Source organism: Strongylocentrotus purpuratus, unplaced genomic scaffold, assembly GCF_000002235.5.
Source record: "Strongylocentrotus purpuratus isolate Spur 01 unplaced genomic scaffold, Spur_5.0 spur5_scaffold_16, whole genome shotgun sequence".
In the NCBI taxonomy this organism is placed as follows: domain Eukaryota; kingdom Metazoa; phylum Echinodermata; class Echinoidea; order Camarodonta; family Strongylocentrotidae; genus Strongylocentrotus; species Strongylocentrotus purpuratus.
Window position 1 is genome coordinate 29,491,539 of NW_022145601.1, and position 72,089 is coordinate 29,563,627.

At 37.4% G+C, this 72,089-nt stretch overlaps 1 protein-coding gene and 1 long non-coding RNA gene across 2 annotated transcripts in view; both read left to right on the top strand.

The window, feature by feature from the left end:
- The first annotated feature begins 5,354 nt into the window (after positions 1 to 5,354).
- LOC115924629 lies at positions 5,355 to 9,420 on the top strand. Its single transcript, XR_004064395.1, has 3 exons — positions 5,355 to 5,508; positions 7,755 to 7,839; positions 9,263 to 9,420. It is a non-coding gene; the product is annotated as an uncharacterized LOC115924629 (long non-coding RNA).
- Positions 9,421 to 68,684: 59,264 nt separating this feature from the next.
- LOC105437246 (transmembrane protein 201-like) overlaps positions 68,685 to 72,089 on the top strand; it is a 14,417-nt gene continuing 11,012 nt past the window's right edge. The window contains exons 1-3 of the mRNA XM_011663616.2: positions 68,685 to 68,806; positions 70,688 to 70,814; positions 71,551 to 71,730. Coding sequence (XP_011661918.2) covers positions 68,793 to 68,806; positions 70,688 to 70,814; positions 71,551 to 71,730 — 321 coding nt within the window. The 5' untranslated portion in view covers positions 68,685 to 68,792. The remainder of the gene's footprint in view (positions 68,807 to 70,687; positions 70,815 to 71,550; positions 71,731 to 72,089) is intronic.

Sequence of the window (72,089 nt, forward strand, 5' to 3'; positions counted from 1 at the left end):
TTTCAGATAGTTAACAAGTTGACAATTGAAAAACCAGGTCAACACTTGCCCTCCCATGGCACAAGTTTGGAGCTTGCACAAAGATTTTCAAACTTCTTTGTTGATAAAGTATGTCAACTGGAGATGGATGCTGACTCCTCATCATCATCACTTCCCTACAATGACTTGAGGAAGATATCTAAACCAAGCTGCTCTTTGGAAAAGTTTCTCCCAGTGACTCAGTCCGACGTCGCTCGTATCATAAAGTCATCCAAGATCAAAGCTTGTCCCCTTGACCCTCTACCGGCAATGGTATTCAAGAACTGTGTCGAGGTTCTGCTCCCGGCTATCACTGATATCATAAATCAGTCCTTGCAGACGGGCATCTTTCCAGCTTCCCTCAAGTCCTCGCTCGTCATTCCCACACTGAAATAAACCATTTTAGAACCAGAGAGCCTCAATCACTACCGCCCCATTTCTAATCTACCATTTCTTGGAAAAGTGATTGAACGTGTCGTCTGTAAGCAACTAATGTCATACCTTGATGGGAACTCTCTTCTGGCGTCTAGGCAGTCTGCCTACAGGCAGTATCACAGTGTGGAAACAGCCCTAGTAAGAGTCCAAAATGATCTTCTCCAAACTTTGGATAGCAGAAATGAAGCAATCCTTGTCTTATTGGACCTTACCTCCGCATTTGATACGGTCGACCATCATATTCTTCTAACTGGGATGAAAGAAAGATTTGGTATCACAGGCATTGCTGCTGACTGGTTAGCGTCATATCTTTCCAATCGGCAACAGCGAGTATTGGTTGATGAAGCAACATCTGATCCAATTAGTCTTCGATGGGGGGTCCCCCAAGGATCAGTAATTGGCCCGTTGCTATTTGTATGCTATACAACTCCAGTTCAACAGATAATTCATGCACATGGCCTGTCCTGCATGATGTATGCAGATGACACACAGCTGTACATCTCTATGAACTCCGATGACAGAAATCGAGCAATCAGAAAGCTTGATGTGTGTCTTAAGGAGGTTCGAACGTGGATGGGAGGTAACCATCTCTTCTTAAATGACAACAAGACGGAAGTATTACAGGTATCATCTCACATGAAGAGCAACCAGGAACTGCCACCTTTCTGCTTTGGAGAAATCAAGCCCGCTGAAGCTGTCCGGGACCTAGGGGTAGTCATCGACAAACATCTTTCTCTTCGTCGCCACATAAATTTGGTGTGTCGCAGAGCTTCGTTCGCCTTAAGAAGAATTGGTGGTATTCGCCACCTCCTTAACCAGAAGACAACAGAAATACTGATCCATGCGTTTGTCACATCACTGCTGGACAACTGTAACAGTCTTCTCTTCGGCGTTCCGGACAAAGACATTTCCAAACTCCAACGAATTCAGAACTCTGCCGCCCGTCTTGTATCTATGTCAAGTAAATACGATCACATCACTCCTATCTTAAAGGAGCTCCATTGGTTACCTATTCCCGCACGCATCCACTACAAAGTTATCCTGCTCACATTTAAAGCAATCCATGGCCTTGCTCCTACAGACCTATCCGAGTTGATAGCCCAATATCTACCAACCAGACCACTCAGATCTGCCTCGCAAAATCTGCTAGTAGTAAATAGAAGCAGAACCAAAACTTTCGGTGACAGGTCGTTTGAATATGCTGCGCCAACCCTTTGGAACTCTCTTCCTAGCACTCTCCGTGCTCAATCAAACATAGACATATTTCAGAAAGAACTCAAGACATATTTGTTCAACATTTCCTTTTAATTTTGTACTGGTTCCAAAGGGTTGGTGCCGCACATGCCATCTTTGTGACTGACTGAATGCTGATGTTTATTTATTTATTCATATTTATATTGTTGTATTTGGCCTTCCTCACCATTATAATAATTTTCAAATATTACATGTATCACCTTTAATAGAAGCTACTTTCGATTTTTCTAATGTATAACGCATGCCTTCTTACTTGTAAGTTTTGATTATAATTATATGTAATTATTTCTATATATGTCTTTATTTCTATTGTCTTCTACATTTGTAAAGCGCATTGGTATTACCTTCGGTAATTAAATGCGCTATATAAGAGCTAACTATTATTATTATTATTATTATTATTAAAGACATTTTCAAGCCCTGTTGTTTTGAGGGAACTTCTAGATGAGTATTGTCTTTCAAATGCCATAACCTTTTCCTTTTTTTGACCTGCAAATGGGACATAGTTTATTTAACTCGTCATTATACTTGTTTTAACAGGGATAGGGCGATTGACATACTGATACGACTTTACAGGAACGCTCTCCACAATACAAAGGTAAAAATGTTGTGCTGATGAAGATGGAACATGGTCGTCTTCACCTGAGGGTGAAATGTGTCTCATAATTTTTGGTGTAGTGTCTTGTTTGATATTGAATGAAATTATATTCTCATCATCATAATTTTCTTATGTTGATTTGGAACAGAGTTGCCTATACTTCAGGGTTCGTTACCAGTTCCTTGAAATAGTGATCCGACATGTGCTACTGACAATTGCTTTCATTTTGGGCTTTACTTCAACTAAAGGTATATGGTTAGGGCTATGATTACAGCTTGGTGATATGATTTATGGACAGGGTCCATATTTGGTAGAGCGCTTAGAAGGAAATTATCTATGAAGAGATTGTTGGTAAAACATGTAAAATAGAACCCTTGAAACCCTCCAATCATCCACATGAATGGTTATCCACTTGAGGGGAAAAAGAAAATGAAAAAAAAAATCCTGTCTCGATTGTTTTACTAAATAAAGCAATTTCTCGCGTCGTTCCTAGGATTATTTGACTGAGAATGGAGTGGTCAACCTAAAAAGTGTCCAGCAGTTGATGACCGACCTGGGTAAAGAAGAAGATGAGACCTTCAAGAAGAACAAGCCAGCAGTGGGTCTATTTTTAACCTATTCCATTAAGTTATGCAGAGTTTTGCTTCTCTTATCTTTTCATTTCTTTTGCAAAAGCTTCGCTCATCTATTTCACAGAACGTCATCAGGTGATGGGAATGATATCATGAAAGGGCAAACTTAAGTGATAACTTTCATGCAGTGAAGTTGTTTCAAAATTCAGTTATGAAGACATTTGTAGCACCAGAACATTAGATTGATGTAGGTTGAATATTGATCAATGAATAAAAAATTAAGGAATTTTCCTTTGTTAATTATCCTAAGGATTCATGCATGTCCCAGCTCACCTTAAAATAGGGACTTTTAGATTCGCACGAAGACAATGGGGATTGCTACGATCGACGTCCTTTTAATTCACTGCTTTGAATGGACGTCACACGTATCAGTCCACGCAAATCTAAAAGTCCCTATTCATGTTTCTTCAAACCTAATGCTATATTCTTGCTCCACTAAAGCTTATTACTGGTGGACCATCAGCATGGAGATGCTAGGATGCCATCAAGGGATAATGCCAACAAGGTGTGTAATACCAGTATTTAAAAATAAATATTATTGGATAAAGTAAAAAAATAAATAACATAGGAACAATCATAAAGTTACATAATTATGTTTTGGTTACAAGGTGATTCTCTTATTTGTTCCCATGCAAATATAAATTGAAATTACTGTCACTTAAAGGTAAAGACTGGTAGTGGTAAAATTGCGGTTCAACGGTTTTGGTTGCGAAATATCTATTCAGTTTGTTTAGATATTGCCTTCAGAGGTTTAGATGGCAAAACTTAAACCTAAATTCGCAAAAAACAGAAATATATGCCCAAATGATCAATGTTGTAGTGCATACGCAATATCTATCCAGGCCGGATCGATATGATAATTTACCAAATATATCAATTAGTAGGTGGTTTCCCGGCAAAATTTGTATCATCACGTATTAGGTAAAACATATTCTTTGACATGATTGGTAATAAGAGCTTCCATTTCATATTTTAAAGGGGGGGGGCATTTCCAAACTGGTCTTAGATCAATTACATATTTTCAATATATTCCAGATGATTTATAACACCAAATACAGGAACCCTTTTGCTCAGCTTTTCTTATAAAAATTGTTGCTTTATCAATGTTATTCTGCAATGGAGTGCATCATGTCTCTTTTCTTCAAAACCCAAAATGATGTTTCTCTTGTAAATTCAAAGGGACTTGGTAACATTGTTCCTTAATTCCTTAATTCTCGCAACTATATTATTAAAATTTTGTTATATTTTAGGTGAATGGAAATCGTCACAAAGCAGAAAAATGGCTTCATATACCATTCCAGACATTTAAGTGATGACAAAAAAAAACCATTTTATACATTATTTTCATGAAAAAACGATTGGGAAATTGGCTAGGAGAATATACTGTTAGAGGGTGTCGCACAGTGACGCCTTCAAAGAAAACCATAAATATCTTTGTGGTTTGAGATATTTTTCAGGTTTGTTTGCATGTTAGAGGGTCAATACAGTAGAAGGAATACAATAAGTAACATTTCATACAAAAATTACGCAGTTTTTCAACCTTTAACAGTGTTACCGAGTCACTAAATAGTATTTTAACGTGTATGTTCATAATATATTCATTGTGCTGCCTCATTTCATTTTCTTGTTTCTAAATTAACATACACAAAAGAAGTGCACAATAGCTTCTAACTCTCTTTTACAAAACTAACATTTTCCGTCATTATCTAGTTTCGTCTTGTACAGTTGCTTGCTTAAAAATAAAATTTTATTTCTATTTTGTATTGAAATACAAGATTGACATAATGTAGCACCAGGGGGTGTTTCACAAAGACTAAGATCGACTTAAATTGGACTTGAACTATAGCAGGCTGTTCATGCCACTAGTTCCTCGAAACCATTCCTGGCATTGGTTTCTCACGGGGCGTACAAATCGTGGCCACAAATCTACAGAATTTACTTTGTTGATGGTTCATTATTGAAGTAAATATAGTATCTCAAGATCATTATTGAGAGACCAATGGTGAGAGCAACCGGTGGCATGAATGGCCTGCCATACTTCAAGTCCAACTTAAGTCGATCTTAGTCTTTGTGAAACACCCCCCGATTTTGATGAATCTCATACTTAGTTTTGAAGAATGTTGCATAACCCTAATAAAGAATTAATCTGTATTTAAGATATTTTGGAAAAAGATTTTAGCCCCCAAAAGATAAACACTGAAGAAAAAAAACATGCAAAAATCATCTATCAGGCAAAATGCAAAACAAATCATAAAGGATTTTATTTACAAAGAGCAAAAATGTATATATCTCATCAAATTGTATTTAAAAAAAAATCTTGTTGCATTGATTAACTTTTGGGAGAAATGTAGATGTATACTTTAAATATCTCTTAGAAATATGGTACTTTATTTGATTGAGATAATTCATATTTGAAAGATTTTGCGATTCAACTCATTTGACTCATTTTTGTTTTTTCATTACACAATAACATCAACATTACCAGTTTTTTATTCTTTAGAAGATAACCTTTGGGGTATTTTTGTTGTATCATGATCAGAATCCAGCAGATGCAGAGGAGGATACCGTAAGGTTAGTGGATTATGATTAGGATTGTGATGGTGGTTATGATGATGAGGGGGAGGAGGATAAAGATGATGCTCATCATCATAATTGGAAGGGTAATGAAGAGGAGGAGGATGTTGATGAGGAAGAGTAGGACGACGACGAAGCAGAGGGGGTGGAGGATGATGATGATGGTTAGAGGGATAATGAAAAGAAGGAGGTGGATGATGACGATGAGGATGAGGTGGATGATGATACTGATGATGATGAAGAGTAGGAGGAGGATTATGATTAGGTTGAAAATGCTTAAGTGGTGTTTAGGATAATAATAAATGTTTGTAGAAGTTTAGGAAGCATGGTAATGACATCTTCATTATGTTCATTAAATGGATAGTTGAATTTTGTTGCATGAGGGCACCACACAAAATATTTGTGTGTGAGAGATAATCAATAACTGAGTCAAACATAGTGACAAAATTTTCTTTGTTTGATCAAAATCAGATCAGAGACGGCTGAAATATCCATCATTATAACCGTTTCTAATATTTGCGATGCCTCGCAAATATTCGATCATTTTGCACCAACGACTTAGCGCCTTAAGTTCAAAGTTCATTTTATTTCCATTTCTCGTATAAAAATACATTTAACAATACATTATACTTATAAGCAAATATATAAATATAAATAATTCAAAGAATATGGAGGAGCCGGCAGAGGCCATTGGCCTTTCAAAGTCTGGGCTCCAGTGTCCTCAGATAATAATACAAAGTACAGAGAAAAGAAACAATGGGTAGTAAATAGATAAACAAATGAGTACAGGCTAATTAAATTAAACATACGATAGGAATTCCTTCATTAAATAGTTCTTGTATTTACGTTTAAATGGGCAACAGATGGGCACATTTTTTTATATGGGTAGGTATTGCATTCCAACTAATTACTCCGGAATATTTAACTGATCTACGTGAAGCATGGTATTTTAACAATGGAATATATAAATTATTAGCATGTCTTGTGTAATGTGAATGAACGTCCTTTGTTATTTTGAACATATTATCGAAAATAGAAGGTAACATATTCTTATTGTACATATACATAAATGATCCAACTTGCAATTCATGTATTTGAAATATGGTAAGTACATTTAATTTCCTAAAAAGCGGTTCAGATGGGGTTCTGGGATGAGAATTTGTAATTGCACGTAGTGCTCTTTTCTGTAAAACATAAACTTGATTCATTAAAGTTTTTGCACAATGTCCCCATATCAAAGTACAATAGGACAGATGAGGAAGAATGATTGCATTGTAGATATTTATCAATATATTTAGAGGAATAAAGTGTCGTATTCTATATAATACACCTATTGCACATGAAATCTTCCGCCGAGTATTATTAATATGTGGAGCCCAAGTAAGATTTTCATCAAGTGTCACTCCAAGAAATACAGTATTAGAAACTTCTAATATATCATAGTTATTAGTTTTAATGTCACAGATTTGACCTGAAAGTTTTTTGTTTTTCAACTTACGTAACAAAATATCATGACTGATTGAGTCGAATGCCTTTGATAGGTCCAAAAATATTCCTAGTCCAATATTCTTATTTTCAAAAGCTGTATTAAGTTGATCGATAAATTCAAGTAGGGCCATAGTTGTAGAATGTCTAGAAACCAAATTGTCTATTGTATAACATATTGTGTTTACATATATAAGACATAAGTTTTGCATATATATCAATTTTTAAAAAAGTTTATCAAAGACCGAAAGCAGGGACACAGGTCGATAGTTTGTACACAAAGATTTATCTCCCTTTTTAAATATTGGCAAAACTTTAGCAACTTTTAAAGCATCTGGAAAGCATCCTGTTTCTATAGAGGTATTAAAAATATGAGTTAACACTGAGCAACAATGTGTATACATTGTTTTAAAACAATTTTAGGGGCACTAGAAATGTCATAAATAAGAATAAGAGCAATAACCATGCAATTTGAATGCATGTGCGGTCTAAGAATAAGAACGAGAATACACCTGACGGTGGCCTGTACTTATAGCGAAGAAGAAGAACTCAACTATCCCTTTAATTTGGCATGCTTTTACTCAAAATATAGGTTTTCAGCTATCACAGGATTTGTAAACAACTCTAAAAGAAAACAGCTTTCATGTGTCATAATGGTTTAAAGTGACCTCTTGAATACATATTTTTGACATTTACGTGTAGAATATGCCCCCTCATGTCTGTAAGAAAATAATGAATGATTTTGTTGTTGTTTGCAGGTTATGGGAAGAAGGCGGGAAGGAGCGTTACTATCAACACAAGCTTAAAGTTGCTTCATCTGACCATGATTTCCGTGCACAATTTGTGAGTAGTTGTGGGGAATAAAATTAAGCGCAATATGAGATAAACATGTAAAACTTCGTTTACAGTTGCTGTGGTATAATATGAGGGAGGATTAAATTACTTTGCTTCAAATATTTATATCTTATAACACACATATATGTGAGTATTTCATTGTAGGGCCTTTAGGCACTGTTTTGTTTCATCCCCACTTGCCATTTTATTTAATAAACAAAACATTGCTTCAGTTGACCACATCAGTTTACCACGGCATGTGTGATCAAGCTTTGGTTGTTCATATAAAAAATGTGAAATTCTGAGCATCTTAGATTGCCCGTTATAAAGAAGTTTGAGTTCTTGGAAAGATGAATACTAATTTAAGAACTTTTCATTCTCTTTATGTTAAGAAAAAAAAGTCCAATTGAAAGGGTGGTTCTTCAATTGCCCTCATTTTCAAAATATGAAAAGTAACAGCTAAGGTTGCGAACTGCAACTTTCATGCCACATGCATGTTACTATAGCAAGGCTGATCAAAATTATTATCATTTGGATGATTCCAAAACTTAACAGTACACACAAAAACTTATGTGCCACATGATCAACATTTCCAGTTGCTTCCACACAGTTTCTTTAACATTGTAATTCCATGACAAGAACTCAACTCCTTTGAAATCGATATAAGGTCTATTATTCTATTATAGCCTAGAGTGATCACATTGCATATTGATTACATGTTGTGGAGTGTGAGTCATTACAACAATACAAACAATAAAAGAGTATAATTACAAAAATATCAAACAAAGTATTGGCTGGAAGTTTTCTAATGAAATCCTTAACCATCAGACTATTCATTATTATACTGCAGGTGTGATATGTCTTTGTTATTATGGGTGTGTCCTTCAGGGGGCTGAACTTTGATTCCCTACACTACAGGTTGTACATGTAAATAAAGAAACCTGTGAAAAATCACTGTAATATTAATGTCATATGTAGTTCTGCAATAATTGTGAGTTTTCCTGTTCTTTCTTTTTTGTATCTTTTTGTTGTTCTGTTTTGTTCTATAACATTAAAAAAAACTATCTAGAATGAAAGGGTATCTCAAAAAGATGTGTTTAATAATGAAGAAATGATAACAAAGTTGTCAGATATTTCTATACCCAATTTGTAATATTTGATGATAATGATAAGAGATTATTATTGACCATGGGCCCATCTTATATTTGCGATTGATATCAATATCGCATCTATTTCCATAAGAGATAGGAGACTGCAAACTTGCGATTGATTAGAGGAAACTCAGCTCTTTATAAAACGGCACCCAGGTCATATGAATCTGCCAAGATAACAAATTAACCAAATTCTTTGTATAAGATAATTACCAGTCCTTCTCATATCCCTTGATATGTCTTTCTTTAATCGTACCATTTTTGATTGATTGATTTGTCAGGTGCGGTGCTATATTGAAGGTCTCTGCTGGTTGTCTCGATACTACTATCAAGGATGTGCCTCATGGAAGTGGTCCTTTCCTTATCACTATGCCCCCTTTGCTTCTGATTTTCTCGCTTCTGATTTTCCGGATATCGACATTAACTTTGAGAAAGGAACGAAGCCCGTAAGTACATGTTCTCATGGAATTACAGCATGATGTAATTAGACCATTGTAATGTTTCTGCTTACAGATTGCACATGGCACCACACTGAAACATTGCACTGACACCAATTTTGCTAAAGCTGAAGGTGACCACGGACAGTTATTGTTATCATTCTGTGACCATAATTATACCCTCACTTATATACACTTAACATGGTTCAACTGACCAGTACAAGCATTCGCACCTATCTTGCAATATACATTTTACATTTCCTTCAAAAGAAATCGACTGTACTATGTTTAGCCTGCTTAAACTTAAAATGAGAGCATGCTAGATTTACAGTTATTGTTACTGGAGTATTGTGTGTAATTCGATGCAGAGCGGCAACACTAAAAAGAGTAGAAATTCAATGTCACTTGATAATTGTATGTGATATATGGATCATTTAATGTTGTAGTTTATGCACCAAGTCTTTTCTAACAGCGATCCAATAATTGCAGCTGGTTTTTCATCAACGGTTTAAATTTTGGGTTCGGGTTATGATCAGGGTTTGGATAAGGTTTAGGGTTTGGTGTAAACATTCTGTGGATCCGTTGTTAAGTTCAGATTGTGTATCTGTGTTTGAAATTGATCATGGCCGGAGCATGCTTGTTGTTGCTGGAATATTTATCATACGATCTTTATTTCCCTTCCTGTGATCAGTTAAAGCCCCTGGAGCAGCAGATGATTGTAGGATTCAATAGGAGATACCTGCCAGAAACATGGAGTAGAAAGATGACGGATGACGTAAGTTAGGAAAGATTTCAGATAGTTAGACGCGAGAAACAAACAAGTTTGGTGAAAAGACAAAATTTCATTAGTTCCTAACAATTTCAGACAATTTTGAATCCTCAAAAGAAAAGATTTAAGATATTAAGGCATCATATATACACAAGTTTGCTGAAAAGACAAAAGTTCAACGGTGTCTAACAATTTCTTGCAACTTTAAATCTTCAAAAGGAAAGTTTTAAGATATGTAGTCTTGAGATATACATGTATACAACTTTGCTGAAAAGACAAAAGTTCAATCACAAATACATGCGATTCTAAATCTCCGTGTACATTCATGAAGTGTTCTATTATATAGAGCATGCGATTGTTATTGATTTTCTACCCAATATGTGGATTGTTGTTTTTGTTGTTGACTTGAGTTTCATGGTATGGATGTAATCAAGTATTTACAGACATGTGTCAATCATCACTTCGAAGACATTAAGATGACCACGTTTTTAGCTCAAAACTTTGGATAGCATTTTTGCTGTTTTTCTTTAATTCTTAAACTGTAAAATATGATATCTTAATAAACATGTGATGACACCTATTCATGTCTGTTTTGTTAATGATAACGTTCAGATTTTATAGCATGCATTTCTAATAATTAATTCTCTCAGATTTAGCTTGATGTCCTAGAATGATTTTTATTTTGTTTCCCTTTTTCATTCAAAGAGATATTAATATCCTATAGCATTTAATATACATGTTATATTGTAAGGCCTATGTGGTTGTGCTATCCACATTTGCCCTTTGAATTAGGAAAATGTACTGCAGATGTTGTTTTTTGTATATCATTTGTTGTCTTCAAGAAAATCTGATCTAAACCCTAATTGTCTTACAATGAAATTGTTTTCTTATGTAATCTAAGGATTCACCCATCATTGACTTCTATCCAGAGGACTTCCATATTGATCTCAATGGAAATAAGTATCCATCGCAAGGTAGGAACATGAGTTCATACGACATCTGTATTAACCCTAATAAGGCCAGACTTGATTGATGTTACCACCGATATCCCAATTCGAAATACAACATATTCTGGGACTGAACATTTTGAAAATTCGAAAGGATTTAAGACGATTTTTTGTGTAATTCAACATTTGCTTTAGCGACAAATTGCTACAAGTTTATTTTGTCGCAGATATTGGAATGGTTAGGGTTGTAATTACATTTAAAGCTAATGTTATTTCTTTAAAGGGAAATAACCTATGAAACAATCATGCGAGAGCACACAATTATGTTTGTAGAAATGAAAAGAAAAAAAACAGGATCTATTAAACCTTACCATTATAGTATACTTTCACTTTGAATTATCTGCAGGTTTATATTATGTAGGAATCTAAATATAAAAAAATACAAACATCTATTTCAATTACCTTCCAGTTGTCTTATAATGGAAAATATAATTAATACTGAAAATTGCTCGGCTGAAAGCTATTCATGATAACATGTCATTTAGCAGACGTATATTAGATCTTAAACCAAATGCTTTTGAGCTTTGCTTTTACTGAAACAAACTAGATAATTCTGGACAGGGGTTGCAAGCGTACAATATACTCAGCAAATAACTAAAAATTCAACCAGTTTGAGTAAAGCCCCTTTGAAATACAGTACGGTTCACCGCGTCATGTCTGAGCGGGTCTTCAAATTATGAATACTACCATGAATAAATCACGGTCGGGAGCTTGGGCAGAATGTCATATCGTAGTTTTGTGTTTTCGGGCGAGGGAGCGTAGCGACCAAGCGAGATTTTGCAATTTTGAATGATGAATTTATGCATTGTAGAAAACCCCAAAGCCGATATATACGTTTTTTTTTTTTTTTTACTATATTTGTTTCTAGCCATATTTGTAAACGTTCCCAGTCGGACTCAGGACCGCCGCCCCTGTCCAGGAATACTACAAGCATGAGTTCAAATACAAGAACATGCGAGTTGGCACGAGCTGATGCCAAATGAAGGGCAAAATAGGAGTTGTGAAGCGGCCCGGCCTCTACCGTTAATTTAAAGTTTGACTGTGAAGTATATAGCTTCTAAAGACATAAAAAATCATGTGTCCTTTTCAAATTTCTCACCAAAGAGTGATGACCTTTGTAGCGCAGGGGTTATTTTTGTCTCGCCTGCGTAGCAAAAACCGAGGCATAGGCGCCACTTTTCCGGTGGCGCTTTTCCGGTGGCGTCGGTGGTGGCGGCGGCGGCGGTGGCGGCGGCGTCAACATAAAAAAAATAACCAAGGTTAAGATTTTGAGTTTTTAATATTAGGGTGGGTTCGGGGAGGATAGCCTGCGGGCTCTAGTCCTTTAGTTGGCTCTTTCCATACCCACGCTGCCTAGCCTGATGCACCCATAACTGAGATATTATACAGGTAGCCTATGTATATTCGAACTTTGTATTATGTTTGTCTGTTATTTGTTATACAAAATGCCAAATAAAATAATAATAATAACAATATAATTTAGAAAGTATAGGTTTGTATTCCATGGAACTTGGACTACAGGGTTATCAAGTATCCCCAGTCATGTGATTAGAATTTCGGGACACAAAGTCAAGGTCAAAGGTCATTTGGGGTCAACAAACTTAGACTATGTTGTGGCGTCATCATCAAAAACTTAACCTAAGCTTAAGTTTTTGTTTTTTGATATAATTTTGAAAGTGTAATTCATTATTCAATGAAACTTATACTAAAGGGTTATGAAGTATCCTCAAATATATGAGTAGAATTTCAGCTCACTAAATTAAGGTCAAAGTTCATTTCCCGTCAACAGACTTAGACTATGTTGTGGCATCAGGTTAAGATTTTGAATTTGTTATCATAATTTTGAAATTTGCCAAAATTAAACTATTTATTGCTTTCACTTCCAGAACTAATTTCGCAAATTATGAAAGATATAAATCGTTCTCTTTATGCATTTATATGGGGTAACAAACCTGATAAAATCAATAGAGAACAAAATGTGTCAACTATATAATAAAGGTGGGGTTAAGATGATTTATATTTACATTCATGCTAAATCCCTGAAGATATCATGGATTAGAAGATTTGTAACTGATTCTCAGATAGAAAGTTTCACTTTTCACATGTTCAATTCATTTTTGCCCCAAACCTATTTTTTTCACCTGTATATGGGCTCACATTATTTTAGAAAATTAGCAGACTTGACTCCAAATCATTTTGGAAAGAGATCCTTTTCGCTTGGTCAGACTTGGTCGAACTTCTTATTGACGGCATTGCATGTCAACCTCTCTGGAATAACCCCCCACATTAGAATAAATGACACAGTGATATGTTTTGGGGCTTGGAATTTACGAGGAATACGTTTTGTGAACGACATCCTAAAAGTGGATGGGGTTTTTTTTTCTTCATATTTTGAGTTTCAGCGGGGATTTGACATACAAACAAATTTCCTCCAGTACTATGGTCTTTCTAATACAATTCGGTCAGGTTTTAAAATAGTACACATGTAGCTCCTAGTAAGGCCTTAGAACCTATCATTCCCGAAGCCGTGCACCTTGTGGTGAAAACAAATGTTGGTTGTTCAAATATTTATCAGTCTTTTCTAAAAAAAATATAAAAAAAAGTAAAAGAATGTAAAGCTCTTACAAAGTGGATTTTTTAAAATAGATTGTCAAGATGTACTTTGGGGTTCGTACTGCCAACAATAGATATCATAATGAGGTGGTTTCAAATCAAGATTTTAAATAGAATATTATATATGAAGGACAGTTTGTTAAGATTTGGTGTAGTGGCTGACAAGAAGTGTACTTTTTGAAGTAGCAATGATGAAACTATCATACATTTTTTTTTACTTTTGTAACTATTCTAATGAAGTATGGTCGAAGTTAGAGTTCTGGATTTTCGTAATACGAGGGAAAGGATCAAACTTACAAATAATAATGCACTCAACTGTGTTCTGATGGTTGTAAGACAAGAAATATTTCCAGCTAAAATACGAAATCAACTACTATCATTTGATATAATTTTATCAGCTGTAAAACGTTATTATGAAATGGAAAAAAATATATATACCAAACAAATATCAGAACGAATAAATTGAAAAAGAAATGGTTTCACTTTAGAAGATATTTTGAGAGTGTTGGAAATGTTCTAAAACAAACATGATGTATTTTATGTTTGGTATTTTTTATATATATTTAAAGTACTAATTTTGTCATAAATGTTTGTTTTTATCTGCCACAAAGCTTTCGGCCGTGATGATTATTATCTGTGTTTAGCCACTATGTATGAAAATTATTTCTTTAATAATTTGTATATAATATATGGATATACTGTATATGATGGAATTTGTTTTGAAAATAAAGAACCCTGTGGAAGGGGGAAGAGTTACTTTTATTGCTTGTTGATAGTATACATTCCTATTCCATAAAACTTGAAAAAAGGGTTATCAAGTATCACAAATCATGTGATTGGTCTTTTAGGTGACAAAGTCTAGGTCAAATGTCATTTCAGGTCTACAAATTTCGTGGATACCGAAAAACCTGAGAGAGTTTCTTCTGCTTTACTGCTCTTGGGAGTTTACCTCCTTCCTGAACAGACTGATTTGTTGATCTGTACCAACTTGGCTACCATGAAAAAACTTGATATCCTTTTTGTTCCTCTCTTGGGAAATCTCAAGATCCTCGCCTCCTGCCTTTCTACATACTCCTCGAGCTTTCTCACCCTCTCGGTGTAGGCATCTTAATGGTGCAGAATCATGGCCGCTTGCTCATCGATTTGCTTTGGACATTTTGCAAGACTTGAGTCAACATTTGCTGACACCAGCTGCAAAAATGAATCATCATATGTAGAGTATCAGTCATCACTGTCTGCATGAGGGAGGCAGTCTTCTTTTTTTTCCCTAGCCGATCTTGTTTTGTCAGCAGTAGTTAATTGTAACGGGTCGATAGTTGGATCACAACATAGAAACAGAACAGGCAACGCAATGCAGAAGTAGGGGTAAAATACAATAACTGCATACACAGAGTAAAGTCACAGATCCATATACTACTGCGCACACATTACACAAGAGTCACAACAAAGTATTACGTTAGTGGGGCTGAAGATAAGATCCTGACTACATGACATACCACACAAGTTGAAACAGTCCGTTAGTTCTAAGTTAATTCTATTTTTTTCGTTACAAATTTCGCTCATGGTATCAGTAAGAACTTGAGGCACATTACATAGGCCTATTGCTTGGTTTGACAGAAGCTAAAAAGAGGAGTAAGCAGTGCAAAGCATCATCCTACAGGACCAACAGAAGTCGGGACGAATTAGCAAACCGCCGAATCAATTGGACTTGTAAAATATCATAAAAACAAATTGAACTATTAACGAGGACAATCAAAAGGACTACAGCGTTAACAATATCTGGATAATATCAAGAAAAAATGGAAGGACAAAACTAAGACAGCAAGAAAAAAGAAATCAATTGTCTACAAAAATGGATAGTCCCTGATGAGATCGATGTAAATCCAATTTAAAATTAGGGGAATAAAAAGGTGCCGTTTTGTATGACTTGCTTGGACACCTCGCGCAAGCGCTCGTCACCTCGCTTCCCTCGGATTTTTTATTTGATTTGATTTGATTTGAATGATTTATTTCTGTTTGATTTTCTATTTCTTTCTTTTTTAAACTCTCACTGAAACTTTTTTTTAATCCTCTGACTATCACCCCTGAAAACAGACCCAACGCTCGCCATGTATACAGTGTTTCAAGGTTTGGGAAACATATTAAAACATATTCATTGCAGTTTTGTTCTAATAAATACACCTGTAAATATTAAGCTCCAAACCTCCGTATCCTTACTTTTACAGCAGAACCAACAAATATAATAACATCATAGCTTTATGTGCAAACTTGTGAAACATAATTTCTGTTCTTATGTTCTTTGGTGTAACCCTTAGGTGTAGCATTACTGCCATTTGTGGATGAAGACAGGCTCCTGAGATGTCTTGCAGATGTCTATCCCGATCTCACACCAGAAGAGAGTAAGTAGATATCATTGGATAGACAAAAAGGAGGAGGAGGATGGTGATGATTGTGATGATGATGATAAAGGAAGGTGGTGGTGATGGTAATGATGAAGATGATGATGACGGTGGTTGGTGATAATGATGAAGATGGGGATAATAACAATGATGTTGAAAATGATGATGATGCAATAGTTAGGAGTGTAAACAGAAATCTTTTTTTTTTTAAAGGGGTCGAGCATTGAAAACAGTGATAATAATTCTAATCTTTGTGTCTTTATTTTTGCTTTCTTTTATTTTTTATAAATACAGAGAAAAGAAACAGCAATGGCCCTGAGCGTTTGTTTGTGGACAAGCATCACCGTCTCTATAACTTCATCAAACAGCTGTACAAGAAAAACAGACTTAAAAAGGTGAGACCTGAGATGGAATTTCTCCTCTGCTGAGAGCCAAAAAGGCATTAACTCTTATGATATATATGATATGTATATGCCATTCAAGCCCTCAACTCTAACTAAATTATGGTGATATTTCCATAAATAAGGGACCCAATTTGTTAGATTTTTGGTGTCCCACTTACATAAGGAATCCTCACGTATTTGTGGCTCTGAGTAAAGACTTATATAGTGGAGTGATTCTAGGTATGAGGATGCAATATTATGCTTGGAAATCAATTTAGCACCTCACTCCACTCTATACGTATGGGTTCCTTACGTAAGTGGGACACCAAAAATGTCATAAAGTGGGTCCCCATTGGAATTACCCACGTACCTAACTAACTAAAATATTATTACTCAAATAACGGGCTGCGTGATTTTAACATTTCCGGGGGAAACAAAAGTAGTGCTTACTACCCCCCCCCCCCCCCCCCCCCCTTGAGAGAATCATCGGTAGGCGCAATTTTCTAACACCCCACTTGAAAAAATCCTGCGTACGCCTCAGGTGAGATGTATATCACAACTCTTTTGTCTAATGCGATCCAGATATTAAATATATATCACTGCTAATGCTGATTTAAGGTATTTAAACAGTGGCATTTTACTTTGGTAATCAGTTGTCGTAGAAGTTAACTCAACCAACAATCCTTGGATTTCTCTTTCTTTACAGACTGAGCCTGACATCGATGTGCACTCCTCACTTGATGATGTAATGATAGGAAAGATTGGGAAGGATGAGTTTGTTACTCTACCTGGAGAGTGAGTAGAATCATTAACTCTTGTTATATGGTGTGGTCGCGCTATCATGCTTTTGAACGATTTCATTGCTGGTCCTTGAAGGAATATTCATGTTCAGGCTGATTTCTGATCGGACACAGCACTTCTTTTCCTTAGCACTAGACTTCTGTTGTCACTTGCCGCTAAGCACTGCATTTAAAGAGATACCGTCGCAATTGTGTTGCTATATGCCCTTGCTTTTTTCTAGGGCCAAATTATCCTGTACTATCCGTAGGTCTAGCCCACTTTGGTAAAAGTAAACTGAATGTAAAAACGAATAGGGCTAAGGAAAAATTATTATAGAAAAAACATATAATAGGGCCAATTTTAAACATACAATTACAGTTTTAACAAAATGAGAAACTCTGAGTTATAATACCATACACCAGATATGAAAGTCTGAAAGGAAAAAAAGAGCACTTGTTCTTAAATATACACAAATCAGAAGAATAAACAAGGGAAACGCTTTCGGCGGTCTCGCCTGCATTACGCAGTTCGATATGATAACAAAATTGAGGTTGAGACATTATTTATAGGCAGGGTGGCCCATTAGCAGGCCCCCCAAAATGAAATCCTCTGAATATAATCAGCATTTTGAAGTGGATATTGACTAAGAATTATTTACTATTACATATTTTTTTTGTTTTAAATAATATTTTATTTCCTTCCTCATAATTTCACATAACAAGAAATTCACATAACAAGAAATTATCAAATTAAGCAATATAAAACAAGATCTTTGATACAAGACACTTCATGAGTTACAACAATCAATGAACATAGAAAAAAAAGGGGGAAAAATTCTTGCATGTAACAGTGTATAATCAAAATAACAGTAGAGGAAGGTTTAAAGTGTAGATTTTTTTGTTTTAAATGATATTTTATTTCCTTCCTCATAATTTCACATAGCAAGAAATTCACATAACAAGAAATTATCAAGATAAGCAATATAAAACAAGATCAATGAACATAGAGGGGAAAAAAGGGGGAAAAAAAGTCTTGCATGTAACAGCGTATAATCAAAATAACAGTAGAGGAAGGTTTAAAGTTACATATTACCATCCTATCACAACACTCTCACACCCCCCCCCTCCCTCTAGCCCACCCACACCACACCCCCTTTCACACACATAAACAACCATACAAACACAAACACACACTGCATGCAACCTGTTCCCTCAAATCACACCACACAAACTCTTCACCCCCCCCCCCCCCCTAGCCCACCCATCTCACACCCCCTTCACGCCGACACACACGCTGCATGCAACCTGTTCCGGTTTGTCCACCTGTACACGAGAGAGAATTAATAATACTAATAATAATAATAATAATACCCACATAATACCCACATCCATTAAGGTAAAAATGCATCGATTTGTTCCCATTTCTGTAAGTGCATCCCCAGTTTTCCCTTTTTAAAGGCTATTTTGTATTCCTCGTCTGTTTTCTGTACAGATGGCAAAGTTCCTTCTTTTCTAAAAATAAAAATGATATACTTTACTAAGAATATGATACAATTTATTACAAGTGTTCTAGTAGTATTGCCGGATATTCCCCTAAATATGGGTTTCCAATTATCAATGTCAATTTCGATTAAATGTAACTTTTGAATTACCTCCTGCCATAATCTTTTAACTTTAAGACAATCTAAAAATAAATGTTGGTATGTCTCTACTTCTAGTCTACAAAAGGAACAAAAATGGTCTGACTCAAAACCAAATTTAAAGAGCTCTCTTTTCGTATATACAGCCCCTTGTAATTGTTTGTATTGAAACTCTCTATGTTTATTACAAAGCATTGCACCTTTCATCCTTGTGAATGTTTCTTTCAACTCCGTCATTCCAAGATCAAATTGACAGTTGCCATCTGTAACATGTAATGTATACTCTTTTTGAAGGTCTTCAATGAAGTAATCATTTAACCGCCTAGATTTTATATCACATAGTTTCTGTAAACGTCCAAATATCATCAATTCTATTTCAAAATTTTCAGTGTCCACTTCCATAAAATCATTTTGTATCCATTCGTTTCTGATTGCTGAAAAGATCTTTTGAATTCTAAGCAAGCTTTTAGTTGCAAAACCCAAATTTAAAAAATGTAAGATCGGTTTTAAATGACCTCTGACAATTATATCTGATGCTTGAAGTATACCTTTCTTAAATAGTTCGACATCAAAAAATGTTTTATTGCTGAGACATATACACTTATTGCTAAATATAATCGGATTATTCTTATTTTCTCTAAAGTGTCTGCATTTATCTAATTCTTGCCATGCCTTCAACATGTCTTTATAAAAAGATGGTATACCCTTCAAGTCCATTTTATTTATATCATAATTACAAAGAAATATAATTCGACCCTCCAGTGATCTGAAAAAGTGGTCAAAGGTTACTTTCCAACCTGAATACTTTTCTCCATAGAGCAACCGTTTGATCCACATTATTCTCTGAGTCTTGATAAATATCTTAAAATTCGTTACTCTGAGTCCCCCAGCGCAGTAATTTTGATATAATATTTTCCGTTTTATTCTGTCTCTCCCTCCCCAAATAAAATTAAAAGAAATCTTTTCGATTTCTTCAAAAATGTTTTGTGGGACTGTCATAAGAGACGAAACATAATTTAGTTTTGAAAATACATATATCTTCAACAATTTAATTTTGCCAAACATCGTTGAATCTCGTTGCTTCCACCAACCGATTAGTCTTTTGATTTTGCTCAAAATTTCCTTATAGTTCAAATCATCTTTTATTTTGGAATGACGTGCGAAATATACCCCTAGGATCTTTATATGTTGTACCCTATGTCCAAAAAAAGGTAAACCCGGCCTATCACTTTCCTCTCCTAACCACATAAAATTTGTCTTATCCATATTTATCTTCAATCCACTTATTTTTTCAAAGTTTTTGAAAACTTTCTTCACCTTATTAATTGAATCCATATCTTTTAAAAACAATGTAATATCATCTGCATACAAAACTTGCTTTATTTCTTTATTCCCGAATCCTACCCCTTTAATGCTCTCATCTTTCCTAATATAACGAGCTAGTAATTCGATAACTATTACAAATAAATATGGAGATAGGGGGTCGCCTTGTCTTACCCCTCTATTAATTCCAAAATATCCTGTTGAGTGTCCCCCGTTCATCACGCAACTGCTAACATTAGTGTAGAGGGTTTTAACCCAAGAACACAAAACTTTACCAAACACAAATTGTTCCAAAGCTTTAAATAAAAGTTTATGGGAAATGCAATCGAAAGCCTTTTCAAAATCTACGGCAATTAAAAAGCCTACAGGCTGATACAAGGACTAAAAGAATGTATCATCAATTAACCGAACCGCTTCCCCAATATTCCGATCTTTAACATAGCCCACTTGATCGTAATGAATAATATCCTCCATTACCTCCTTTACCCTTGTAGCTAATACTTTCGACAATATTTTATAATCTACATTTAAGAGAGTAATTGGCCTATAGTTTTTCATGTACAAAGGGTCTTTGCCTTCTTTCTCAATTAGTGTAATTACCCCCTGTCTCTGTGAGTTTGATAACATTTTTGTTTCAAAACCTTCATTAAAAGCCTCCACTATTGTTTTCCCTAAAATTGGCCAGAACGTGAAATAAAACTCAGTCGAGAAGCCGTCATTGCCTGGTGATTTGTTCCATTTCATTTCCTTTACTGCCTGATAGCATTCTGCCAGTGTTATTTTGCCTTCACAATACTCTTTATTTTCTTTACTTAATCTGGGTAATTCATTTAAGAACATATTTGCAATATCCTCTGTAATTTCACCATTTTTACATGCATATAAATTCTCGTAAAACTCCCTGATAATTTTCAAAATCCCTTTGCCATCCCTCACAGTTTCCTTATTTTCATTTATCATATATCTCTTTAATCACACTTTTCCTTTTATTTGACTTTATTAATTGTTCAAAAAACTTTGAATTTTTTTCTCCTTCTTCAGACCATTCTGTCCTTGAACGGACTTTTAACCCTTGACGTGAATAGTCGAAAAGCTTCTCTAATTCCATTTTTTTTATGTCAATTTCATCCTGAATACTTTTATGACAATTAATATGGATCGTCAATCGATATTCCAGGTCTTTAATTCTTTTTCCAATTTTTCCATGTGGACTCTTCTGAGTTTTGCTCTTTCACGGGAGAATTTCATTATATATTCTCTGAATTTCAATTTCATAAAATCCCAAAATTTAATTTTGCTCTTTATTTGATTCCGCCAAGTTTCCTCTATTTCAGAAATCTTCTTTTTTACCCCATCTACAAAATCTTTTTCATTACATAGACTACTATTAAACTTCCAATACGATTTCCCATAAACAAAACTATCGACTAAATTGTTAAATTCTATTCTAACTCCAGCATGGTCAGGTGTAATAGGAGGCAAAATTTCAGACTTTCTTATCAACTCGTCTACTTTCCAAGAAATGAAGATATAATCCAATCTACTCTGAACGTATGGCTGCTTCTGTCTGAAAGTGAATTCTTTCTTATTAGGATGACGCTTACGCCACACATCAATTAAATCAAGCTTATCTAGAAAGTCTAATAATGAGTCCCTATATTTGCTTTTCGAAATATTACTTGCACCCATGTAATCCAAATTATGATTCATAATAACATTGAAGTCTCCTCCAATTATTAAGGAATATTCTTGACTAAATACAGAACAAATTATTTTATTTAGATCAGACATAAAATCACATTGGGCGTTTTCTTTATTCCTTGTGGGAAAGTACACGCTTCCTAATATTAGCTTTTCGCCTTAAACACTTGCCTTTAATGATGACGTATCTTCCCCCTTCGTCAATTAAGGTTTTTTCCACCACAAAAGTAATACCTGGTTTAAACATTACAATACCCCCCTACTGTGGTTACTCCCGTGGCTAAAAAACATTGAGCCTTCCCAATCACCCTTCCAACTGTATTCAATGTCTTCTGTGCTAAAGGTTTCCTGCAAGAATATCATATTTGCCGACATTTTGCACCACTGAAAAATCTTCTTTCTTTTGACTCTCAGTCCTCTGACATTAACTGAGAGTAATTTTAAATTAACCGACATCGAGAACTATGAATCTATACCAGTAACAAAGAACCTTTAGAAATGTACATAGTGGTGACAGTTTCACAGTAGATGGTAAGCTTGATGCATTTCCAACTCTAGGAAAAACAAACACTTTCAAGTTAGATTGCAAATTAAACAAGTACAGGCAGACATCGGAACCGGAAAACATACCACACATACCATCACCCAACCCTTCAACACTATCAACCACATTCATACACATAAGCATAATATATGCTGTCATGTTCGAAACCCCTCCCATCACTTATTCTAAATCATGGCGTGGCAGCCTTTTACACAAAGTATTAGTACAGTCTTCTTACTGTGACAAAAAAAACCAACACCGAAAATAAAACAGAGCAATTTATCATAACTCCAGACGATATAACTTGACCTCATAATTAACGGATTCAGATAATGTGTAACTAATGATACTTTCGCCCCAGGCTCATACGGCTATATATACTATTTTAAAAGAAAAAACGTAATAAACGAACGTAATAAATAAACCTCGTGCATACTTTAAGCTTCAACAGCTTGTACCCCACCAAGTGGCTTTTGATACCATTATAAACTTTACAGTATACAGTGTGTCCCGAAAAAAACTATACACTTTTGAAATGGCTGCCGAATAACAAATGTATGATTCTAGGGGAAAGTTATATATGTATGGAAAGCTCATATACTCAACTTTCATATGACACCAGAAGTTGCGAAAATAATTCATGCTCGGGTGAGCACTGCTCACTTTTGTAAAGGGTATAAAAATTAGGTTGCGCAGGAATTAGCATTCCAATGTGTGAGAGGTAAATCCTTTGGAGCTTACGGAATTGAGGATGATATGACCAATTTATGATCAATTGTGATGAGTTTGGGTTTGCTGAGTGAAATGTTTGGTTTATGGGGTTAACATTTTATGCATAAGTGAACAGGAATGGCATTTTTTTATTGTAACACTGTAACTTCCCTGTTAGACTCATTGGTGTGTTCATGGGAGTCAGGATGGGGTGATGGTACATGTTGTAATTTCCATGTTATAAACTGTTATTCTCTTACATCTGTGACTTTGAATAAAAACCTTCACCCCACATTTCAATTATTGTAAGATTAGTTGAACATCTCATTGATTTATTCAATACCCAGGTAGGGATAATGTAAATCGAATATTCAAATACGGTTTGTTGAAAAAAGGAATGTCCAAAATGTCGGCTACTTATTCTTCAGGTAAATGGTAACTGAAATGTGGGGTGAAGGTTTTTATTCAAAGTCACAAATGTAAAAAATAACAGTTTGTAAAATGGAAATTACAACATGTACCATCACCCCATCCTGACTCTCATGAACACACCACTGAGTCTACCAGGGAAAGTTACAATGCTACAATAGAAAAATGAAATTCCTGATCCGTGCATAAAAGTTTGGTTTAATAAACCATGGAATTCACTCAAAAAATCATGAATTTATCATATCACCCTCAATGTTGTAAGCTCCAAAGGATTTACCTCTCACACATTGGAAGGCTAATTCCTGCGCAACCTAATTTTCATACACTTTACAAAAGTGAGCAGTGCTCACCCAAGCATGAATTATTTTCAAACTTGTTGGTGTCATATGAAAGTTGAGTTTATGGGCTTTCCATACATATACAACTTTTCCCCCTAGAATCATATATTTTTTATTCGGCAGCCATTTCAAAAGTGTATAGTTTTTTTCGGGACACACTGTATAAGGAGTTTCTTCCCCTCCCATCTTTTTATTTTATTTTTATTTTAAGAAAACGAATTAATTAACTTCTGAACTACTCCTCTTTTTTTTTTCTTTTTTTACTGTTAACGAACGGCTTAAGGTAATCGTAAAAGGGGATTATTTATTTTCCCCTTTTAATTTCTCTCAAAACAGAGTCTAGATATAAAATTAATTTAAAGACCTCGCTGGTGTCTAAGACCGGCTGGGGACGAGACTTTTCTAAATAAAAGAACAACGTCACACCCACCTGCCGTCATAGACAGTGGCCACAAGCAGCCGGTGACGAGATCTAAAGAGCCACTCTCGTCCTCCAGCTCTCGCAGGTCAATCATAGATGAAAAAGTATCTCACGCGTCCAAATCATTTATGCTTTCCAAAAATATTTCTATTCATCAACTGTGCTTCACCAGGCATTAACGTTAATCCTCCTGCTAAGATTGTAAAATTACATGGATATTTACTATTAGAGGGGGGGGGGAGCAGAAACAAATCGACGATTATGTTGTATATTTCAGGTGCCATTTGTCTCGATCAACTGAAGTGTCTAGGACCAGCTGGGGACGAGACTTGTCTCAAAACACTTCCCGCCCTCCTGCCGTCGCAAAGACCATTCAGCCAATCAGCATGTCCGGCGTTGGTGACCACGAGAAGCCGGTGACGAAAAGAACAAAAGAAACACTTTCGCCCTCCAGCTATTGCTGACCGATCATAGCTGAGGAAGCCTCTCACGTCTTCATGGCTATTGATTAGTTGCATTACTTTGCTTAACAAAAGGAAAAGGAAAGAGAAATGCAATGTACATGTATGTATGTAAGTTATACACACACATGCACACCAAACCACTCCCCCTCTCCATTTGTAAATATCTTTAAAAGGAACCTGTTCTATAATTTGCGTTGTACAGTGTTCACATTCCTCTAATAACACATTTTAAAGATTAAGTAACAAGCTAGACATCTCATGGAATGCAATAAGGCAAACCTATGCCTATATTAGTACAAATTGGCGGGTACTATTTTCTCTTTACATTCATGAGTTTTGACTGGTGCTTTAAATTGCATGGTACTTCCAACCAGATTACATCTCATGGAATGTCGCAAGGCTTACATTCTTGAGTCTTAAAATCTATACCTCCAAGTACGATATGGCGGGGAATTTTTTTTTTTTTTTCACTTTACATTCCTGAATTTCCGACGTTTGGAGAATTCGTTAATGCAAAAACAAAAGTTCTCACAACAGTTCTTTTCCAAAATACACATATCCAGGGATTGAACGTTAATATAATATAATTACAGTTTTTGTAAGTATATTTCCAGCTGGAGTAAAATACATCTCTAAACCCACCAAGGTTGCATAGATTTCCACTCAATGATGGAGACTAAGGGGGAGTAATAACCTCTTCCTTCCGTTAACCCTGACTACATTCTCAGATCCATACCTCAATTGTTGATGAGGCATTCCTATTCCCCCTTAGCTTTAAAATGTATACGCAGTTCAAAAGAGACATTTTCATCTTAGGTTCACAGGTGTGTTCAGATCTTCTTTTCATTATCTGTTACATAACCATTATAATTACCATTTTCTTTCAACGTTCAATGAACACACTTCTCACAACATCAAGGGAATGTCAACGCCCTTTCTCAATATCAAAGTGAATTTTCCTTCCCAAACGTAGCCCCAGTAAGTTAAAGGCACCACAATATTTTCAACTATGTCAAATATGAATATTTTTATATATCAAGAAATAAGGAGTACAATCCATCTTCGTAAGGAATTGATAATCCCTCAAATTGCATGAACTGTTAGACACGGCCTTTTGTCCCTCAAAATGCTGCCCCTGACGTCACTATATGTTATTCATTTATGTGACTGGTGCTTTAAATTACGGTACATGTACTTTCAACCAGATTACATCTCATGGAATGTCACAATGAAGGCTTAAATTCTTGATTCGTAAAATCTATACATACAAATACGATATGGCGGGAAATGTTTTCACTTTACATTCCTGAATATTTTACCGTTTGGAAAATGTATTTATGCAAAACAAAAGTTCTCACAACAGTTCTGTTCCAAAATAAACATTTCCAGGGATGGTACTTGTAATATAATTACAGTTTTTGTACTGCATACTTCCAGCAGGAGTTAAATACATCTCTAAACACCCCCATGTTGCATATTATTTCCACTCAGTGATGTAGACTAAGGGGAAGTAATGACCTCTTACTTTACCCTGACTTCATTCTCAGATCCCTATAGCTCATTTGTTGATGAGGCATTTCTACTCACCCATAGCTTTAAATTGTATACGCAGTTCAAAAGAAACATTTTCATCTTAGGTTCACAGGTGTGTTCAAATTCTCATTTTCATTATCTGTTACATAATCATTATAATTACCATTTTCTTTCAACGTTCAATAAACACACTTCTCACAACATCAAGGGAATGTCAACGCCCCTTTCTCAATAGCAAAGTGAATTTTCCTTCCCAATCTTAGCCCCAGTAAATAATGGTACCACAATATTTTCAACGTTTTCAAATGTGAATTCGTATTTTTATATGAAAATAAATAAGGAATATAATAGATTTTTATGAGAAGTTGACCTTCCCTCAAATTGAAGTTACCAAACAAACAAACAGACCGGCAGATATCAAAAAAATAAAATTAAAAAAAAAAAAAAAAAAAAAAAAAAAAAAAAACCTTGCTTTTCATTTCCTCCTTTTACCCCAGACGGACAATTGACACAAGAATTTCCAAGATAAAAAAAAAAAAAAAAAAAAAAGACTCAGAAACATGCTAGTATCAGTTTACCCAGTAAAAACATACTGAGTGCAGAGGAAGGGTCAATATCTTACATGTAAACAAAATAGCATATTTGGCAAAAAAAGGGAAAGAAGGATTTCCTCTCCCTCTTTTCTTTCATTTTCCTTCACTCGGCTCCTATGTTTGCAGATTCCACCCTACTTTATAAAGCTTCACCTTATGATTTCCCATGAAATTAAAGCAGAGCTAATTGAATAGCTCATTTTTCCTTGTGATTTCCCATGAAATTAAAGCATAGCTTGAATAAACAAAAAACACTTCCTTTAAACATGTTAAAAGTCATGGCAATACCTCATCGTGTTTTCTTAGTCACTTGTCTCTTTAAAGTTTTATTTTCTTACAGTTCTTTATCATGCTTATTCTTATTATTTTTTTTTTCTCGTATACATTTACCTCCATCGTTTCTCATCCAGCGGTGTTACTCTTATCGTTTGTAGTATATCTGTTCCCTGCCCCTCCTCTTGGTTATTGACGAACCATACAGTCCTCAACAGCTGGAGTTATGTCCCTTCTTTAAAGATTACCGCTCATGATGTTTGTCTCAACTTGTCCCAATCACAGGACTGGATGAAAATCATACACATGGCTCCTATGTTTGCAATTCAAGCACACTTTATGTTTATGATTTTCCACTTCACCTTATGATTTCCCACGAAATTAAAGCAGAGCTTGAATAGCTCATTTTTCCACTCGTTCACGCATCAGCTGTATACGATGATCTGGGAAAACTGGATACCTAACAAACCAGAAAAATTAAAATCCGCACTTTCCATGGTTTTGTATACTATCAAACGCAGCAATAACAAATTATTGATTCCATGAAAGACCTACTTTCTCCGAATGTTTTCGGCTTGAATGGTGTCGTAACATTAACGCTGCACTTTCATGATGATCCTTTATGATTTTGTCGTTATTCACAATTCCATTAAATCATCAAACTATAACTCCATGGCACCGGTCTCTCCCGCCACCTCTGTATCTCCCTTTAAGGCTCCCGCTGTAGCTCCCGCCATAGCACTCAATGTCGGGATCTTCGTTAACGGTAGCTTCCTTCTAATAGCCCCTTGCTGGCGTTCGAGGTTCCCTCGCTGGCGTTCGAAATTCCCTTGCATCTCCCGGACAAAGGCTTCTTGCTGATTTGGAGGCATATACACTTTGTCGATAAAAAGTTTTGCGGGATCAGCCCGCGAGAAAAAGGCTAACTTCCCGACTCGTCTCGCGGCTTTCAAAGCAGCAATTTGAGGTTGCCGCGCCTCTCGTACTCTCTTTGGCATATCTTCGAATATATACATGGTTGTTCCTTTTAAGTTTTTAGCATGTTGCTGCACTAACAGTAACACTCTATCCGCGTACCTCACGAAACGGGCTTTGATGGCTCTTGGTCTCCCTCTCGCCCCAGCATTCCCGAAAAGGCGATGTACTCGCTGGTATTCTATCTTGTCGGCAAGTTCGACGGGAATCTGGAGCTGTTCAACATGCAGATCCCGAAGGACCTGCTTAACATTCTCATTCTGCACCCCTGGGATTCCAGTATAAATCAAGTTCTCCCTGGCTACATAAGCACTTAACTTGTCAATCTCATCTTGAAGTAGTTTTTCTTTAAACTTAGCTCCTTCTCTACGCGGTTCGCTTTTCCCTTCGTTTCCTGTACTTCTTTGCTTTGAAATTCAGCAGCTTCCTTTAATCCATTTATCGTTACTTCTAAATTTCTCATCCTCTGTCCAAAAGTTTCTTCCAGAAGGTCCAATCCGCTCTCTATTCTATCCCACTGATCATTAAGGAGTATACGTATGGATGGTATCACGTCGGGGCTGGGCGGCGTTGTCGCCCTAGCCCGTTTCGATGTGGCCTTTCCTCTTTGAGAAGTCATGATGGGAGAGGCCCGAGAAAGCACGTCTTACTTCCTCACGAACATAATGACAACTCATTATGTTCCGCTTAGTCTCATTTGAGAACGCCCCCTATCGGCAGAGTCCAGCAGCCTAACATGTACGTTAGCCCATGGACTTTTACCCCCCCAAAAAATCGTTAAATATTTATTTTTTGTTTAAACGAAAAGCACATCCACCCGACGTACGTTATCACTAGCTCTTTCATTGGAACCCTCATGTCCCATTGACTTTTGAAAGTTCACCCATCGTAATTTGATCAAAATAGCTCGCAAGCTCGCCATTGTCTATATAACACATGTACAACAAGTCGAACTTTGGACTCAATTTACCACGCGATTGTAAGGTTATAAGTTAAGCACACGAAGGATAAGAAGCATGAATTATCCTAGATCAGTTCTGATTTGTTCATTATGTCCATTTCATCAAACTCCCCATCGTAATTTGTCCTATTTAGTATAGGCAAGCATTTTGCCAAAGTATGCAAAAACATGAATATTCATGAACACCATGGACTATTCGATTATTAATAGAGGGGTGCAACTGTGCACAACATCAAACTCCCCTACTTTCAGTCAAGTATTTCATTGTATTATGTAATTTGGTAGGTTTATTTTACTAACTGTTTAATTTTCAGATATCAATGATAGTTTAAAGATATGGAAAAGATTCATGTATTTTATATTTAGCAAAGCGATCTCACATACAAAATCACTATCAAGTGTCGTCTGATCCGCCGATTGCCGTCTGCAATATACGCGAACTAGCTACGTTTGTGCTGGCGAAAATGAGACAACCGGAGCAATATGTTTGTACCAAGATCGATAACTTTAATGAAATTCTCATATTAAATTGTGAAAACATAATTCAAGTGTACTGACCTAAAGTGACCTTAGACCTTGACTTCGTGACCTGGCATGTGTGCCATATGATTTGTAATACTTGGTAACCCTTGGGTACAAGTTTCAGGGAAATTGTAAAAAGATCTTGATGTTATAACAAAGTCTAAGTTTGCAGACCTGAAATAAAATTTGTCCTTGACTTTGTCATCTGAAAGACTAATCATATGATTGGTGATACTTATGTTCAAGTTTCATGTAATAGAAATTTATACTTTCAAAATCATTATTGAAATTCAAAATCTTAGTCAAAGGTACTATGTCTCATTTGCAGGTCAAACAAAATGAAAAGGTTAAATTTCAACGGCATTTGAAAGACAATACTTATTTAGAACTTCCCTCAAAACTAAAGGGTTTGAAAATGGCTTTTTGTGGGAAAATAACGACTATTAGTTGTCGAATCGACATAAGTGATGGCTTCTTCTTCTTCTTGATTTGATTTTGTTTGGAAATCAGTCACAGTTGACTATTTTTGCCACACACTATTTTATGAATTATTTATATATATACAATCATATGTACAATTTCATGTCATAAACGACTATTTTTAGGATTCTTTCTCTTTCCATCCCCTTTCCTTCTGCTTATTTTCTTTATAGACCCTAAAAAAAAATTCTTCTTTTTTTTTTAGAGAAAATTCAATAAATTAATAAATTTGGAAAGAGATGGCCTAGCCTAACAAGTTGTACGTACTTCACATGCGCGCTCAAATATCACCTCTGTATGCACATGTGTACTTCGCACTTGTACTTGGCAATCACCTAAGTAATAGTCTGATTTTCAGACCCTTGACCCGAATGTTCGTACGTTTTGTGCTGCACAAAGATTCAATAAGTTTAATTTTGGCCATTGCAAGTAGTGGGTTATTGATGTAGTCATATGCTCATGTACCTGTTACAGCTCACTTTATGTATGTTAGTACCAAAGAGAAAAAATGTGACGTCAGTCAGTCACTCAATAGTGTCTGACAGGGAAGTCTAGAAAGTAAACGGGTTTTCTTGCATAATTTGAATACTAGGACACTGCTAACGTTTACATTTCACAGATAGGACAAACATGTCATATTCATAATTCCTGCAAAATTCTACAGAATTTGATGTTGATGCCACAACATAGTCAAAGTTTGTTGACCCGAAATTACCTTTGACCTGGACTTTGTGACCTGAAATTCTACGCACATGATAGGGGATACTTGATAACCCAGTCAAAATGTCATTGAATAAGAAATTGTACTCTTAAAATTATATTAAAAATCGCCGCCGCCACCGGAAAAGCGGCGCCTATGTCTCGCTTTTTGCTACATAGGCGAGACAAAGATGAGACGGAACACGCAATAAATTACTGTTTAAACTTAATATTGGGCAATACGACTTAATCGCCCGAACCGAAGGTAAGGGTGATATATGTCGTACTGCCCAATATTACGGTAAATATTACTATTAACAACATCAGACATAATTATAGAGCAAACAAGGAACTCTTAATACTCTTAAATATCGTTAATTATATACCTCTCTTCAGAAATCTAGCCATCTGATTGATCGAAATTGCAGTCGTAATTTTAGCAATTCCCCTCATACCCGCTACCGGTCAAAAGTCTTTGTAAGTTGCCCGTTGCCCCGGGTAACAGGCCGCATTATCAATTGTGCTCAGATGTGCTCAGAATTGTGCGAGCGGGGACATCATTCAGTCAGGGGCGTCGCTAGACCTTTTCCAGTGTGGGGAGGGGGGGGGGGTGTGTAGAGGCCAACGATTACCGACAAAACTAGCCACCAGTTACCAACAAAATTAAATGTCCCAATATCTACAAATTTAACCCTATAAACCCGGGGCCGAAGGCTAATTTTTTTCCCTATGGACTATCTCTAGTACTTGCGTATGCGCAAATGGTCATTTTCCTCGACGACAAAAATATACCAATTATTTCGTCAACTTAGTCAGCATTATAGCTATATATTTAATGCAGGCGCGGAGCTACACACAGAGAAAAAGAGGTTTAAATTTACTCCCTAAAGGGAGTTAGTGCTTGTCGCATAAGTGACACCCCTCAGGGAGTAAAGTTACTCCCCTATGTAGGGAGTGAATTTACACCTCACAAGAAGGTGTAAATTTGCACCCCAAGGCTATGATTTTACTCCCTTTAAGGAGTGAAATTTGCACCCAATGATGCTTAATTAACACCTTTTGGTTCCATTTTTCATCAAAAATTGGTTCAAATTTACACATGTCGGGTTGAATTTTATACCCTATATGATCGATTCCCATGATCAATGGGAAAGCAGTTTCCAAAGCTACTACCTATAAATACCTCGGAGTCACAGTGGCCAACAATCTGAGTTGGAACACCCATGCACAGAAGATCCAAGCGAAAGCTGCAAGAACTCTTGGAGTTGTACGTCGAGCCCTTGGGAAATGTGAGCAGAAAGTCAAGGACATTGCATACAAGCAGCTTGTACGACCCCAGTTGGAATATGCCTCAAGTGCATGGAATCCACACACCCAGAAGGAGATCAAACTCATAGAGAGCATACAGAGACAAGCTGCCAGATTCGTCCTCCATGACTATAGAAGAGAATCTAGTGTCACCACCATGCTGTCATCTATTGGCTGGGACACGCTACAACACCGCCGCTTGCTCAATCAATGCGAGATGCTCTTCAAAGTACACCACAAACTTGTCCAGATCTCCTTGCCTCCTGACATCCGACTTATCACATGCATCACCAGACCGCAACGAGCACAACATCAAATAGCCACAACTTCAGATTCACCCAACCATTTTGCAGAGTTATCTGCTACATGTACAGCATGTTTCCCACAGCAGTCCGTGTCTGGAACACTCTCCCAAGCAACGCTGTCACTGCAAATACAATTCTTGGCTTTAGGGGAGCGCGCGCGGCACTACCCGCCATACAGACTATGGTGCCGCCCCTGCCCCTGAAGATGTTGTAATGTCGTAATACGGATAAGGCAGCAATAAAGAAACTTGAGAGCAGCTTGATGGTAGGTTGGGTGATGAGCCCATTTATTTGTTGATCATCATCATCGCATAAAGAAAACCCTGCAAATCAATCAGATGTGCCAAACATAAATACAAGACAAGTATAGATTCTTATCAACATATATCTGATACATAGTATACAACAATGTGGGCGAGATAAACAGACAGTAAATTATCACGCTGTTGGTTTACATTACATTACTGTGGCATTAATGTATTCTACATCAATGATAATATAATAATTAAGACAATATCATTGTCTTTAATTAACACATATTATATGAAAGTACATATTCAAAATGCATTAATAAACAACATTATACCAATTAAACAATGTGTGTATTAAATCATATCCTACCCAAGGTCTCTGAAGCAACAAGCCGGAGCAGCTCCCGGCTCCCAAAATACAACGCAGTCCCAGCTAGACCACACTACAGCTTCCAGCAAACCTCGCTAGCATGTCGTCTATAACAAATCATTAAAACATCCTTATAGTATACTAATAACATATTATATAAAGTAACTCACCAATTAAATTATCATACAAATATTCCATGGGCGCCGCCATCTTTATCACAATATTAACACCATTCGCCCTCAACGGCGAAATCATTACAATCAATTATTCACGCACTAAATACAGGTAGGCGTTAACCACTAACCATTTAAATGACAATTTATCTAAACATCATATAGAATAAATGTAATAACATTTATTTAAACGATCAATGTAATTTGATTAACTGGATACCATATCCCTATGAAGACATACTATTCTGACTAACGGAAGTTGTCAAGTACAAAATCAAATACATTCTCCTTCCAAAATAATCCTTATTTTCCTCTCCTGAAGGACATAAAAACATTTCATAGACATGTATCAAAGCTTACAATCTTTACTATCAAAGTGACATTTAAAGAAAACAACTTACTTCGTTCAAAGGTGTAAAACGTAACAAGGGCGTTGCACACTAATAGACAGCCCGACACACGCACCACCTCCTTCGCCCGTGGCAAGATGCAATGTGTGCCTACGTATCTGCTATGTCAGGCAGATTCCCGCGCCCACATATAAAGACCTATCACAATTCTATAAACAAAATATCCTTCCTCTTTTTGCTATTCTTGTACAAACACCTTTTGAATGAAGTAAAATTAAGTTATTACACATTATAAGCAATCTTATTCCTTTTTGACATAGACTCACAATATATCAATTCTTCCTCAAGATACCAAAACAAACTTATAAATCGAGGAACTACATTTCATTCACCGTATTTTTAAACGGCAGTTTTATGCAAATTATACAAAGTCATTTACATAAGAAAAACACGTATAAATCCAATTTCCTACATTTTCCCCGCTTGGGAATCTTTTGCCCACAAAAGAATAAAATGAATTACAGGTAAATTTCAAATTCATCTCTGTTTACAAACATACTTGTATATGATATACATTATTATAAATTGTTTTACATATGTTATACACATACCAGTTTTGTTTATATATACATGTAGTTTACATTCCAAAACACTCTTAATACAATTTGTTGCACTCAGATGACCTGGAAATAATCTGTAATCCAACATTAATACCTGTATGCAAACATCTGATAAAACGATATTCTTTTTTATGCATTTACACATACAAATTTAAATGCCAATAGAATAAGCATACATATGCAAAGTATCATCAAAACAGTAATTTTCTTCTCTTCTTCTCACATATATATACCCGAAAGTTGACATTCGTTGTTTCAATACTCCATATTCATCAACTCCACAAAATACATAAGGTATTGAATTTGAACGCAAACATTTCAGCAAATAGGAAATAAGAAATAGGAAAGGGTAGAATATATATAAACAGGTCCAAGCTCTTCCCCGCTTGTTTCAGAATACACACTTCCAACTCACAACAATGCGCTACCTTATCGACGATCTGGGTAGTTGATGAGGATTACTGTGCGTTCCCTTTGATGATCTACTTGATCGCCTTGGATTAGGTATTTCCTGATTGACAGTTACTTGTGAATCTTCTATTTCAGTTTGACCATCGTATATCCATTGAAAGTCATTCTGATCATCCTCATCACTACTGTCATCATCTTCATCACTACTTGAGTCACTTTCTTCGACATCGTTCTCATGATAGTTGTCAATATCGTCTCTGCCATCATCTGGTAGTACTTCATCTAGTTCATTTACTTCTGCTCGAGGATCCAAAATCAACCTTCTACGATTCACCCATTTAGGTACTCCTCCCATGGCAGGTCGTATCTTGAAGAGATCATTCTCATCATTCTTCTCGACAATAACGTAAGGTATCTCATAGAATTTGTCTTCTAGCTTGTGTCTCTCAGTGAAAGCATTTCTCTTCAGGAGCACTCTATCACCAACTTCCAATGCAGGATTAGTGACGTGGTCATCTTGCGCTCTTGCTGCCTTATCAGCTGCTTCACTCAGTCTATCTGAAACAATCTGGTAGGCCCTGTCGATCAAGTCTGCTTGTGTCTGGACATAGTCTTGTTCCCATTCATTGGACACATGGTTCAAAAGTTGATCAATGGGTAGGGTCGGCTTCCTAGCAAACATCAAAAAGTAAGGTGAGACCCTGGTTACCTTGTGAGGGGTGGTATTGTAGATGTAGACAATATGCTGCAAAAGTTCTGGCCATCGACGTCGTTCCCCTGGTTCTAGAGATCGAATCAGCCCACACAACGTCTTGTTAAAACGCTCGCACTGACCATTACCAGCAGGGTGGTACGCTGTAGTGCGTGATTTCTTCATGCCATACAACTTGCAAAGTTCCAGAATAATCGTATTCTCGAAAGACCTTCCTTGGTCGGAATGGATTCTTCCTGGAATACCATAATGTGTAAACCAGGAATCACGCAAAGTCTTGGCCACTGTCAACGCTGTCTGATCCCTGCAGGGCACTGCTTGGCAATACTTGCTAAATACATCCGTGATTACTAACACATCCTCGTAACCACCTCTGCCCTTATCCAGCTTCAGAAAGTCAACAGCTACTATCTCCTGGGGCCGAAATGCAAGTAGATGCCTTTGGGGAGGGCAGATAGCTGGCGTAGGTACCTTTGACATAGTACATCTATAACACTTCTTGATGTAAAGTCTTACTTCCCCACTCATTCCTGGCCAATAGCATCTGTCTCTCAGTAGGTTCACTGTTCTGTCCACTCCTTGGTGGCCCCATCTGTCATGAGTCAAATTCAGCATGGTTTCTCTCAACACTTGGGGTACTAACAGCTGTCGTACCTTGCCAAGAATGGCATCATCCACCTCCCTATACAAGACCCCTCGATATTCTCGATATCGTGACCACTGTCTCAGCCATCCAGATAAACACGGCATCGAGGTATCGAAGTCCTGACCAGGCATCCATCCCTTCTTCCACAAACGCGAGACCTCTTGCAGAACTTCATCTTTCTCTTGGAGATCCGCAAGCTCAGCATAGCTGTAAGAGGGCAATACATTGACACTGTGCTCTTCACTAACCCTTCTCACCTCAATCTTCTGACATCCTCTCAAAGAAGATTGATCATCCTTGGGTAGCTCCGTAGAACATGTCACCTCACTTAGCACTGATGCGACTTCTGCACTCGACATGTCTTCTGGTCTCCTACTAAGAGCATCAGCGCATCGGTTACTCTTACCCGACCTGTACTTCACCTCTATATCAAAGGGTGCCAGTTGTGCGACCCATCTGGACTCAGTGGCTCCTAACTTCGCTGAGTTTAAATGCGCCAAAGGGTTGTTATCTGTCAACACAGTACAGTGAGCTCCCATGAGATAGGGTGCAAACTTTTCCGTCACAGCCCATTTAAGGGCAAGTAGTTCAAGTTTGAAACTGCTCAAGTCTGCATAGTTCTTCTCTGCCCCTCGCAAACTCCTGCTTGCGTATGCAATAGGATGGGGTCGACCATCATCTCCTTTCTGAAGTAAGCATGCCCCTAAGCCTTTCAGGGAAGCATCCGTCTCCACGATGAAGTCCTTGTCAAACTTGGGGTAGGTAAGCACTGGGGCACTAGTAAGTTGCGACTTCAAACTTACAAATGCATCTTCTTGTTCTTGTCCCCACTCGAAGTCTGTCTTGCTGCTTTTCCCTTTCAGAGCAACCTTATGCAGAGGACCAGCCATGTGAGAGAATCCTTCCATGAAGCGACGATAATAGGATGCTAATCCTAAGAACGAGCTAACTTCCTTGCCATTCTTGGGTCGTGGCCACTCCTGAACTTTATTCACCTTTTCAGGATCTACCCTGACTCCTTCACTTGTTACTACATGTCCAAGGTACTTGACCTCTTGGCGGAAGAATTCACACTTCTTGCCTTTCACCTTGAGTCCGTTCTCTTCAAGTCGTGTTAAGACCAAGTCCAACCTCTCCAAATGCTGCTCAAGAGTAGAAGAGAACACCAAAATATCATCCAGATACAATATAACTTGGCTAAGATTAAGATATCCCAGAATATACTCCATCGTTCTCTGAAATGTACCTGGACTATTACAAAGTCCTTGGGGCATCCTGGTAAACTCGAAAAGTCCCCAAGGAACTCGGAAAGCCGTCTTGTCCACTGATGCAGGGTCCATCACTACTTGGAAGTAGCCATGTGCTAGATCCATTGTGGAGAAATACTTGGCATCTGTCAGTGCATCCAAAGTTTCCTCTATCCTAGGTAATGGAAACGAATCTCTTACAGTGCGTTCATTAACCTTCCTGTAATCAATGCATAATCTGAGTGATCCATCCTTCTTCTTCACAAGAACAATGGGGCTTGCATACGGACTTTTTGATGGGCGGATTATCCCTTGATCCAACATCTCCTGGAGCATCTTCTTGACATCATTGACCAACGTTGGGGGTATGCGCCTGTAAGGGAGCCTAATCGTAGGTCCTTCAGTCATCTGTATCACGTGAGGCACAACACTGCATTCCCCTAAATCAAAGCTTCCTGATGAAAACACTGTAGCATGCTTGTCGAGCAACTGTGTCACCAACATCTTAGCTTCGCTGGAAAGTCCGTCCAACTTGACTCCAGTAGGAAGATCCGGAAGACCGTCATCTGTTTCCTTAATGTCAATATCCGACATTACACTTTCAGATACCTTGTCATCTTCTGCTTCTTCTGCAACCACATCACGAACAGAAACCAATATCTTGTCCTCCTCAAGGTCAAGACAAACCTCTTTCCTTCTTTGGACCATTACTGCTTCTGCTACCTGAGTGTGAGATGGTAAATGAATAATGTTCTCCGATCTGTTAGCCAGCAGCACTTCCACTAATTTCCCATCAGGTTCTTGGCACCCTTCTATTGCATTGATTGCGTAGACTGGGCGTGTTGCATCTCTCACCAATATCTCTCCTATTGAATGACCATCTGTCTCTTTTTGACACCTTACCCTTCTTATGCTAAAGGGTTGAAGAACTTCAACACACCCAGTCTGTACAGGGATAGGTGAGCAGGAGGCCGCTGTTCTCTCATTCACTTTCTGCTTCGCAGACTTCAGAACATCAATTAACCCTGACGGACCGATAGTGTCAAAGATATTACATCCTATCAGGACGGGATACTCCGGTGTAGTAGCCGTAGCATTGTGGCATGCCCTGTCCGCTGCAATCATAAAACTTCCAAGGAGGGAATATCCTTCCAGGTGTATTGGGACTTCGATGTAGCCCTCAATTGGGATATCTATCCCACCAATTCCCACGATATCTAGAAATAGTCCAGACATTGAGTGCAGCTCCCCCAGATGTACCTTCAGCTGTTCATGGTATACCGAAGCGGGTATTATGGACGTTTCCGCTCCCGAGTCTAATACACATCCTATGTCCAAGCCCCCGATGGTCACTACCGACTTTGGACTTCGTGATACAAGTCTCTTTATCAATGGATCTACTGACCCCTCCTTCTGACCTTGGATCAAACTGATGTTTGCTTGAGAGTTCTCTCGGGTATTCTCTGTACTCTTGTTTAAGGGACAGTCCTTCTTAAGATGCCCAGGCATCTTGCAAGAAAAGCACCTTCTGCTAGATGAACAATCATTCCTGTGATGGCCCTTCTCACCACAGTTGTAGCAAATGAGCTTTCTTCCTTGCCATTCCTTCTGTCCACCACTGTATTCCTTCTGTCCACCACTGTTCCTTTGTAAATTCTTTACAGCCTCTACTAATTCACTAACTTGTCTCGTTAAAGAAGATAGGTCGTCCTTCAGTTCTCTGACTTCATTTCTCTCTGTAGTTGAGGGGGTTGCCACCAGTGCTTCCTGGACTTTCACTTTTGTTGAAGGCTCCTGATCCCTGAAAAGATCCAACACTTCCTCACGCATTTCCAGGAACTTTTTCCCTTTAGAGGCCATCTCTATTCGTCGAAGTTCTCTCTTTATCCCGGTGTCTCTCACTCCCCGTACAAAGTTTTCCTTTAGAGAACTGTCGCGAAGAAGCTCAAGGGCCCTCCTCTCATCTGTAGAGGAAGCTGCCTTTTCCATGCGTGAATACAGTCTCATCAATACACGGCTATAATCAGCAAGACCTTCACCTTCTCTCTGGATTCTTGTGTGAAATTCAGCACTCAGTGACTGAACAGATTCTGCAGGTCCAAACAGTGAATTTAGCACATCTACTAGCTGATCAAAGTCCTCTCTTACTGACAGATCCCTACACAGAACTTCTTCCTTCACGACACCGACAAGATGATCGATCAAAGCTTGAGCCTTGTCTTTCCCTTCAAGCCTGTACCTCTTGGCATAAACAGCAAAATCATCCAGCCATTCCTTTAATGAAGGTTCCCCTGGGGCTCTTGGTGGACCTTTAAACTTTTGAAGTTTAATCTTTGGTGCAGGAGTTGTCTGTCGTAGAGCTAGTCCTTGCATGACACCTGTCAACGCCTGCAGCATCTCTGCCATACTCGTATCTTCAGCCATCGTTACAAGGGCTAAATGAAACTAAAACTGCAAGTACAAGTTAGTAAACAATTGGCAATAATTATGTTTATTGGCAATAATGACTGTGTTTACAACTAAACTTACACCAATACTTGGAACTGCAACAAATTAATATTGCATGCAAAAAAACAACTTTGACTCGTTAAAGTCCTGTGACACTCCAAGTGTCTTTCTTGACCAAGGGGTTTTTCTCCTTCAGCTGATGAACTCAGTCGTAGCATCTGCGATAATCTGCGATGATCCACAAACATCCGTATCCCATCCTCGTCGCCATTTGTCGTAATACGGATAAGGCAGCAATAAAGAAACTTGAGAGCAGCTTGATGGTAGGTTGGGTGATGAGCCCATTTATTTGTTGATCATCATCATCGCATAAAGAAAACCCTGCAAATCAATCAGATGTGCCAAACATAAATACAAGACAAGTATAGATTCTTATCAACATATATCTGATACATAGTATACAACAATGTGGGCGAGATAAACAGACAGTAAATTATCACGCTGTTGGTTTACATTACATTACTGTGGCATTAATGTATTCTACATCAATGATAATATAATAATTAAGACAATATCATTGTCTTTAATTAACACATATTATATGAAAGTACATATTCAAAATGCATTAATAAACAACATTATACCAATTAAACAATGTGTGTATTAAATCATATCCTACCCAAGGTCTCTGAAGCAACAAGCCGGAGCAGCTCCCGGCTCCCAAAATACAACGCAGTCCCAGCTAGACCACACTACAGCTTCCAGCAAACCTCGCTAGCATGTCGTCTATAACAAATCATTAAAACATCCTTATAGTATACTAATAACATATTATATAAAGTAACTCACCAATTAAATTATCATACAAATATTCCATGGGCGCCGCCATCTTTATCACAATATTAACACCATTCGCCCTCAACGGCGAAATCATTACAATCAATTATTCACGCACTAAATACAGGTAGGCGTTAACCACTAACCATTTAAATGACAATTTATCTAAACATCATATAGAATAAATGTAATAACATTTATTTAAACGATCAATGTAATTTGATTAACTGGATACCATATCCCTATGAAGACATACTATTCTGACTAACGGAAGTTGTCAAGTACAAAATCAAATACATTCTCCTTCCAAAATAATCCTTATTTTCCTCTCCTGAAGGACATAAAAACATTTCATAGACATGTATCAAAGCTTACAATCTTTACTATCAAAGTGACATTTAAAGAAAACAACTTACTTCGTTCAAAGGTGTAAAACGTAACAAGGGCGTTGCACACTAATAGACAGCCCGACACACGCACCACCTCCTTCGCCCGTGGCAAGATGCAATGTGTGCCTACGTATCTGCTATGTCAGGCAGATTCCCGCGCCCACATATAAAGACCTATCACAATTCTATAAACAAAATATCCTTCCTCTTTTTGCTATTCTTGTACAAACACCTTTTGAATGAAGTAAAATTAAGTTATTACACATTATAAGCAATCTTATTCCTTTTTGACATAGACTCACAATATATCAATTCTTCCTCAAGATACCAAAACAAACTTATAAATCGAGGAACTACATTTCATTCACCGTATTTTTAAACGGCAGTTTTATGCAAATTATACAAAGTCATTTACATAAGAAAAACACGTATAAATCCAATTTCCTACAGTAACGAGGGACACACCTGCACCACCTGCACACTGCACCCTGCACATTGTATATAGTGCACGGAGAACAACCACCATCACTTCACCAACAGCACATCACCACCAGCACGCAACACAGCACAGCCCTCTCCAGGACAGCGTTCACGCTTATGGGAGAGTAATTATTCAAGGTTCAAGGTTCAATACCCTATGGGGAGTAAATCTACACTCTTCTTAAGCGCAACATCAACCAATCAATCATCCATGCTTCGTAATCACCTAACATTCACTGATTGTCACCCTTTTGTCTACGTTTCACTGCTCTAAAGAAAGCAGACCAGAATCTCGAGTTATATGAACCAACTTAAAGTTAGCCTCGGTGAGGCTGGCCTGGATGGACGTATCGGATGAAATGTAGTGGAAATACCTAATTACACAACCCAACCTTCCCGAAGATCTTCCCTTTACTTACACTTTGTTGTTGTTGTTGTTGTTGTTGTTGGGTTTTAAGGCTGACTAATCTAAAAAGATTATTTCTGCCTGGCTGTGCTGTTTTTTTTTTTTAGTTGTTCATCACTGATGATTAGATGGCGCTGTTTCTTTTCCTCTTCAGTGAGTATCATGTACTGTGCAGCTTCCGTTTATTTGATGGTGCGGGCAATAATTATAGGTGTCGACCATGAACAGGGTTAACTGTGCAGTGCTAAACTATACTTTCCCTTTCTCTTCCTCTCCAAGAGAGTTAGTTATAACTGGTTAGCTATAATGATTGGTATCTACCTGTAGCTTTTATGAAAGCCAACAGAGTGTGCAGATGATCTTCATTCCCCAGTATCTTTAAACTCTTATCTTTAATTTTCAACCGAAAAAACAACCTTTTCCTCTTTCGTACATATTTCTTACACACCAATAAATAATGTTCGATTGTTTCAGTTTCATGACAAAAATCACAAAGGCCATTTTCATGTTTATTAATACTGAATTTGTAAAAGTTTAATTTGCATTTTCCCATTCTCATTTGACGTAATAATCTTTCATCTTTTCTACAAAAACCAGATAAGTTAATAAGTCTCGTTTTATATGGATGGATCTGAAATAAGAATCTACCTAGTTTGTTTATTGTTTCCCACTGATTTTGCCATAAATGCTGATAAAAATGGCGCATGTGGTTAGTTAATTCAGACCTATTCCGTGGTACAGTTACATCTATGTGTTCTTTTTGTGTTGCATTTTTTGCCAAACTGTCGGCTCTTTCGTCACCCAGTAGGTCACAATGTGCAGGTATCCACCCAAACTGTTTTTCTATACCAAAAATGCTTAATTGTGTCAATTTCTCCGATATTTCTATAACTAAACTAGATTTGTCCATGTTTTTAATAGCCTGCTGCAAGGCTGACATGGAATCTGATAATATTACCACAGAAACTGGGAGATAGTCCTCTATCCATTGTAATGCTAGGATGATTGCTGTCAGTTCAGCAGTCATAATATTCACTGGGGTTATTCTCTAACCTTTACTTATCTTAAATTTTGGAATATAAAAGGCTGCACCTGTTAGACCATCATCAAGTTCGGATCCATCCGTATATATTTTCAAGTGGTTGTTCCATTTTATTGAAATATTTTCCAATGCACAGTTTAACTGCTGTATTTCTCTTCCTCTTTCATCTTTGTGCAGACCTCACCAGTCACCAATACCTCAACTGAGAGACATTCCAGCGAGCTATGTGTTGAGGTATTTATAATTAAGGATACAACAGTAACAATTTGTGATCGCCAAGTGTATAGAATACTATGATAATTTCAATTTTTTGAAAATTCACTCAACAAAGACATTTGCATATTTATGGTAAGTTATGCAATGAAGGTCATAAAAATTAAATTTTTACCCATAAATCATATATTGTTTATATCTAAGCCTGCCTTTTCACTACATAGGCTAAATTCATTAGACCATTTGAAATAATGATACGACAAAAAATTGGAAGAGCCAACTTATTCCTTATGTTATCTGTTGTTTTGATAATTTCTTTTGTATTTCGTTGTTTTTTAAACTTATGTTTTTTATTGTTTTTGTTGTTTTATTTCATTTCTAACTACAATTCAACTATTTGACTCCCAAAACAACCACCTTTAATCTTTAAACAAGAACCAATAACCAATGTTTGATCTATTTTTAGGGAAAATGACATTTCCATATGTTTTGTACACAAATCACGAAAATTAGCGATTTTGGGGCTGACATGCACAGACAAAAGGTCACGTGACCTTGTAACTGTAGGTCCGATTTTCAAAAAAAATATTTTAAAAGCTGCGCAAGACTCTACAGAAAAAAGTCAGCGAACGGCGGGGCGCCATCCATATGCGTTCCTGAACAATCGGAAATCGTGGAGGGGGGCATAATGCCCCCCGGTCTTATTAGAGTTAAGGAAGCTTTAGCAAACGGTACGTGCATTGTGAGCTAATACATTACAAAATTATTTCCTGGAAAAGGCAGGCTTTCTGTAAATATCCTGAATTATGTTTCATGTTTGAAATATCCTTCGTCTTCCAAGACATTATGAGTGTGTTGATCACTAGCTAATTGTGTACACTATTCAACTGATGTTATTGTGTTCCATGACCAAAATCAGTTTGATCCATTTGTCTATAATTATGTTGCAGTTCTATAAAATAATGTAACAGATGTTCAGTTCATAATTCAATTCGGCATATAGCTTTATTAGTTGAAAGTCTTGTGACCCAAACATGAACACGTTCATTAGACTATGTTTATTGCAATGAAGCCTTGGAAAGAATATCGAGATTTAAAAGGAATTCACATTATATTTTATTACTTTCAATTCTAATTTCAACCAGGGGCTTCAGTACTTTTTACTTGCCTTTAACGACATTTGTTGCACCAGGATTAGTTCACTTCATTTCTTAATAATCAGTCATGTTTACAATTAAATCTCTCTAATCCACCAGTGTGACATTCCGTGACCTGACCTGCCAAGAAATATCGAGATTTGGGGCTAGGAGATTACAGTGAGTAACTAATTCATTTCTAGATGAATAATGGATTTTTCTGCCTATAAGAAATGTATAACTTTCTTTCTTTTTGAGAAAGAAAAATTTCAGCGAAATGCTACCTTTCCCGTTTAAATCTCTGTGGCCAGTAATATATTAATGTTTTAACGAGATATGCTTTCAACTACTTGGTCAAAATGTGAGTTTGACACACTAAAAAAAATGAAAATTGGCTAATTAAAGGAATAGAAAAAATATTATATGAAAATTAAATTTCATGAAAGGTTTATAAAGTAATGAATAAAAGAATGTTACATCAGTATGTAGATGGGTAAACTAAAAGACAAATTAACATGCAATTCTCAAGAAATAGCTACTCTGATAATCTTAAAGGTAAAGACCAGTAATGGTCATGCGATTGCATTGTGAAAGAAACGTTGTGGAATCGATCAGAAAAGGTTGATCATCTAGCATCTAGCATCTGCAAGGTTCTGGAATCATCAAAATGATAAGAAATTTGGCCCATTCTTCGTAAAGTTACAAGCACTATACACAGAAAGATGTATATGGGACTACCCTATCTCTCTCACCAGACCATGAGAGAAATAAATTTACCAATATATGAATTAGTAGGCGGTTTCCCGGCAAATTTTTTATCATCATGTATTAGTCAAAACATATTCTTTCACATGATTGGTAATGAGAGCTTCCATTTCATTTTTTGAAATTGGGGCGTTGCCAATACTGGTCTTTACCTTTAATTGAATGTATTGCTTACATAAATTAACAGGAATGCTGTGGCGTATGTAGCTTCTCAGTCTTTAAAAGCTGACCATGGTATATCCGATGTGACATTTCAGGGTACCAGATCACTTCATGAATGCCAATGAGTAGAGGTGTCGTCAGGCGCTTACGCAGGGGGGGGGGGTTGGGGTTAAACCCCCCCCCCCCCTTTGGTATTTTTTATATGTATCTTGAAGGAACCCCCCCCCCCCCTTTTTTTTTTTTAATTAAAAAAAAAAAAAAAAATTATAACAAAGTTTACCTTACCCTCCCCCAAACGGAGCAAAAAGTCAATTTTTCAAATTTCGAGACCAAAAAAAAAAGTGTGAGATCATTTTATTTCTCTCCTCCCTTCCTCACCAATTATTTCAGTGCTTAATGTCCCGGTAATTCTTGAAAGTTAACAGATAATGCAATACATTTTAGTTAGTGCTGAGATCGTGTACATGTTTACCCGTGTACGAACGAACCACCACTACGTGTAGACAAATCACTACACTAATAAACAAGAAAAAACAATTCACCAGTTTTCAAGTTATAGCTCGCTGAAGTCGATATTTCACAAAAAATACCCATCATCAGTCTGAAATTAAAGTTTAAATTCCAATGCTACTTGATTAAATAATCATTTCCATACACTGAACATATTTGATCCAATGCCGTTGGGTCTCTTCTCTTGTCGTCATATTAATACCAATCATTGCGGTCTGACTTTACCGTGATGAGCGGGATGGTTTTGTGCACTTATCGATACTACAGTAAAAGATATGCTTATACAGTGCGTCCCAGAAAAAAACGAAACCGAGAAGTATTGATGTTCTATCATAACTTAATCACAACTATAATTGATAAATGATACATATTTGGAAAGCCTAGAGTCTCCTCTTTCATGTGATGCTACTCAGATGATGCATATTTCACGCATGAGTGATTAAAAGCAATTTGATGGAAGGAAACCAAAAAGACATTTGGCGGGCGGTATCTGAATTTTGAAGAAAAATTCACATTTCTAGAAAGTTGAGTTTCTGCCCTTTCATATGACACCTCAATCAGGAAAAATGAGCGAGAAATGACAAAGTTCTGTTTGTTTAAAGTAGTGCTTGCATTTTCATAATTTTATTAAACGAATTCGTTTTCACTGGCTGCCTGCCGTATCAATAAACGAAATTAACAAAAACTGAACTCCATTTCGTTAACAATCAGCCGTAGACGAGAGTCTTCATGCATGGCTGATGGTCAACGAAACGGGGTAAAGTCTTTTGTCAAATCTGCTTTTTGCTACGGCAGGCACCCAGTGAAAACGAATTCGTTTGTTAAAATTATGAAAATGTATGGGCTACTTTAAACAAACAGAACTTTGTCATTCCTTGCTCATTTTTCATGATTGAGGTGCCATATGAAAGGGCAGAAACTCAATTTTTTCGAAATGTGATTTTCTTTTTGAAATTCAGATATCGTCCGCCAAATGACTTTTCGGTTTCCTCTCTTCAAATTTATTTTAATCACTCATGCGTGAAATATGCAACATTATGAGTTGCATCAAAGGAAAGAGGAGGGTCTAAGCTGTCCAAATATGTGTCATTTATTAATTATAAATGTGACTAAGTTATTATAAAACATCGATAATTTTCGGTTTCGTTTTTCTGGGACGCACTGTATAATCGAAACCATCGTTAGAACGGGAATCGAGGAGATGTGCACAACTTTTCCGAGAAAATCCTTGTTCCAACAGAAAAGCCAAGAGAAGCAGAGCACGTGCAATGTTTTCACTGAGCGTGATGGTTTCCCTTGTCCGTTTGTTTCAGTACATAAAAGATACTGCGAACCATTGCAGCATTGCAAGGGGACGATGTAGCAAATCATTGGAATTTAACATTATTTAAAGGAGGTGGAGGGGAAGTAAATTACTAAATCAAAAGGAAACAGGTATCTGACTCGTAATTAATTATATTGTGCAATCCCGTTTCACTAAAAGGATTTTCAATTCTTATCGTCATGAGAAGTCGGAAATCAGTATTTATCGCAAAGATAACATTTTTACGAAGTCGTAAATTCGGCAGCATATATTTGTCTCACGTGAAATACTGCTTTTGTTTTTGTTTGTAAATTCCATAACTGTGTACACGTGTAAACAGATGGATAAACTGCTCGTGTACACGGATAGGAAATTACAGGCCAATTTTCAGCACTAATTTTAGCATAAGTATTTATAGACTTCCATATTCTTTTTAAGTTTACTCTGATTCAGTTTCCAAAGAAATATTATAAGATATTTCTTTATAATATATTAATTATTTGATGTTATATTTTGTCATGCATATGTCTTTTATTTTTCAAATTCAAGATGGCGTTTTCTAACAGAAGAACAGTGTGCCAGGAATACCTTCTTTCATTTTAAAGAGATTCCTGTTTATAGAAATCGTTATTAATTTTTTCACTCTACGTTTTATTTTCTATCCTAATTGCTAAAATATATTTGTAATTCCTACATATTTAATTTGTTGCTTTTTGCACGAAAACATTTGTAATTAGATTCATATCCCAGACATTCTCAATGGTGATAGTGTCGTCGGTGTCACAGGCCGTCTAACAATTGTGTTTGATGTTCACAAGATCAAACCTCCCGATGCTTGATTTGTAATGAAATACATTTATTACATAGAGGGGGGTATATAGGAATAACTTTCCAAGAATGATATATTAAAGGTGAATTTAAAGAAGAGGAGATTACAAAGGGGTTCATTAAGTTGCAAACTATTAATTTGATCCTACAAACTTTAAAAACCTGTTACCTTTTTAGCCTCGATAATATATTCTTTATCTTTCACTAGCTTTTTCTAAAATTAGCAAGATGCCAAGGTGAACAGTCCATTTCATTGATATCAAATTATGAAAATACACTAATTGATGCCTTGGGACCCTTCATTGTTTTGAATAAAGTGCACTGTTACAGTAGTAAATGTTTCAATTTTGTCTCTTCTCGTCTTTTCCCAGATATCAACAGCCCAACCCCGGATGGAACCCCAACCAGCATTTGCAGGATCCTGCCTACTACTATAACCAGCCCCAAAGCTATGGGGCCAGGGTCAGCAACGAGGAGGAGGAGGAGGAGGAGGAAGAGGAGGAGGAAGAGGAGGAGGAGGAAGAGGAGGAAGAGGAGGAGGAGGAAGAGGAGGAGGAAGAGGAGGAGGTGGAGGAAGAGGAGGAGGAGGAAGAGGAGGAGGAAGAGGAGGAGGTGGAGGAGGAAGAGGAGGAGGAAGAGGAGGAGGAGGAGGAAGAGGAGGAGGAGGAAGAGGAGGAGGAGGAGGAGGAGGTGGAGGAGAAGAAGAAGAAGAAGGAAGTAGCTATGGCAACACAGACAACAGGAATCAAGGATGGCAGGTGAGTTATGGATATTCAATATCAAAACGAAAGCTTTATGAAGTAAATTAAAACATGAATCTAGAAAGGAATAAAACCATAAATATGAAAGAAAAGACAGATTCAACTGCATTTGCCTAAAAACAATTTCATGACAACTAGAGGAAACGGTACAGAGCATTAAAAACTATCTTTTTGCCTACTCATGCTAGTTTATCTACAATTTCTTTTTAGATACATTTATATTTTGTGACAAAAAGCAAGTTAATTCTCATTTTCTGCTTGCTTAAAAGGAATATCCATCCTAATATTGCTAATGATCAAACACAAATTGGCAACTATACGATGTATCTTGCAATGCTCTCTACCATTTGCTCTGTACTTAAACAAAGTCTGAAATGGTTATTTTCTCTAAATAATTTGTGTAATCATACGTTTACCCTAGATATAATTGTTGCAATATTTTTTTTTAACAACCTTTTTATGAAATAAATCTATTCCTTCATTTCAATATTAAAAAATAGAATGGGCAAATGGGAGATCGAAGACCTCAAAAGAGACATCATAGAATTGCCCATTTTGGTTTCATTGATTGCAAACTTTCTTATTTTTACTTGGACTTTGCTCAAACTTTCACTATTTTTTTTTTTTTTTTTTTTTTTTTTTTGGGGGGGGGGGGGGTCTCATTATTCTGCATTTATTATAAACCAACTAAATATCAATGTGAACTTCCCTTCCAATAAACATCGTGTTACCATATTGGCTCGGCTATAAAGGTTGTCATGTTGACAAATTTCTTTCAATAAATTGATATAAGCAAAACCAATCTTGAATTAGGATTTTCTTGCTAAATTTGTTGATATTCATTTGAATTGTAAACTTACAAGAGTATGCTTGACTGTACTATAACCTTTAAAAATTTACATTTAGGGTTCCCTTATTTTCTGTTCAAGGTTTCACTATGATTTTTCCTCCTACAAATTTGTATAATCCTTCAATTGTAAAGTTGTGTATGGTTATTTTGTAGTAATGCTTTAAGATTCAGGCTTATTCTATGGAGGGTTACCTTCTTATTTTTCTTCCCGATCCTTTTAAAATACATGTACTTGAAATCAGGCGCGGATCCAGGGGCTAGCGGGCCTTGGCCACCTCCCCCCCCCCCCCCCCCGCAAAGAGAGAGAGAGAGAGAGAGAGAAGGAAAAGAAGAGAGAGGAGAGAATGGGAAAGAAAGAAGAGAAAGAAAAAAAGAAAAGGGGAAACAGAAATCAGGGGGGCCGAAAGGGCCTTGCCTCCCCCCCCCAAAAAAAAAATAAATAATAATAATAATAATAAATAAAAAATAAAGAAAAATCAAAAATCAAATAATAAGAGAAAAGGAAGGAACGGGAAAGAAAAAAGAGGAAAAGAGGAGATAAAAGAGAAGAAAAGAAAAAAAGGGGGATATCAGTTGCGATTTTACCGCTAACAAGTTGTGGATGGGGGGGGCATATGCCCTTGCCTCCCCCTTCCCCCCCCCCCCCCCGCCTCCGCAAAAAAGAGAGAGAGAGAAGCAAGGAAAGGGAAAGAGGAAAGCTAAAAAGGAAACAAAAAAGAGGAAGAAGAAAGAAAAGGGTGAAAAGAAGGGAAGATCAATTGCGGTTAATACCGCAAACAACGTGTGGAGTGGGGCGGTGGGGCCGAAAGGCCCTTGCCTCCCCCCCCCCCCCCCCCCAGCAAACCTTAAAGAGAGAGAAGGAAGAAAAGGGAAAGAGGAGAGAAAGAAGAAAGGCAGGGGAAATCAGTTGCGATTTTTCCCGCCAAGAAGGTGTAGTTAGGGGGGCCACTGGCGTGCTGATAGGGGGGAGCTTGGGGGAAATAAAATTCAAACGTGGTTTATTTCTAATTCCATAACGGTGGTACATATTATGCTCTTCCTTCTTTTGTAATACAATTTTAGTTTATAAGTGTAGTATCAATGAAAATGTTTCCATGTTTCATTCTACAAGTAACTATACATATGGGGAAAAAAAAGGCAAAGGTGCATGGGGATCCTTCATTGTTTTGAATGAAGTGCACTGTTACAGTAGTAATGTTTCAATTTTGTATCTTCTCGTCCTTTCCCTGAAATCATCAGCCCAACCCCGGATGGAACCCCAACCAGCAATCGCAGGATTATACCTACTACTATAACCAGCCCCAAAGCTATTTGGGGCCTGGTGTTTATGACCAGCAGGCTATGGGGACCAGGGTCAGCAACAAGGAGGAGGTGGAGGAGGAAGAGGAGGAGGAAGAGGAGGAGGAAGAGGAGGAAGAGGAGGAGGAAGAGGAGGAGGAGGAGGAAGAGGAGAGGAAGAGGAGGAGGAAGAGGAGGAAGAGGAGGAGGAAGAGGAGGAGGAGGAGGAAGAGGAGGAGGAAGAGGAGGAAGAGGAGGAGGAAGAGGAGGAGGAGGAGGAAGAGGAGGAGGAAGAGGAGGAAGAGGAGGAGGAAGAGGAGGAGGAGGAGGAAGAGGAGGAGGAGGAGGAAGAGGAGGAAGAGGAGGAGGAAGAGGAGGAGAGGAGGAGGAAGAGGAGGAAGAGGAGGAGGAAGAGGAGGAAGAGGAGGAGGAAGAGGAGGAGGAGGAGGAAGAGGAGGAGGAGGAGGAGGAGGAGAAGAAGAAGAAGGAAGTAGCTATGGCAACACAGACAACAGGAATCAAGGATGGCAGGTGAGTTATGGATATTCAATATCAAAACGAAAGCTTTATGAAGTAAATTAAAACATGAATCTAGAAAGGAATAAACCATAAATATGAAAGAAAAGACAGATTCAACTGCATTTGCCTAAAAACAATTTCATGACAACTAGAGGAAACGGTACAGAGCATTAAAAACTATCTTTTTGCCTAACTCATGCTAGTTTATCTACAATTTCTTTTTAGATACATTTATATTTTGTGACAAAAGCAAGTTAATTCTCATTTTCTGCTTGCTTAAAAGGAATATCCATCCTAATATTGCTAATGATCAAACACAAATTGGCAACTATACGATGTATCTTGCAATGCTCTCTACCATTTGCTCTGTACTTAAACAAAGTCTGAAATGGTTTTTTTCTCTAAATAATTTGTGTAATCATACGTTTACCCTAGATATAATTGTTGCAATATTTTTTTTTAACAACCTTTTTATGAAACAAAGCTATTCCTTCATTTCAATATTAAAAAATAGAATGGGCAAATGGGAGATCGAAGACCTCAAAAGAGACATCATAGAATTGCCCATTTTGGTTTCATTGATTGCAAACTTTCTTATTTTTACTTGGATTTTGCTCAAACTTTCACTATTTTTTTTTTTTTTTTTTTTTTTTTTTTTTTGGGGGGGGGGGGGGGTCTCATTATTCTGCATTTATTATAAACCGACTAAATATCAATGTGAACTTCCCTTCCAATAAACATCGTGTTACCATATTGGCTCGGCTATAAAGGTTGTCATGTTGACAAATTTCTTTCAATAAATTGATATAAGCAAAACCAATCTTGAATTAGGATTTTCTTGCTAAATTTGTTGATATTCATTTGAATTGTAAACTTACAAGAGTATGCCTGACTGTACTATACCCTTTAAAAAATTCCATTTAGGGTTCCCTTATTTTCTGTTCAAGGTTTCACTATGATTTTTCCTCCTACATATTTGTATAATCCTTCAATTGTAAAGTTGTGTATGGTTATATTGTAGTAATGCTTTAAGATTCAGGCTTATTCTATGGAGGGTTACCTTCTTATTTTTCTTCCCGATCCTTTTAAAATACATGTACTTGAAATCAGGCGCGGATCCAGGGGGCTAGCGGGCCTTGGCCACCTCCCCCCCCCCCCCCCGGCCCCCCCCCCCCCCGCAAAGAGAGAGAGAGAGAGAGAGAAGGAAAAGAAAGGAGAGAGGAGATAATGGAAAGAAGAAGAGAAAGAAAAAAAGAAAAGGGGTAAACAGAAATCAGGGGGGCCGAAAGGGCCTTGCCTCCCCCCCCCCCCCAAAAAAAATAATAATAATAAATAAAAAAAAAATTAAAAATCCAAAAATCAAAATAATAAGAGAAAAGGAAGGAACGGGAAAGAAAAAAAGGAAAAGAGGAAATAAAGGAGAAGAAAGGAAAAGAAGGGGGATATCAGTTGCGATTTTTACCGCTAACAAGTTGTGGATGGGGGGGCATATGCCCTTGCCTCCCCCTCCCCCCCCCCCCCCCCCCGCCTCCGCAAAAAAAAAAGAGAGAGAAGCAAGGAAAGGGAAAGAGGAAAGCTAAAAAGGGAACAAAAAGAGGAAGAAGAAAAGAAAAGGGTGAAAAGAAGGGAAGATCAATTGCGGTTAATACCGCAAACAACGTGTGGAGTGGGCAGTGGGGCCGAAAGGCCCTTGCCTCCCCCCCCCCCCCCCCAGCAAACCTTAAAGAGAGAGAAGGAAGAAAAGGGAAAGAGGAGAGAAAGAAGAAAGGCAGGGGAGATCAGTTGCGATTTTTCCCGCCAAGAAGGTGTAGTTAGGGGGGCCACTGGCGTGCTGATAGGGGGAGCTTGGGGGAAATAAAATTCAAACGTGGTTTATTTCTAATTCCATAACGGTGGTACATATTATGCTCTTCCTTCTTTTGTAATACAATTTTAGTTTATAAGTGTAGTATCAATGAAAATGTTTCCATGTTTCATTCTACAACAAGTAACTATAAATATGGAAAAGAAGGCAAAGGTGCATGGGGATCCTTCATTGTTTTGAATGAAGTGCACTGTTACAGTAGTAAATGTTTCAATTGTGTATCTTCTCGTCCTTTCCCTGAAATCATCAGCCCAACCCCGGATGGAACCCCAACCAGCAATCGCAGGATTATGCCTACTACTCTAACCAGCCCCAAAGCTTTTGGGGGCCTGATGTTTATAACCATCAGCAGGGCTATGGGGACCAGGGTCAGCAACGAGGAGAAGGAGGAGGAAGTAGCTATGGCAACACAGACAACAGGAATCAAGGATGGCAGGTGAGTTATGGATATTCAATATCAAAACGAAAGCTTTATGAAGTAAATTAAAACATGAATCTAGAAAGGAATAAAACCATAATATGAAAGAAAAGACAGATTCAACTGCATTTGCCTAAAACAATTTCATGACAACTAGAGGAAACGGTACAGAGCATTAAAAACTATCTTTTTGCCTACTCATGCTAGTTTATCTACAATTTCTTTTTAGATACATTTATATTTTGTGACAAAAAGCAAGTTAATTCTCATTTTCTGCTTGCTTTAAAGGAATATCCATCCTAATATTGCTAATGATCAAACACAAATTGGCAACTATACGATGTATCTTGAAATGCTCTCTACCATTTGCTCTGTACTTAAACAAAGTCTGAAATGGTTACTTTCTCTAAATAATTTGTGTAATCATACGTTTACCCTGGATATAATTTTTGCAATATTTTTTTTAACAACCTTTTTATGAAACAAATCTATTCCTTCATTTCAATATTAGAAAAAAGAATGGGCAAATGGGAGGTCGAAGACCTCAAAAGAGACATCATAGAATTGCCAATTTTGGTTTCATTGATTGCAAACTTTCTTATTTTTACTTGGATTTGCTCAAGCTTTCACTATTTTTTTTTTTTTTTTATTTATTTTTTTTTTTGGGGGGGGGGGGTCTCATTATTCTGCATTTATTATAAACCAACTAAATATCAGTGTGAACTTCCCCTCCAATAAACATCATGTTACCATATTGGCTCGGCTATAAAGGTTTTCATGTTGACCAATTTCTTTCAATAAATTGATATAAGCAAAACCAATCTTGAATTAGGATTTTCTTGCTAAATTTGTTGATATTCATTTGAAGTGTAAACTTACAAGAGTATGCTTGACTATAATATACCCTTTAAAAAATTACATTTAGGGTTCCCTTATTTCCTGTTCAAGGTTTCACTATGATTTTTCCTTCTACATATTTGTATAATCCTTCAATTATAAAGTTGTGTATGGTTATTTTGTAGTAATGCTTTAAGATTCAGGATTATTCTATTGAGGGTTACCTTCTTATTTTTTCCCAATCCTTTTGAAATACATGTACTTGAAATCAGGCGCGGATCCAGGGGGCTAGCGGGCCTTGGCCACCTCCCCTCCCCCGCAAACAAAAGAGAGAGAGAGAGAGAGAAGGAAAAGAAAAGAGAGAGGAGAGAATGGGAAAGAAAGAAGAGAAAGAAAAAAAGAAAAGGGGGAAACAGAAATCAGGGGGGCCGAAAGGGCCTTGCCTCCCCCCCCCCCCCCAAAAAAAAAAAATTATAAAATTAAAAAAATCCCAAAATCAAAATAATAAGAGAAAAGGAAGGAACGGGAAAGAAAAAAAGAGGAAAAGGGGAGATAAAGGAGAAGAAAAGAAAAAAGGGGATATCAGTTGCGATTTTACCGCTAACAAGTTGTGGATGGGGGGGGGCATATGCCCTTGCCTCCCACTCCCCCCCCCCCCCCCCCCCGCCTCCGCAAAAAAAGAGAGAGAGAAGCAAGGAAAAGGGAAAGAGGAAAGCTAAAAAGGGAACAAAAAAGAGGAAGAAGAAAGAAAAGGGTGAAAAGAAGGGAAGATCAATTGCGGTTAATACCGCAAACAACGTGTGGAGTGGGGCGGTGGGGCCGAAAGGCCCTTGCCTCCCCCCCCCCCCCCCCAGCAAACCTTAAAGAGAGAGAAGGAAGAAAAGGGAAAGAGGAGAGAAAGAAGAAAGGCAGGGGAAATCAGTTGCGATATTTCCCGCCAAGAATGTGTAGTTAGGGGGGCCACTGGCGTGCTGATAGGGGGGGGGGGGGAGCTTGGGGGAAATAAAATTCAAACATGGTTTAATTATTTCCAATTCCATAACGGTGGTACATATGCTCTTCCTTCTTTTGTAATACAATTTTAGTTTATAAGTGTAGTATCAATGAAAATGTTTCCATGTTTCATTCTACAACAAGTAACTATACATATGGGGGAAAAAAGGCAAAGGTGCATGGGGATCCTTCATTGTTTTGAATGAAGTGCACTGTTACAGTAGTAAATGTTTCAATTTTGTATCTTCTCGTCCTTTCCCTGAAATCATCAGCCCAACCCCGGATGGAACCCCAACCAGCAATCGCAGGATTATACCTACTACTATAACCAGCCCCAAAGCTATTTGGGGCCTGGTGTTTATGACCAGCAGGGCTATGGGGACCAGGGTCAGCAACGAGGAGGAGGAGGAGGAGGAGGAGGAGGAAGAGGAGGAGGAGGAGGAGGAGGAGGAGGAAGTAGCTATGGCAACACAGACAACTGAAATCAAGGAGGGGGAGGTGAGTTATGGAAATTCATTATTAAGACGAAAGCTTTTAAGAAGTAAATTAAAACATGAATCTAGAAAGGAATAAAACCATAAATATGAAAGAAAAGACAGATTCAACTGCATTTGCCTAAAAACAATTTCATGACAACTAGAAGAAACGGTACAGAGCATTAAAAACTATCTTTTTGCTTGCTCATGCTAGTTTATCTACAATGTCTTTTTAGATACATTTATATTTTGTGACAAAAAGCAAGTTAATTCTCATTTTCTGCTTGCTTAAAAGAAATATCCATCCTAATATTGCTAATGATCAAACACAAATTGGCAACTATACGATGTATCTTGCAATGCTCTCTACCATTTGCTCTGTACTTAAACAAAGTCTGAAATGGTTATTTTCTCTAAATAATTTGTGTAATCATACGTTCACCCTAGATATAATTGTTGCAATATTTTTTTTCAACAACCCTTTTATGAAACAAATCTATTCCTTCATTTCAATATTAGAAAAAAGAATGGGCGAATGGGAGATCGAAGACCTCAAAAGAGATATCACAGAATTGCCGATTTTGGTTTCATTGATGGCAAACTTTCTTATTTTTACTTGGATTTTGCTCAAACTTACACTAATTTTTTAATTTAAACCAACTAAATATCAGTGTGAACTTCCACTCCAATAAACATCATGTTACCATATTGGCTCGGCTATAAAGGTTGTCATGTTGACAAATTTCTTTTAATAAATTGATATAAGCAAAACCAATCTTCGATTAGGATTTTCTTATTAAATCTTTCGATATTCATTTGAATTGTAAACTTACAAGTGTAGGTTTGACTGTACTATCCCCTTTAAAAAAAAAAAAGTCACATTTAGGGTCCCTTAATTCCTAGATCTGTTCAAGGTTTCACTATGATTTTTCCTTCTACATATTTGTATAATCCTTCAATTGTAAAGTTGTGTATGGTTATATAAATTTGTAGTACTGCTTTAAGATTCAGGATTATTCTATTGAGGGTTACCTTCTTATTTTTCTTCCCGATCCTTTTAAAATACTTGTGCTTGAAATCAGGCGCGGATCCAGGGGAGGCCTAGTCTAGTTCTGGACCCTATATAGATTTTTGTTATTCGCCGACTATAAGTCGATTGATGGCGCGATCCTTATTGGCTGCGAACTGCGATATCCCGAGAACCGCGCGAGAATAGGGTCCAGATCAATTGGTCAACGTGACGTCAAGGGTCAAAAGTTCACACACAAGTGATTCATAAATGTTCATGAAGTCGCCGTCAATCAAACTTCGCTCGCGATGTTTTACGTTTTACACCTGGGATCATAGTCCAGAAAAAAAGATCAAGCATTATTACGTAATTGAGTGATATACACATACTGAGTGCTATGTGACATTTCGAACTCCCCTGCCTTATGCACATATTCCTAGCTAACTATACTTCGCTGCACGAAACGCTTTCATTTAGCGTTCGGCAGGATTCAACGTTGTCTATTTGCAAGACCCTATTACAAAGCTATAAGCGTCAGTTTTAAAGACATGCACTGGAAATTGATAAATATTGGAAAATATATAACTTTAAATAATAATTGTGCATTATTGTTGTCATTTTAAATATATTTTGTTTAGATATCAAATCAATATTTCCACTTTTTTGTGAAATTATCAGCATGCGTTTATGACAATAGACTAGGCCTTCAACACGCTGATATAGTTTTGGTACCTTAAAATACAGAGGGTCAAAGTCAAATATCATGCTTATATCAGGGATATGTGGTCCATGCTTAGTTTTTGAGATGCCTGCCACTATCAAACTAAGCACAAGTTATTTATTAGAAAGATTTTATCATATCACACAATATTTCAGATTTTTTTATTTTTTATTGGCCCTTTTGACGAAAAAATCGTATTTTGTTAATAATATTTCAAGGGAACCTTGGACCACCATGAGTTTCGTGTCATATTAAAGTAGATTAAATTATCTACATTTTTATACCAATCTCAATGGAATTGAAATTAATTAACAACGCAATTTTAAGTAAAAGAACATGATTTGGGGGTGATTTTTTTTTCTTCCCAAATTGCATTCTATTCAAAAACGTTATTACCCATTATATCAAAATTCGAAGTGCCTTTTTTCATAAGTTTCCAGGAAATTTCGCATATAAAAAATGTAAACTGCATACTCGATATAAAGGAAGGAAGTGAAGGGGAAGTGGGAGAAAGGGGAATAAAAGGGGAAGGAGACGTGCAAGAATAGAAGGGGAAGACAGAGAGGCGGAATAAGAAACACTATAGAGGGAGAAGACAAAGAGAAGGGAAAAAAGCAAATTAAAAAAGGGAGAAGTGCTGATTAAAAGTCAAGGTATTACATGACCGTTGCACATCATTAACCTACATGAATGTTTCCCTCATATAGTACTTATGGTTTGTGCATTCAACTTTATGATTTCCTTAATCATCCATTTTATGACATTTTAATACTTGTCATCATATAGGAAGCCATGCAGTGGCATGTTATCATTGTGTTTATTCCTCTCTGAATTAATAACCCTATTCTCGCGCGGTTCTCGGGGATATCGCAGTTCTCGGGGATATCGCGGCCAATAAGGATCGCGCCATCAATCGGCTTAACGTTTACAGTCGGCGAATAACAAAAATCTATAGGGTCCAGAACTAGACTAGGGTAGCCTCTTGTCGATGCCCTCGCGCTGTTGGAGTCTCTAAATTCTGACGAGCGAAGCGAGTCAGAGAAACCGAGGCGCTTGCGCTGAGGGCCTCTTAGCCTCTTGTCGATGCCCTCGCGCTGTTGGAGTCTCTAAATTCTGACGAGCGAAGCGAGTCAGAGAAACCGAGGCGCTTGCGCGGAGGGCCTCTTGACAAGTGATCTGAATTTCTTATGTTTTACTTTGTTTGGCGAATATTCCGACCCAGCAGAGTTCGGTGAAAGTCATCCAATCAGAGAGAGCTACTATGACGTAATATCTACCGCTCTGTGCGAATTCCTTCCGTGAGAGCGAGACTGGCCGCGAATTTTTTTTCCGTACTCGAGAGGGCAAATACCCCATGTGCGCATGCGCGTGGACTTGTGATTTCTCTGCTACTTCCCATACGAAATGTACATGTATTCGCATCTATTACAAGCCCTGCATCTACTGTGCACGATTCGCGTTCTACGAGTAAACGATGGCATAGTAGTCTTCAAACACAGACTCTGATTTGCCAGTTTGACAAAACAATTACGCATATATCGTGCGTAGCAATAGTACTAGTATTCAAGTCTGAGTAGTTGTATGATTCAGACATTTTAGTGCTTACAGAAATGCATCCCAAATTGAATAGCATGGTATAGTAGTCTGCAAGCACAGACGCTAATCGGACAGTTTGACAACATAGTGTCTTGAGTAGTGCTTTATATTCAAATATGTGTAGTTTTATGATTCAGACCCTACTGGTGCGTGTATTGGAAAGGCATCTCAACTTGCAGAGTGGCATAGTAGTCTGCAAGCACAGACGCTAATCTGACAGTTTGACAAAATAGTGTTATTCAAGTCTGAGTAGTTTTATGATTCAGACCCTACTGGTGCGTGTATTGGAAATGCACCTCAACTTATAGAGTGGCATAGTAGTATGCAAGCACAGACTCTCCTTTGACAGTTTGACAGAATAATATAGGCCTATTGTGTATTGAGTAGTAGTAGGGTCTGAATCATACATCTACGCAGACTTGAATAAAGTACTTCTCAGCACACTACTAGTATGTTGTCAAACTGTCAGATTAGCGTCTGTGCTTGCAGACTACTATACCATTCTATACAAGTTGGCGACTTGAATAAAGTACTTCTCAGCACACTACTAGTATGTTGTCAAACTGTCAGATTAGCGTCTGTGCTTGCAGACTACTATACCATTCTATACAAGTTGCAATGTATTTCCATATGCACTACTGGGTCTGAATCATACAACTACACAGACTTGAATAAGCACATCGCGACACATACGCATATTGATTTGTCAAACTGGCAAATCAGAGTCTGTGTTTGAAGACTACTATGCCATCGTTTACTCGTAGAACGCGAATCGTGCACAGTACATGCGAATACATGTACATTTCGTATGGGAAGTAGCAGAGAAATCATAAGTCCACGCGCATGCGCACATGGGATTTTTGCTCTCTCGAGTACGGAAAAAAATTCGCAGACTGGCCGCCTAGTTGTAGTCTATATAGTCTATATAGTTGTAAGCACAAACACTGGTCAGTCGTCAAAGAGAGTGTGCACTATAAGACTACCATATGCCACGTACTATAGCTGCTCCTGACCTATATTGGTACAACCAGTAGGTACCAGTAGATAGCTGGGCTAGGCTTCTCTCAAGGCACAATGATTTTTTGATAAAGTGTCAAATTAGGGTCTGTGCTTGCAGACTAGCCTAGCTGGGCAATCCCGAACGCGTTATTTTTTTATGCGGCACAGATTGGGGCTTTTTTCTAAAAGGGGTCTTGATTTACAGACTAATACTGGTCGTGTGCGTACTAGACAGTATAAGTAGTAGATGTCTGTTTTTAATAGTGTTACATGTAATCCACTACCGCATGGAAACTCATTACATCAACAATTAAAATCAAATTGGAAATCTGAAGACGAGGCAGCACGTCATTAAGGAGAACATCACAATAATTAGTCAATAAAACTTAACTAACTTAAACGAAGAGGAATGTTATCTAAACACATAGTTTGCGATGGATATACAAACTTCTTCGCAGCGCTAATGCGCTAGCGAACATGACTAGTCTCACGTACGTGCAGACACTATTCAAGAAGGGTAAGAACGTACTTCCCATAGGTTTAACACGCGCCATGCCCCAATCTGTGCCGCATAAAAAAATAACGCATCCCGAACACACACGTACACACACACAATCACTGCGGTCTAGACATGCATAATTCAGTAGGAAATCGGGTCTCATGAATATATAATTCAGATCACTTGTCAAGAGGCCCTCCGCGCAAGCGCCTCGGTTTCTCTGACTCGCTTCGCTCGTCAGAATTTAGAGACTCCAACAGCGCGAGGGCATCGACAAGAGGCTAAGGGCCTCTTGACCCTAATTTGACACTTTATCAAAAAATCATTGTGCCTTGAGAGAAGCCTAGCCCAGCTATCTACTGGTACCTACTGGTTGTACCAATATAGGTCAGGAGCAGCTATAGTACGTGGCATATGGTAGTCTTATAGTGCACACTCTCTTTTACGACTGACCAGGGTTTGTGCTTGCAGACTACAACTAGGCGGCCAGTCTCGCTCTCACCATAGACCTACGGAGGAATCGCACAGAGCGGTAGATATTACGTCATAGTAGCTCTCTCTGATTGGATGACTTTAATATAATAATAATATAAAAACGTTACTTATAAGCGCTTACCACCGAAGTCTCTAAGAACTCTGCTGGGTCGGAATATTCGCCAAACAAAGTAAAACATAAGAAATTCAGATCACTTGTCAAGAGGCCCTCAGCGCAAGCGCCTCGGTTTCTCTGACTCGCTTCGCTCGTCAGAATTTAGAGACTCCAACAGCGCGAGGGCATCGACAAGAGGCTAGACTAGGGGGGCCGAGCGGGCCTTGCCACCGCAAAAAGAAGAGAGAAGGAAAAGGGAGAGAGGAAAGCTAAAAGGGAACAAAAAAGAGGAAGAAGAAAAGAAAAGGGTGAAAGAAGGGAAGATCAATTGCGGTTAATCCCGCCAACAACGTGTGGGGGCCGAAAGGCCCTTGCCTCCCACCCCTCCCCCCCCCCCCCCCCCCCCCCCAGCGAACCTTAAAGAGAGAGGAGGAAGGGAAGGGAAAGAGGATAGACAGTGAAAGAAAGAAAAAGAGAAAGAAGAAATGCAGGGGAGATCAGTTGCGATTTTCCCGCCAACAAGGTGTAGTTGGGAGGGGAGGGGGGAGCTCTGGCGTACTGATAGGGGGGAGGGGGGAGCTTTGGGGACATAAATTAAAACGTGGTTTAAATCTAATTCCATAACGGTGGTTTACAAATAATGCTGAAATGACATCATTTCCGAGATTTTTGTTCCGTCAGGCAAGAAATATGCTCCCTCCCCCCCCCCCCCCCCCCCCCACCCCCACTTTTTTGGAAAAGTATATTTAAGAGAAATAGAAATAAAGAGAGCAAGAAAGAAAGAATGGTTAACTGCCAGTGTCACAAAAATAAAGGTATCAAAATAATATGCTCATCAGACCGTGATAAAAATGCCTAAAACCCCAAAACTTCCGGGGCTCTGCCCCCTGGATTCCATCCAGGGCCCTAAGGCGGGCCCTTATATGCTCATCTGACGGTAACTTTGCCTGAAACCCCTGAGCCTCCCCCTGATGGCGGGGGAGGAGAGAACTGAGAACTGAATTCAGACAAGGATTAAGAGTCGAGAATCGTAAGACGAATCGTTTTCTTTCTCTAATGATTTAATGAAACGTAAAAGCTTCCGCGCGCGGGAGGGGGGGGGGGGACTGAATTCAGACAAGGATTAGGAGTCGAGAACGGTACAAAGAATCGTCTTTTTTCTCTAATAATTTAATGAAACGTCAAAGCTTCCGCGCTACGCTCAAGGGGGGGCTGAATTAAGATAAGGATTAAGAGTCGAGAATTGTCATACGAATCTTCTTCTTTTTCTAATGATTTAATCATGAAATGTAAAAGCTTCCGTGCTTCGCGCGGGGGGGGGGAGAACCTGAATTCAGACGAGGGTTATTTTCGAGAACGGTACGTACAACGATTTGTCTTTTTTCTTATATAGTTAATGAAACGTCAAAGCTGCCGCGCTTCGCGCAGGAGGGGGGGGGAATGAATTTAGACAAGGATTAAGAGTCGATTACGGTACAAAAAAATTGTCTTATTTCTCTAATGATTCAATGAAACGTAGAAGCTTCCGCATTTCGCGCGGGAGGGGTGAAACTGCATTCAGACAAGGATTTAGAGACGAGAACGGTACAACGAATCGTCTTCTTTCTCTAATAATTTAATGAAACGTCAAAGCTTCCGCGCATCGCGGAGGAGGGAGTGGAAAACTCACCCCTCCCCTATTACGTCACTTCTGGTCACCATTACGTACCAGTATTTGGCTCGCATAATTTTAAATTTGCCCCCCCCCCCCCCTCAGAAATCCTGGATCCGTGCCTGCTTGAAATGAAAATTTAGTATGCTCGGTTTTCTTTTATATTACTATTACAAATTTGAGGTGGTTTTTTCTTCTTTTGTTTGGTGTTTTTTTAAATATAAGTAGTTTCTCTCTGTTGTTTTCGCTGCAAGATCTTCTTGTAATCTTTTAAAATGTAATCTTACATATGCTCTTCCTTCTTTTGTAAGACAATTTTCGTTTATAAGTTTAGTTACTATGCAAATGTTTCCTTGTTTCATTCTACAACATCGATTTATAAATCATGGTTGATGATCATTAGCTTTGAATCGGTTTCATATCATACTTTCTTAAGCCTAAGCATTTTATTTGCCATGAAGTGTGTTGTAGAATGCAACATTTAACTTAATTCAAATAAGTTAATGTATACCGTTCTTCTATGTAGGTAATACTTGCCTTGTATGCTGGTTCTAAATGTACATTGTGTGTAAAGTAAATTGATATTCAGTTACTGTGCACGCTGTATTTCGAGTGCTTCTTTGTGTTTTACTGACAATATAGTTATATACATACTTAAAACTGTAATTACAATTTCTCTCTCTCTCTTTCTCTCTTCGTCTGTCTCTCCCTCCCTTCTTCACTCCCTCCCTTCGTTTTCCACCACTTTCTCTTTCTCATCATAACCCTCCTTCCCTCTTTTTCATAATGATTAATTAATTTCTTTCTTTCAATCTTTCTGTCTTTGTGTCGCTTCTTTTCTGTCATTTTCTTTGATGATGCTTTCGACTTTGTCTGCTTCCTCCACCAAACTCCTGTCTTCTGTACGATTCTCCCCACCTCTTGACCTGCATCTTCCACCCTCCCCCTACATTCACGATTCACCCCTTTTACTTACTTTGCTCCTCAGGGTGGATACCAAGGAGGAGGAGGATACACCAGGCCTTCTCGCTACTCCCAGAGGAGATACTAAGATGCCATCCCGTTGATACCGATACAGCTGAAGCATCACCATTATTGAACCACATTTTGATTTTGATTAAATATAAGATTTTCCACAGTAGAGAGAAGGGAAACCCTCCAAAAGCAAAAGAAATAGAATATAGATTGTTGGAAAATAGAAATGAAGAGAAAAAACTTTCATTGGAAAGAGACACACTTTCAATTCATTTAAGGAAATGGGAAGCTTTGGAAAGTTTAGAATAAATGTTTTCAGTTTTTAATTTTCTCAATATACAACTTCCAGACCCTTCTCTCTTCTCTACCTTTGCTTTTTTTTTTTTTCTCTCTCTTCTTTTTTTTTCTTTTTTTCTTTCGTTTGTTTGTTCGTTCTATGTTGGTGTGTTTAGTATACTGTTGTACTTGTTATGTGTTTAATTGTTGTGTGGGGCGGGTGCCGGGTAGCGAATTTTTTTTTTCCTACGAACTTTGAGCTCGCGAGGGGAACCTGCGCATGCGCACGTGGAATCCGGTAGGGCGGTCAATAGGGTGATAGTAATTATACAAAGCAATCTTTCATCAACTCATCGTTAGCTCAATCGGTCAGGACAGCGTGTTACTAATAGAACCTTGGAGTTGCCGTGAGGGTTCAAATCTCAGTTTATTTAGTGTTTTGCCTTTATAAAATAGTGAGGCAAAGCAATAAGTAATCATAGTCTAATTGTTTGTGACCTCCTTGCATGCGTGAAGTATAAAAGTTTGTATGTGAGCATGCGCCAGGTATAAAAGTTCGTAGGAAAAAAGTTCGGGAAATAGGTGTTTTCTAGCTCTTTCTCTTTTTATATATATATAATTTGTTTGTCTCTAATATAGGTTAACAGAATATTGTGGAAAAGAAATAATTTGAGATTTATAATCAAACTAGTCGAGAAAATAGTACAAACTTTATTTGCGTTTTTTTCTTTTTTTGTTGTTCTTGTTTTGTTTTTTTGGTGAAAATATTGTTTATGTGAATATTTTTCATCTGTAAATGTGTAACTTTAGTTGGAACCTTGTATGTAAATGTAAAAGTTCATTTGCAAATTTATTAAGACCTATGTTAAAATTATTTTGTTAGTTTGTATACAATGTTATAAATTATGTACAATTTTTCTTTATGAGAGAAATGAATAAAAACCTATGAAAACAAACAATTATTATCCCATCATCATCATCTAGCTTCTGGGAGAGGGATGGGTTTTTCTAAATGTCCTCATTCAATAATATATGTATTTCAAATTTACCTGTTAACTGCCATCCATGATGTGATATCTTTTAAGAAGGCAATGGCTGATAGCGGAAGACAATGGGGCACACTCATTTTAACCAACAGAAAACCAATATTTCTGCATCCATCATGACAGCTCCAAAATATTGAAGTAAACTTTGCTTAAATATTCATTTTGCCTGTCCTGTCTGCCAGTGAGAGGTCGATGTTGATTTGGAATGTAGGGATCAGTGAGAAGGTGTCATTTGAAACATACAGTTTTTAAAAGATGTTATTTCTGTCATTTTGTATTAATGATTGATTAGCCGTGTGAGCCTTATGTACTTGTCATATTTTCCAGAAATTCCAGAAAACCTTTTGTGAAATAGGATGCGTTTGTCCAAACTGATCGGGGCAATATTTGTCTTACTCTCTGATTAACTTATATTGGTTTAGATATTGATTAAAACAACAAAGCTGAGTACATCTTTTTAGTAATGGTGTTAATGTTCAGATTGTGGTGTAAAAGGAAAAAATGTTACTCTTGATACATGTGCATTTTAGGATCAAAATTGCAGTGATTAATTTTCCCTGTTCAATATTCTCAAATTGCATCAAAATCTTCTTAGGTTGAATAAAGCTGCTCATTTTATTTATTCAGATTTTGTTTTATTCGTGTCTGAAGATGCACATTAGTAGATTGATTTATTCATATTGTGCTTCATGGCATCTCTCTATTTGATGTCACTCTTAAGTTTATATAGTTGTTGTTTTTTGTAATCTAATTTTTTAGCAACTAAGAATGGATTTTAACAAAAGTGTGATTTAGTCTCACTTGATATCTAAATGAAAATGAGCACATTTACTGTTGGGGTTAACAACAAAATCATGGAAAACATGACAATGTGTCAATTTCCTATAAGCTAGTTATACTGAATGTAAAATCACTATTGAAACTTAGCTATTAATAAGATTCTAACTGTTTTGAAATTCAGATAATGTTGACATTAAAGATAAACTTTAGTACTGGTAATGCGATTGCATTGAGAAAGAAAAGGTGTGGAAAGGATCAGAAACAGTTGATCATGTAGCATGTAAGTATTGGTGTGCACTGCAAGGTTCTGGAGTCATCAAAATCATAATAAATTTGACCGAGTCTTGGTAAAGTAACAAGCACTCACATAGAAAGCTATATATGGGACAACACACATGGTGTCGGGGCTACTTCCTTGATTTCCTTGTCTTTCTATGCTCATTACTCAGCCAGTATACATTTTCTTCCAAAATTGTTTAGCACATGTCATTTATTTGTAATCTTGAACATTCAGTGTAAGTTTCGTTTGATTCTGTGAGAATTTTTACTGGAGTTTATCTTTAATATGTACTACGGTGTATTTTTGTTTAAATAAATATGTATGGTTTTACTTTTTCTGCGTATTTTACTGTCAATTCTTCTAATTTTATTAATCTCTTTTTACAATGCTGAAATAGCTCTTTGCTGTGATAGATTCTCTTCGAGGGTGAGCCCTTTGTACTGGCGAAGGCAATATCAATCGGATCGGGGCGCAAATTGCTGCAAAATGAATGGTTGCCCTCCCCTACAAGTTGATGAAATTTTGATGGAAAGGCGATACTATTTTGGGGAGTAATTACCTGTCATGAGGAAAGGGTCGGAGGTCAATTAAAACAAAATGTAGCATCTCTTGATCCCCTTCAGATCATACACATTTTACATTGTCAGATAACTGTCATAAATCCCTACACCCCTTTTCGCTAATTATTACTCTCTAGCTACTCTAAATACAGATCAAGAAGTAAGTTGTTTAAAGTGCTCTGTCATAATAGTTAATAATATGGAGCTTTGTAAAGTGCTTATATCTGAGCTTTACCATTCATGCATGAGGCTCCATTATTATAACCCTGGCTCTAGCTCAGCTACCATTACCACGCTTGAGCATTTTAAGGAATCAATTCCAGCCAAGTACCCATTTACCTGACCTGGGTCGATGGGGCAAATGTAGATTAATTTCTTGCCAATGGACATATGATAATAAATGAAGACACAACTCAGCTAAGCTTTCTCATGAAACAGTTCATTACATCTTACACTTTTAGATATATAAATGAATATTTCTTGGCATGATGTTATGCCTTTTAGCATATGACATGGGCGCAGCCATTTTCTTGAAAATGTGACGTACCAGTTCGAGGTGTACATTATATCATGCACTAAGCTTTAATTGGAGAGATGTTTTAATTCAATAACAAAACCTTTACTTTTCATTGATGGAAAATAATAGCCGAGAAGGAAAATTACATTTGGTGAAAAATATATAATAGGGTAACAATTATTTAAAAATACTAAAATATAGCTGTTGAAAAATCTATATCATTTAATGAATTAAAATGCGAAACATTTAATCCATAACAGCATTATGCAATTTGCGTTCTGGCAATCGGAATACAAAGAATAAACAGCAGGTGAATGAAATGCTTCAACACCACAAACATCTTGGATGGAAGCATCCATAAATTTAGATACATTTATTTGATAAACGACTCCGCAAAGTACGTCATGCAATCAAGAAATGGCGATGCCCATTGTCTTGCTGAGAAACTGTTCTTTTTTCTTGCCTTATGCCTTTCTCATACACTTTGGTGGGGAATCTTGTAGATTGATGAGCAAGAATGCAATAATCCCTCTGAACAACCAAAGTATATGTGGGGTTAGTTCGACTCCTTTAACCAAATGCAATGACTGTCTGAAACAGAAATGTTTGTTGCACATACAGAGAAAGACTTGTAAATTAAAATTTTCGAATTGGTGACAAAAAAAGTATTTTGTGCTAGTATAATAGTGTTCATTTCAGTATGTCGTTATAATGTTCTTTGCCAATTTGCACTGTTTGCTGAGCATGTATTCTGATTTGGGGGAAGGGCCTGCGGATGGGATACCAAATCTACCGACATAAAGTATGAAATTTATTAAAGCAACAGATAAGTGTTTTTCATATTTAGATTTGTTGATGAAGATAGACGTTTCTCCCCCCCCCCCCCCCCCCCCCCCCCCCCCCCATATTCCTGGCAACGCCCCTGCATGAAGCTGAATGTTTTATTCGTGACATGTCAGAGTGTCAGAGATATGAGTTGAAGTAGGCCTACTTTGCACCGATCTGTGCTGGGGATGATAAAGAGAGTAGTAATGTATCAGAGTCCGTGTTAAGCAATATGTTGAAGTTAATAATTCAAATGTTTTCAAACAGATAATCAGAATGAAATTCATATTTCTACATGATGCATGAATACACCATATATAGCGCGAATTCTATTGCTTTCCCTGCTAACTTCGCCCAAATCCTTATTGGTCGCGGTTGTTGGTCGAGTTTCTACTGGACGAGTTATCATGATATCGCATGGAGCTGGAGCTCCTCGGCGCGGCGCGCGCTGTGCATGATGTGCATATGATCATGATGTGATGTGATGCTTGAATGAAATCGGTGCAAAGATTGTTCTTCTGTTCTGGCTGCTTTCACCATAGTACCGGTACATCTTATACGGTCTGTCTTATTTTTCGATAAAATAATGTTTGTCTGGAGGTGAGTATTATTTGAGGTTTTGTAAGTTTAAAGATTTGAGTAATTCTTTATCTCTACTCTTTTAGCAGCCGACCGCGACTTGACTTGGCAGTCACTGGTCATGCTGGTAATGCCAGTGCTGATTTCTCGTTCAGCCGTAACTCCAGAGAGCTCCGCCGCCGAAGGCGTAGGCGGAGAGCGGCGAAGCTCTACCACAACAATCTGGACTGTCTTTCATTTTCTTTTTTTTTTGGAGGGGTGGGCACCAACAAAAAGGCACTTTCAGGCAAATGGGTGCCTACAATTAGTACAAACAAAAAGAAGCCTATGATTAGTACAAAGGGAAGCCTCAAAAGTCAAAGCGAAATAGACCCTAGATCGTGACAATTTTTAGATCTTTGGATAAACCCCAGTTATGATTACTATCAGGGATGTTTTCAATATTTGTTTCTCTCTTTAGTTTTAGTACAAGTTTTAGACTTACATGGTCTGAAATACTGCTTAACAGCCTTAAGTATCATACTTTGCAGTTGGGTTTGATGGTCTAAATATCCATTTGTGAGCGGGCGAAGCAAACATTTTATGAATTTGTGAGGTCGCAGACTCGCAGTGTGAAAAATTACTCTTTATAACTAGGAATAGACCTCTAAACCTTATTCCGATGTGGTTTAAGCACGATCAATCATGAAAGTTAAGAGGCCTTTAATAAGAAACATAAATATATCAACCACAAATGCGAGCAAGCTTTCGGGTAAAATTAAACAAAAAGTTGCTCTTTCTAAATCTAAGTTCTTTAATTTTTTGGGTACATTTGATGATTAAAGGAAAAGGGACACATTTTAAAAAAGAAAGGAGCATGTGTCAAAGTAAAAAAGAGAAATTATCAGAGTTAAAAATAAGGCACTTCTTGCACCTGAAAAGGAGCCCTCACCAGAGATGAAAAAAGGCACTTATGAGTATGGAAAAGGGCACTTATTACAAAGGAGAAGGGGCACCTATCCAATAACAGGGGTGTTTATCAGAGGTGAAAAATGGCACATTTATGAGGAGGGGAAGGCACTCTCATTCAAAATGAAAATTACACTTGGAAAGAGAAAGAGGACCCTTATCAGAGACGAAAAGAGGCACTTTTCAGAAGGGGAAGGGGCGCCTATTACAAAGGAAAATGAATCATGAGTTGTCTTCCTTGCCTGAAAACAAAAAAAAAACAGATTGGTTGATGTTTAGAACTTTAGACTCAAATGCATTAGATTTGGAGAATAATAAATGAAATTATAAAGTTCTGTGTTATATATAATTGATTCCGGGTCTGATTGTCAAAAGTTGAAAAACACACAAAGAAGACATTACAATCTAGACCTTGTCCGTTTGGTATTGTTTGTCTAATTGACAGCCCTGTTATTTTGTGATTTTCCATTTTAGTCGAATGAAGTTGAGTTTACTTTTGAGCAACTTTGTAAATTTGTCTTTGTAGACCTAGACTTCTATTTACAATTCTATGAATTTGTAATGTAGAAAATATCCTTTGAGACCATATTCTCTCATACATATATGTCTAGTTACCGTAGGTAGATAGAGATTCATAAAAGCATGTTTTAACCTTCAAAAATAATGTAGACATAGATTTTCTACTAATAATTCTGTGAATTTGTGATGTTCTCCAGTGGCAAACATCCCAAAGAGTGAAGGAGACATTAGGTGAAGAGTATCTGGCCACGCCACGGTGGATGATGAAGCTTTGAGAAGGGCCATTATGGAATAAATCCCCACATGATGAGAAAAATAAATGACACAAAGCAGTGATGATGATGAATTTAAGAATATGTGGCATTAGTTGCATTTGACTGTTGTATTTGACTGTTGACATCAGTAATAAACTACATCGTATATTTTCTTTCGCAGGATATTCAGGAAGAAGAAATTAATCAAAGTTGAATGCTGGTTCTGCCAAGCATCAACAACAGTTCCAGTTGGCAATGTGAATTGCTTTGACTGCCCGGAATGTGACCAGTATAATGGTTTTTCCAAGGTAATTATGAAGTATAATAGTCATACTCTATTCTTTTTTTACCAGTTCTGCTAGAAGATATGTCAAATTTCCAAGCCTGTGTAAATTTGTCGCTAATCTCACTTTCTCTCACTCTCTGTAGCTGGCTGTTTCAAATGTGCTGTTTAAGTATCACAAAGAAAATTACTTATTTCATTTAGTTATTTTAACAGGTGTTTTGCATGGATCATATAGAAAATAACTTATTTCATTTACCGGTAGTTATTTTAACAGGTGTTTTGCATGGATCACATAGAAAATAACTTATTTCATTTACCGGTAGTTATTTTAACAGATTTTTTGCATGGATCATATGGATTACCATCCTTTCTTATATTATATGGATAGTGTAGAAATAAAGAGTTACACCTGTTTCTTTCATCTTCATGTTCGACTGTAATTCACCCCTCTCAGTCCATCTTCCTTCCTCTGCTCCCATGATTGTACAGTCAAACCTGCTTTAGTGACCACCTTTCTACAAAGACCACCTGTCTACAAAGGCCACCTGTCTACAAAGACCACCTGTCTACAAAGGCCACATTTGTTGTTTCCCTTGAAAACGGTTTCCCCTTGAATCATGTACTAAAGGAACCTGTCTACAAAGACCACCTGCCTACAAAAGCTACTTTTTGTGTTTCCCTTTGGTGGTCGCTATAGACAGGTTTGAATATTTATTTTCCCCTTAATTTCCCTTTTTTAAAACATTTCTCTTTGAAAGGATGGAGGCTATAATAAAGCCATCCCTGCCCAATACAGTGAAGAACTGAACCAGACCTACTCCAGTCCTGTTCCTCCTCGGGATGATTCAGAATCAAGACCAAGTCCTTTGTGCGATGTTTGCCAGACCAACCAAGAACTCAAAGTCCAGCAGCTGGCTGCGTTTGTTCCATCACATGAGGTTTGTTAGAAATCTATTAGCCTTAAAGATAAAGTCTTACAAAGAGTTTATATCAATCGCAACGTATTTGCGGTTGATGTCAATCGCAACTATGTACATAAGGCCTAAAAAATAAAGATGTTGTATTCAGGGTCAGGGAATTTCTGGAAAGTCAGGGAATTTGGAAATGTTTTTTCCAGAAGCAAAAAGTCAGGGAAAGTCAGGGAATTCATCCATTTCTTCTGGAAAGTCAGGGAAAATCTTTTTTTCTTCAAGATGTTTGTTAAAATGGCATTTAATTTGTCTTGTGAACAAAGGAAAAAACATTTTGTAAAATGTGTGGTTCACAGGACCTTTTTCGTAATAAATTACACGCAATA